The sequence below is a fragment of the Sprattus sprattus genome (genome assembly GCF_963457725.1).
Source record: "Sprattus sprattus genome assembly, chromosome: 1".
NCBI lineage: Eukaryota > Metazoa > Chordata > Actinopteri > Clupeiformes > Clupeidae > Sprattus > Sprattus sprattus.
In genome coordinates this window covers 70,623,222-70,695,310 of record NC_137920.1, presented here as the reverse complement: position 1 = coordinate 70,695,310, position 72,089 = coordinate 70,623,222, and the positions used below count along the sequence as shown (strand labels likewise).

At 40.9% G+C, this 72,089-nt stretch overlaps 2 protein-coding genes across 2 annotated transcripts; one reads left to right on the top strand and one right to left on the bottom strand.

Annotated features, from left to right (window-relative positions):
• The first annotated feature begins 22,761 nt into the window (after positions 1-22,761).
• LOC308363104 (U4/U6.U5 tri-snRNP-associated protein 1-like) lies at positions 22,762-32,525 on the top strand. The gene is made up of 20 exons (XM_080835878.1): positions 22,762-23,290; positions 23,521-23,575; positions 23,711-23,766; positions 24,053-24,179; positions 24,924-25,029; positions 25,135-25,212; positions 25,577-25,676; positions 25,881-26,023; positions 26,459-26,665; positions 26,862-26,971; positions 27,755-27,918; positions 28,557-28,690; positions 29,132-29,293; positions 29,568-29,678; positions 30,256-30,343; positions 30,735-30,831; positions 31,048-31,183; positions 31,517-31,606; positions 31,692-31,813; positions 32,014-32,525. The coding sequence occupies exons 1-20, from the start codon at positions 23,023-23,025 to the stop codon at positions 32,030-32,032; spliced, it is 2,373 nt and encodes a 790-aa protein (XP_080692004.1). The 5' UTR covers positions 22,762-23,022; the 3' UTR covers positions 32,033-32,525.
• Positions 32,526-34,435: 1,910 nt separating this feature from the next.
• On the bottom strand, positions 34,436-58,838 carry LOC308371490 (solute carrier family 22 member 7-like; the record flags this gene model as incomplete). The annotated part of the gene is made up of 10 exons (XM_080846412.1): positions 34,436-34,496; positions 52,340-52,546; positions 52,908-53,016; positions 53,161-53,375; positions 53,829-53,938; positions 54,037-54,157; positions 54,453-54,621; positions 57,985-58,139; positions 58,235-58,338; positions 58,458-58,838. The coding sequence occupies 10 exons, from the start codon at positions 58,836-58,838 to the stop codon at positions 34,436-34,438; spliced, it is 1,632 nt and encodes a 543-aa protein (XP_080702538.1).
• Between the last annotated feature and the right edge of the window lie 13,251 nt (positions 58,839-72,089).

Genomic DNA, 72,089 nt, shown 5'->3' with positions numbered 1-72,089 from the left:
CTGTACAGCAGGTCTCATGGATAGACTGAACTTCTCTGGAAGAAAAACGAAGATTCTCCTGCGCACCGTGGGACAAGAAAAGGTTGTGGATAGCTGCATCTTGTCAGGTTTGGAGATAGCTGGACTCAACACTGATATATATTGTGACATGCCAAAGCTCTACGCACAAAACAAAATGCCTGTTGATCGGTGTAACATCCCACGATAAGAGGATTTAAAAGACTGGCCCCACCTGAAGCATGTTCACTTACCAAAACTGGAAGCAGAAGTGGAGCTTTTGATAGGCATGAACATGCCCAGAGCTTTAGAGCCCTTGGAGGTTATTTGCAGCGTTGGCGAAGGACCATTTGCCATTAAGACTGTGCTTGGTTGAACGGTGAAAGGGCCTTTAGGCAAAGATTATCGTGATCTACCAAATTGCCAGGACTCTCAGAACTGTTGTCCTCAGCATACAATTTGCATTTAGAATACTCAAAGTAGCATAATGGGGGTGTATGTGGTCTGGTTCACGGTGTAAGCTGGGAGCATGATAGGCATTGGGTTTATTATATATGAAAAGGTGTGAATGTCTGCAGGCGAGGAGGGTCTTGCTGACCATTTGTGTGTTAATGAAGGTGGTGAGAATGTTATTGTTGTGGGGGAGGAATTCATGTGAGTTGAAAGTAAATGAAAAACACCTAAATCTAACAACAGTATTACCAAAAAACCCTCCAACTACCAACTGGATTCATTAAATCAGTCCAAAGGAAGAAAGAAAGAAAAAAGAAAAAGAAAGACATTTGGTAAGTGGAATGTTGTCTCTCGCAGTAGAACGCAGGAATTTGATCGTCTTTCAGGCGAGATCCAGGAGAGCGGAGTGCTTTATCAATTTCAAATATAACACAATATAACGGTCCACCTCCATGCCCAGTCCCTACGATCTTTTCAATGCATTCCTTTATGTTGTTCCCCTCTGTACCCTCTGATAGACCTAGCAGTCTCACATTGTTGTGACGGCTTCTATTCTCTAAATCCTCCACACGGTTCCTCAGGGTGTCTTTGCGCTTTCTGTGTAGCTCACGGTTGCTCAGTAGTTACTGCGTGGTGTCCTCAATGCAGTGACGTGCCGTGAGGTTCGTAGCTTGTGAGGCACAGAAACCGGAAGGGATTACGTCATTTTGAGCTCTAGTTGTTATATAATATAATGTATATATACAAGTATATATGCCTATGGTTTTAAAATTGTCATCTGATCAGAACTGAAAAAACATTACGTTTTATTGTCTAATACCATTATTTTTAAACAATCGTTTTTTTATTGTATTATTCCTAGTCCCTCTATCGTGACAGCCTGTACCTCTGTTGTCGCAGTCTGTCCCTCTCGTCACTAAAAACCTATCCATTTGTGCTTCTGACCCGCTAACTCGACATTAAAACGAAAAGTTAAGGATAGTAGATAACTTCAGTCACTCACCAAAAGTATAAGCCTACTTGTTTGACTAAACTTCAAAAAGTACACATACAGTGCCATCCGCAATTAATGGCACCCTTAGTGAATGTGCCCGAAAACAGGCTATGAAAAAATATTTTTTTTCTGTTTATCCTCTTGGTCTTTCACTCAAAATATTTACAAAAATCTTACCTTTTCTGTATAAAATTATTGAAAGATTTTTTTTTTTTCATTAAATAAATACTATTCTCCTAAGCAGGTGTGCCACAATTATTGGCACCCCTTAATTTAATGTTTTGTGCAGCCTCCCTTTGCCAAGATAACAGCTCCAAATCTTCTCTTATAATGCGTGATGAGGTTGGTGAACACATGGCACAGACCTGAGACCATTCCTACATACAGTATCTCTGCAGATCCTTCAGATTCTGAGGTCAACACATTTGCAGATTCGGCTTTAGCTCTTCCCACAGATTTTCTATGGGGTTTAGGTCTGGGGACTGTGATGGCCATGGCAAAACCTTTATTCTGCTGTCGTTGAACCATTTTTGTGTTGATTTTGAGGTGTGCTTCAGATCATTGTCCTGCTGGGAGGTCCAACCACGGCCCATTTTAAGCTTCCTAGAGGGGGGCTGTTAGGTTTTTATTTAATATCTGCTGGTATTTGATGGAGTACATGATACCATGTATCCTAACAAGATGTCCAGGGCCTTTGGAAGAAAAACAGCCCAACAACATCAGAGATCCGCCACCATACTTCAATTTGGGTCTGGGGTGCTTTTCTGTATGGCTTTCTTTCTGTCTACGCCAAAACCAGCCTTTGATGTTTGTTGCCAAGAAGCCTTATTTTGGTCTCATCTGACCATATTACTCTAATATAAAAGTCTGACTTACATTTGGCAAACTGTAGGCACTTTAGTTTGTTGTTGATTGACAGCAGAGGCTTTTTTCTGATAACCCTCAAAAACAACTTCTGATAACCCTCTAAAACAACCTAAAAAAAAACTCAAGACAAACAGTCTGATGGTAGTTCTGGAGACTTTCTAACCCCAGGACTTAACTAACCTCTGCAATTATCCAGCTGTGATCCTTGGAGATTCTTTTACCAGAAGAACCATCCTCCTCATGGTGCGTGGGGTTAATTTACAGATAGGTCCTCTTCCAGGCTGATTCCTTACATCTCCTGTCGCCTTTAACTTCTTTACTATTGCCCTGATTGTGGAAGTGGTTATTTCCAACTGATTAGATATTTTCTTATGTCCCTAAATCCGGATTTCAGAAGCTCAACCACTTTTTGTCGCACTTTGACACTGAGTTCTTTTGTCTTTCCCATCTTGATGAATGACTAAGGGTATTTGGCCTGTGTCACCTCATATTTATACCTCAGTGAAGCAGGAAGCCATGGTTGACCACTTAAGAGTTCCTAATGAAACAGGTGAACTCAAAATTTAACTGAAGTATATTACCAGTCATGTTTTACATTTTTAATTATAGGATTTTCTAGGGGTGCCAATAATTGTGGCACCCATGTTTTGGAGAAAAATATTTTATGTAATGTCAAAAAAATTATTTCTTTAAAGAATTTTACTTCGATGAAAAGGTAAGATTTTTGTGAATATTTTGAGGGAAATACCAAGATGATAAACAGCAAAGATATATTTTTTCACAGCCTGTTTTGGTCACATTCACTAAGGGTGCCAAAAATTGTGGAGGGCACTGTAGGCTATGCCTTACTGCAGATGCTTGTCAACCTGCGTGCAAGACTGTACGTTACGAATAATATTCGTAAGGCGTGACGTTAGGGACGCAATGCATTAACATTAGCAAAGCACAGGCTTCCATTGACAGGTGCAGTGCATCTACAGTCTGTCAGCGTGAATCTCCTTTAGACATCCCCTTATTTTAGATATGGTTCACGATATTCAAGAGTAATCTGAAAATGTGTTGAAATATCAAATGGAAAAAAATATCAATGGTGACCTGATCAACATTGGCTCATGTCGTGGACCCCCTGCAATGCCGTCACGGACCACCAGGGGGATGCGGACTCCCGGTTGAAAACCCCTGCTGTAGAATATACTGTAGTTAAAGTACTTAAATACAAATTTACTCAACTACTAATGCGATACGATTTACCCCTATTGCTTTGCAGTGCGACTCAACACGACTTGATTCAACACATTGCGGTTCAACGCAATGCGATGCAATGCGAAAGAATATGATGCTATACAATTCAATATGGTACAGAACATATAGTTTGATTTGATGTTTGTGGTTTTTCTTAAGCAGACAGCAAATCATAAATGATCTAAAATATGCCATTTTTACTTCATATATTTGTTTCTTTAGGACCTTAACTCAGTAAGCATCTCAGGTGTGTCACAGCAATATATTTCTGTGTCTCAAAAAAGAACTAGACTAGTGATTAGCGAAAATATTTAAGTTATCAATATTTTAACAGAAGCTCTGCATGAATAACATAACAAAAATCAGCCAAAAATGTCAGTAGCTTCTGGATGATTTTGCTTCATTCGAACGATGGCTATACTACCAGAATGAGCCATAACGACCAATAAACGTGTAATGGGTGGCTGAGACAGTGAGAGAGTATGAGTGCTGAAAATGTTAGGCTATGGATACCTTTCTCATTGCACTTAGACTTTGAAAAGTGAACAAACTCTACAGTCAATCGGGGAGCTCGATTTTCACCATGTGACATAAATGTAGGTCCCTGACGTTGTTATGTGTTACTTGACAGCAGTGGAGATGAGGGTGCTTCATGAACAGTTAAAAGTAGAGAAATCAATTTAAATTTAGAATTATTAGTCACACATTATTCTTTACATTTTGAGCGTATATAGGGCCTCTACCAATGATTATATGTAAAATAAATATTTTTTTACGGATGCAAAAATGTAAGAAAAAATGCATGTCGAGATCATCCCAAACTGTATCCAGTGCACACTTTTTTAATCAGTTCTATTGCATCGTGAGGTTTTATGCCAGTGATTTCATTTCTAGTGGTCTGGTTTATAAAGTTAGAGCACCCTACCTATACAATAGGGGATATTGATTGAATCCGAAAAAGGACTGTATAGCTGATAAATTGAATAGTGAGTGAATATCGCCACAGGTTGTCCGGGTCGAACATGAACGGATGCCAAAGTTCCAATGATGTTGGTTTATTGCACACACACATGAAGTGACTACATGAAGTGGTTGTTGAATATGAAATGATTGATGATGAACCGTGAATATGATTATCTGTGTAAAAGACTCATATACATATATATACATATATATTGACTGATAGAATCCGTGAACTGAATGAGACAATGATCCGTGAATATAATTATCCTTGTAAGGGACTTATATCCAAGGCTGACAAAGATCGACTGATCCGTGGTCTCTATGGAAATAATATATAACAAATATATGCAAATACTTACAACCAAACACGATAAATATGAAACAGTATATACAAACAGTGAATATGATGGGCATGGGGTGGCCAAATGGCCAGTGACTCTCACTGTTTACGGACCCCACACAATGAGGTACACAGCTGGATGCATCTGGTGGAGGCAGCCGTTTTAACACTACCCATCCCCCCCGAAAATCATCCAAATCCTCTGAAGTCTGAAAAACCATTTGTGTCTTGTGGTCATAGGACACAAAAACAAAGGCTGCCTTCTCCTGTGCCCAGTGTGATGTCCATGAGGAGTGACTGTTCAAAGGGCGTGCCATGGCATTTTAAAGAACAGGAGGTCACAGAGTAAGTCAACCCTGACCTAACTGCACAGAGGAGCAAATTCACTAGACTAGTTTTTTTTTTTTTTTTTCTGTTCAGATTTTGTATTTGCTCTTGTGTTATTTTATTATACAGATTATTTGCTATTTGGAACTTCTTTGTAATCTTATGTATGTTATAAAGTGCCTTGTTCTTAAAGGAATGCCATGAAGAGACCAGACTCCAGTTTGTCCAGTATGTCTGTGAGGAGTGATGCATCCTTATCCAGCGGAACAGACTCCAGTTTTTCCATTGTGTCTATGAGGAGTGATGCATCCATAGGTGGCAGACCAGACTTCACAGAGGAAGGATACAGGTAGTCATATTAATAACCAGTGATGGGTCTAATGCATTATTAAGTAATATGATTACTGTAAACTCAAATTTACAATAACCAAGTAGGGTAGCACATTCAATTTGTAGTATTTGTAATTACATTACAGTTACGTACCATTATAAAACAATTGGGTTCTATCGCGTTATTTAGCTGTTTCTGATTGGACGAGAGACGTTCCATGCCATAGATTATCCAAGAACAACCCAACTGGGTTCCGACTTCGGCCTCTGTGGCTATGGCCGAACACCACCCGTGGGATTATCCCTTACCTACCCCACTCCCACTCGTGCTAAATTGCTTAATTATAGAATATACTGTAGTTATTTAAATACAAATTTGTCAGGTAGCTAAATTGGTACCACTTTACAATAAGGCTCCCCTTATAAAGGTTTTGTCGTGTCTAAACTAAACGCGGTCCCAATGAACAGAAGTCGGATTGCAGATTAGAGAAAGTCACACCGGTAGCGTTTCTGAAGAAATGAATGCAGCGGCAAAATATTTAAAACCTACTCTGACACTCCCATTCCAGCCATGAGTGGCTGTCTCTTTAACCCAATCAAATGCCCACTTCTAATCTGACTCCAACCAATCAGAAAGCTTCTAACCTTAGTCTAATGACCCACCCCTTCTCACTCATTTGAAATCGTTGTGTGTGACTAAAAACCCTTTAACTAATTAAATGAATTATGTTACATTTCTTCTTACTCATTAAAATATTCCTACAGTTTATAAATGGTTTATAATTAGGTTATTAATTAGGTTGTTAACACTTATAAATCATTAATAAACCATTCTAAATGAGTTATAGCACAGTTTTCATACATTGATGCGGGCTCACTATTTGGCTATACTAGCCCCTTGCACAGACTTGTACTCTTTACTTGCACTCTCTTTTTGCACCATCCACACAGGCAGTACAAGATCACTTTCCTACTGGGCACCTACACCTACACTGTCACTCCCTACCATTCTTGTATCTGTTACTACCCCACTCCTTTTGAATGTGTTCTCCCTATGTGTATGTCATTTGTGTATGTTGTGTCTGTGTGTTGCATAAGTTGTATAAGCTTCTGGATGTCCTAACATTTCCCTGTCCTTGTGCTTGTGTGGATAGTGCAAAGAGAAAGTGCAGAATAAAAGTAGAGTACAAGTCTGTGCAAGGGGCTAGTATAGCCAGTTAAGGAATGGACAGTAGGTTTGGGGATGGGGATCTTGCCAAATAGTGACCCTGCATCGATGTATGTAAACTGTGTTATAACTAGTTTATAATGGTTTATTAATGATTAATAAGGTGTTCACAACTTAATTATTAACCGAATTATAAGCAATTTATAAACCGTTATAAGGGGAACCTTATTCTCAAGTGGTACCGCTAAAGGCATGTTTTCCAATCTGCCTACCCTGTTTACCTGGTGTAATATTGTTCAGACTAGGGATGAGCATCTCCAGCACCTAGGCCGACGCGTGTGTGTCTTCCATCTCCATCACTCACGCCAATGTACGCATGCATGCATGTGTGTGTGAGTGAGTGGGTGCGAGCATGTGTCTTGCATCTCCATCACTGACGCCAATGTACGTGTGTGTGTGTGTGTGTGTGTGTGTCTTGCGTCTCCATCACTGACGCCAATGTACGCATGTGTATGTGTATGTGTGTATGTGTGTGTCTTGCATCTACATCACTGACGCAAATGTATACGATTTAACCCGTTTGCAGTGCGATTTGACACGACTTGATTGAACTCATTGCGATTCAATGCGATAGGATACAGAGAGGAGCAATCAATCTAATTTTTATACAGAAACGCCCCGCCAGCTCCTTATAAGGGCATGCAACTAAAGAGACGTGGGCACAATCCACAGACTCAACAGGCAACGCGGAAGCAACTTCAGACTGATCAAAATCATGTCAAAGCGGAAAGCAAGCAAAGGTCCAGTAAATGTGAAACGTAATTGTTAATGATACAAATATTCTCGTATTTATTATTATTATAATTATTTAAATCCGAGAATGTCTGTAGAACTGATGTAGGGCTGCAACTATCGAATATTTTTGTAATCGAGTATTCTATCAAGATTTCATCGATTAATCGAGTAATCGGATTAAAGTAATTTTGCGTTTTCAACAACGTCATGTCAATAGTGACTCGCATTATTAGCCGCCATGCTAATGTAGCCGCCATGCTAACATATCCGACCGACTAGCATCGCGCAGTTGCCGTGATTGCGTTATCAAAACCTCCAAAATGTCATCAAAGTAACTAACCCCATTGCATTCAAATTATAAGCATTATAGTGCTGTTTTGGGAGTAATGTTCGTGTGTGTTTCTGTGTGTGCTTGCTATGATAAATGCTGCTCACTGGTTTGCGTTGCAAACTTTAGACTGCTGCCATGGAAACACCATGCGAGCATTATAGAGACAATGTAGGCTACCAGTACATTGGGTTTAGGGACAGTTGCAGCCTGAAATAATTTAGTTATAATAAGCAATTGGCTGTTATTCCTGACAAAAGAAAACATTTTTTAATCCAATTGGGTCAAAACTCAGCAGCTGTGTGTATGTGACCGCGCGTGCGGGAGGAGAGACGTGCATGACATGAGATCTTGGTGCATTTGTACTCGCTCTGCTACTTACTGTAACATCATGCCTAGCATCACTATGACTCATAGTATAGTCTACAAATAACCTCACACACCGTAAATTCAAACTTACGCTTGTGTCCATAGTATCTAGCAATCGTAAATGAGCTAGCGTCAACATTTACGTTACATTGAAGTGGCTCCGCATGGTGAACTGTTAACGTTAATGAGTTAAAGAACTGTATTTGCTGGTTCTAGGTTGCTTGGTTGTATCGCTCGGGCAGTGACTGTTAGAACACCCACGATTACCAAAGCAGTATTCTTTATTTCCATTTAATTCATCAATTTCCATTACATGACAATGCGTATGATCGTACAATATGTGTGTTCAATGAGAATAGCCTGGGCAAATCAGCACTGCACTGAATGACATTAACATGTGTTATTGCTACATGATAACAATTACACAACTAATATTAATAGATAGTGGACACACTAGGCAACATGATATCATCCATAATACATTAAACAGTCGAAATATAAACTTATAAGGATGAACCCATCCTTACTACATCGAATCAACATAAGAGCAGAACATAGCTAAATTTCCGCTTAGCCCGCTATCACTACTATAACGTACCCTGCACTTCATGAAACTACGTACTATCATAAGGTAGGCACACAATGCCTAAAATAGTACTTCACCATACTGTGACAAATACGTTTTGAGTGCTTACATCATTATTGTTCTACGTGTATGTGAATCTTGTGTGCTTAACTAAACTGCTCACTACCATACTGAAACCTAGACTGACGGAGCTGCTGTCTTCAGAGAACGTAAATCTTTGAATGCGCGCGCACGTCAATAATAAAAGTCCGTATGAAATGGTGACACCAGAGCATGATATGAACTAAACGAACCCTCGAGGCAAAAAAAAATCCTCGATCATTTTTTGTTATCGAGTTACTCGAGTAACTCCAGTTCTCGTTGCAGCCCTAAATTGATGTGAACAAAATCACCAACGATTTCTCACAAATTCTGCCCTTAACAAAAAACTGGCCAATTTACGCGTGCTTAAATTCTGTTGTTAGCTAAGGATGAATCCCAGATGAGAAAAATGTGTCCCGGAAAATTTCTTCTTAACTTGTTCTTCACTTCATTCGAAAATGTGGCTCATTGTCCTTCACATTTCGAGGGCAAAGGGCTATATAAATGATTTATATATAATATAAATAATTTTTCACCAATGCGAAAATGTTAAAAACAATGCATCCCGAGTTCATCCCAAATTTTATCCAGTGCACACTTTTTTTATCGGGGCTATTGCATAATTTTTTCAGTGATTTCATATTGAACATTTTCTGGCACATTTAATTTCATTTAACAATTCTGTGATAACACTGAAAACCAATATAATTTTGGTCACTATAATATCATATTTATGATTTTTGTCATAATTGAGAAGCCTTACTGTGCAACATTAGGTACATCTGAGTTATTTTACTGCAATGGCATAGCGGGCTTTGGGAACAGGGGAGGTTTTAGGCACGGGCGACCCGGGCAGGCCTTGGAGGGGGTTCGCCCGGGGCGTAATTCCATGTAGCACCGCCACTGTTTGGGAATTGTATAAAACTGTATTTCAGAGCTTACAAAGGGACATTTAGAAAAACGGCTCAAAACCAGCACAGCTTGTGATGTCATGGTCTTTATAATATTTGCTTTTTGACCGTTTGATTATGGCTGCACGACTGCTCCTACCAACAGATTTATACAAACATTCATTCATTCATTCAACAAATCCATTCATGTGTCATTGTAGAGTGTCAACTGGACGGGTGCTGTGTGATGTCTGCCCAAATCCAGCTGTGAAGACCTGTCTGACCTGTAGGAATTACTACTGCATGACCTGCATCATGCCTCACTACTCTGACCCAGATCTGGAGAACCACCAGCTACAGGACCTTCAGGATCAAAGCCTCTGTGAACAGCACCACAAACAGCTGGAGTTCTACTGCAGGACCGACCAATCAGCAATCTGCTCACTCTGTTTACTTAAAGATCACAAGGGACATGACGTTGTGGAGCAGATGGGCACATCTACAGATCAGGTGTGGCTTTTTTGTTATTATACCACGGCTTGGTTGAATCTTCTATTGTGGCACGAGCTTTAGAACGTCAATTTACTTTGATATTTGCGCACCTATGAAGCAGCTCCAGGTTTTTCTTACCAAATTATACTTGCATATCAGTTTGCCAAAAATATGGAGCCCGTCAAGCCCTCATTCGGCACACCTGTGGGCACCTACGCAGATCCTGCTACTCAGCAGTGGGAAACAGAGCACTGATAACAGGGGGGGCGGGGCCGACCAGGCTGGGTTGTGACACCATGTACAGTGACACTTGAAAGTATGTGAACCCCTTGAGCAGTTAAGAGTTTTCTGTTGTTTTATCATGATTTTTAATTTTTTTCATCACCAATTTCCCATAGATGAAATGTCAGGTTTATGGTTATCATTTGCATGTACTTGTTTGGAGGGAATTGTTTGAGTAGCCAAAAAATTACATGAAACATGGAATTAGTGTATTTTCAAAAGTAAGTGAACCCCCAGCTCTATTAACCAAGTTTTGTTAATCGTAAATTTGGCAACTGTTGCATAACTGGTCTGGTCTCTGGATAGGCAAGAAATTCGTATTATGAACCCAGTTTCTCTGTTCTCTAATGTTTAATTTTTTTTTGCACAGAATGCACATGAGACACAAAGCAAAGTTAGCAAAACCGGAGGTATTTAATATTTTAGCACTTTTATTAAAAAAAATTACATTTGTGTTTAGCACCAAAACCTCATGTTTCAGCTTCCATCTCCATCTCCATCATCCTCAGGTGTTCCTTCACCTGGGCAGATCCAGTTCCCCGCTCCTGGCCCCCACAGCTACAGGGTGACCAGGATACCAGGTTTGCAGGTGGAGGTAACAGGACTTCTTCCAGGTGAGAAGTACCATTTAACTGTGGCCAACCTCAGTGAAGATGGCCACCAGAGCCCATGCCTGGACAGATCTCTACACACAGGTGAGGATTAACACCTGACCTGTGGTCAGTCCATAACTTTTTGTGTTAGAAATTGGTGAAAATACTCGTACTATAATGAAACAAAGGACCATAGACCTGAGCTGCCAACCCTCCCGTTTTTCCCGGGGTTTCTCCCGTTTTCTGATCCATCTCCCGCCACCCTCCCGTTTTGTAATTTCTCCCGCTAATCTCCCGTATGTTAAGAGGTACAAATGTATTTTATTAATAATCAAATCATAATGTGTGTCAATGTTCTAAAGTTGCCAGATCATGTATGAAACGCAATCATGAGAGGCAACGCAAGCGTCAGCCAATGAAACTGCCGTTAATGCAAAGATGACAACACAGGCTCTAGCCAATCAGATCACGCATATGGTCACCCCTTTTTGCTCATATTTTTTTAAAGTTACCGAGAAATAGACACTGTACAATGTAAAAACCCCATTATTGTAACTGAAAAATACGTCTGAGAGGATTTGCAAGGTCTCTGAGCAACCTATCATTCACTTTGAAAGGGGATCCGTCAACATTGACGGATTAAAGCATTCCTACGCATATAGTGTGTACACAATAAATACACTATACCATTTTCAACTAATTTGGCAATCTGGCAAACCTACATTCTATTTTGCAGTTGATCTTTCTGTGTAGGCTATTGCTTTTAAGTCACCTAACTGAGCAAAGATGTTTATAAGAATGAAGTACATTCAGCATTTTTTAAGTAACCCTACTAATAAGATGTTTGCAAATTTGTTCATACTGAGTAGTGACAAGGCTAGGGTGCTTGTTTCCTCAACTGAGACTTGATACTGATAAGCTGAGAGAGGAACTGGCTGATAAGTAGGTTGCAAACAGCAAGGAGTTACCTCATGAACAGAGAGTGGACAGACTGTGGGGCCTTGTAGGGAAAGATGAGCACTTCAGTCAGCTGGCTAGGCCGATGAAGGCATTGCTTTGCATTTCACATAGTAATGCCTCCTCAGAGAGAACTTTCAGTACGGTGAAAAATATTGTTACAGAAAATAGAACTAGTTTGAATAACAGCTCTTTGAGCACTCTCTTATCTTGCTAAATTAACTTTACTAAGCCTGCTTGAAAGTACACCCCATCTAAAAGGACACTTAAGCCTAATTTATAGTTCTGCATCCCTCTCCGTCCTCAAAAATAAAATGGGCGGGCGGGGGCAGGCAGTTGATTCAGAAAAAATTGAACGTACTGGTCGGGCTTACATACTACTCCGACGGCTATGCGTGCTAAAGCCTATTCAACCTATTCAACGCCGGACCGCTGGGTGGGGTAACGACTGTTTGTCGAGCCCGTAGCTACCACATAACCTCTTCATTGGAAGTCATTGATTGTTTTTCCTCCCAACTGTCACTGACATGACACGGATGCTGCTTCTGGACCTGTCGGGCAGGTGTTGTCACATGGGCCTTGGAGGCATGTAGCTCAGTCTACACTAGCATGTCTAAAGCTATATATTCACTTGAGTAGGCAAATGTAGCTCCATCGTGGTGGTCATTTTTTTGTGAAAAACATAGTAGCGATTTATAACAAAACGATATGCATATCTTACATACAATACAGAAACTATTATAAAACGATCCAATAAAATGAATACGTTCTTATTTTCTTTGGTATTTTTGTCACATTCATATTTGCAATGATCGCTGGGTAACCTTAACGCTATGACAATGCACTCATTGGCCACGAGACGGTTGCCCTTGTCAAAAAGTGGTAACGTGAATGTGTCACTATGAAACAAAGCATGCACACTTCGAACAAAATTACCCCCCAAACTCTGAGGACAGGGCCAGAAAAATAAACCCATGGTATTCATCATACATCAAACATCATACATCATGCAGTGTTATAGTTATATCAGACACACAGCAAGAACATGCATACCTCAACATACAGTTGTGGGACTGCGATTTCAACCATGAATATGTTGAAAAACACATACATTAGCACACTTACTAATGATCCTCTGCCAGGCTCTCACACACGTTAAGTTGATTCCAAAACTCTCGAATTTAAGACAGAGTGGACTGACAAGTAGGCTTTGCATTTGTGCTGCTTGTGGGCAGGACAAAACCGATGTGTTTAATCTGCAACGAGACGGTTGCCCTTGTCAAAAGTGTTAGCGTGAAACGTCACTATAAAACAAAGCATGCACACTTCGAACAGAAATACCCGTAGAACTATGAAGTAAGGGGCAGAAAAATAAACCCCCTGGTGTCTTCATACCAATCCACATGCAGTGTTATAGTTATATCAGAAACACAACAAGAGAATGCATACACATACATGCCAATAAACATGATTCTGATTCTGATACCTCAACATACAGTTGTGAGACTGCCTTTTCAACCATGAATATGATGAAAAACACATACAGGAGCACACTCACTTATTATCCTCTGCCTGGACACCTTTAATGCCCAATTTTCAAGAAGACGATCTTAGAGAAATCGTTGTGTGTGTGGTAGTCGTTTATTGTATAAATTCATCCTCCCGGGAATCCTCACAACAGCGAATGATGGCAACTAACAGACAATGGTTGATGGTGGAGCTGGACTAGTTTGAGTTATAAGCAGAGGACGTGCTTGTAGCGATTTGAGCAACAACTACAACAACAACAGAACAGGAGACAGGTGGTACGTACGTTTACTAGATTTTCCGCTAAATCAAGCGTTAGCGTATTCACAATAACTCTCAAAAGTGTGCTGCTAATGTAGCTAGCCTCGCTGCTAATAAGTACAACGTTGTCGTGCCGATTATGCTCTCACACGCCACCCTCATTGAGGCAAAAGTAATGTTTGACTCAAATGTCTTTCACTGCCGTTTTATGTAAAGTCAGTCATTCTAAATAGGTTCTACACATAAATGAAATACATTTCCTATTTAATAGATGCAAAGTAATGCTGCCATTACTCCGTAGCAAATTACGTTAGATGTCAGTTGAAGCTGGTTGGAGAAGGCACTTTCAACACCGAGCCACCAGCCAACAGACCAACAGTGGTCGGGAGAAATGTACTTTTCGAGGGTTTATATAAAATACGGTAGCCTAATGCTGCATGCTGTGCAGCTTTGTAGTTTACCAAAGTCGTACTAAAACATTTTGACAGAAAACAGGAAATGTGAGGTCCTGACGTGTGTGATTCCGGAAATGATGTTGTTTGGAAATGATGTCGTAAGCTGGCCAATCACAGCCAAGGGGGTCTCCGACTCTCTCCGTCTCTTTAAGAAAAGTTAGAAAAAAGCGTTTGTCTCCGACCAGCTCTCCGACGGGTCGGATGGGCGGCAACACCTGGGTGAAGGTGTTACCAAGGCGTGCCAAGGCGTGCCAAAGTGTCCCTCTACGACCAAATCGGAGAGAATCGTACAAGTGTAAAAATGCCTTTAGGGCAGCCAAGTCAGCCACCTACATATACAACACTACAAAACAGTAGTTTTAAGACCTGTGCAAGTTACATTAACTGTTGATGTGATGTTTTTTTTATGAGTTAAAGCACAGAAATGCATTGTTTATTGTTGCTTTTAGACAGCATGTTTTTTTTTATGCATACCATATTGTAAACCTTATTTTTTCGATAACCTACAGGCCCATGCTGCAGGTTTTAGCCAGCAACAAAACAAGATTAGGAGTAACTTGAAATTACATGATTACTAATAATTTACTTCAGTCGATTTTAGTGGTTATGTTTGAAATTGCCTCTAGCCTACTTGGCCTACGTATCCTTCAAGGTTTTCTCCTGATCATGTAATGGTATCTGCTAGCCTGGATACCAGACCGAACTTAGCCCCGCCCACAACATTTGAGGTCTGGAAGTTCATATTCTGACTAGAATTATGAGTATGACATCGTTAGGCTAGGTATCTGCCTAAATGCCGTCAAAATAAGTTCCAGAACAATTCTCACATTGCTGACTATGTGTTTTCACAGTCTTTTGCAACAGAACCAATTGTCTGTGCCAACATCCTGAAAAACACGTCGCGATGTCAGGAGCCAACAGCAAACATCACACATGGAATCCTCCAATGAAATTAGTTCTTAGGGCTGACGATCTTAGTAAGTTTAAAATGCAAAGTCTTTAAATGTTTCAGTTATATGAAAACAGCATATGCTAATTATGCATTTTTTTCGGATCATGATAATGAATGTGACTAGACCATCAAATTTGAATTGTTCTGTTTAATTTCACAGCATATGATGATGAAGGGGTTCCGAAAGCAGAGATGCGTTGTGGCCATGCCCTTTCCCCGACCACAATCAAAATATGGTGTACTCATCAGCTGGAAAAGGTAAGATATACTGTATAAGTAGGTTAACATGTCAATAGTATCGAAAGAAATAAAAAAAATGTTGTTGACCCGTGTTCCCTGACTTAAAACATATTTGTAACACGATGTGGTTTTACTGTGTTCATCGAAGGGCCGTGCATTGTCCTGCCCTGTATGCTGTAAAAAGTGGTCGTACCCAGAGGTACGGGAGGCTGCTTTCTTGACCGAAGAGGAGAGGAAGACTTTTGAGGAAAATCTGGGTTTTGAAGTTCCTGTTGTCAAATCCAGGGAGGCAAAACATGTAAGTGGTTATACATACATATTGAAAAGTACAGAATATTTAAGGCACCATACTGTATATAAACTGCAATACAGTATTTTATGTTTGTTAAAATGTGTATTAACCGCCGTTTATTCAATGTTACATCATTCCTTACGGGTAAAACTAAATGACATGTAGTTGTGGTGCCAGCGGTACTAGCCATTCAAATTGTATGGGATGGCTATTTCAAGCAAAGATTCTACACCTTCTCCTCGTACATATGCACATTAGCCCCAATTTCTTATGAAGTCTACTGTACTTAAACAATTTAATTACAATGCACTTCAAAAATTGAAGTTTTATGACATTGCTACTAAATGTTAAGTATATGACAATGCACTTAAAAAAATGAAGTGTGATGACATAACTACAAGTTTCTCAGTAGATTCTACCATTTTGCAGATATAGTTGAATGTGTGAATAACTTTAAGTGAAATGTCTTTAAATTACTGATTTTTTTTACATACATAATTTAAGTTTTATGACATTACTACTAAATGTTAAGTAAATTCTACTAAGTGATGACATTACTACAAGTTTCTAAGTATATTCTACCGATTTGTAGATATAGTCAAATGTGTGGATAACTTCAAGTGAAATGGCTTTAAATTACTGAGTTTTTTTCACTTAAAGAACTTAAGTTTTATGACATTACTACTAAATGTTTAGTATATTCTAATAAGTGTGATGACATTACCGGTACTAAAAAATTCTAAGAATTTTCTACTTCTTTGTAGAAAAAGTCGAATGAGTGAATAACCTAACGCATCCGGACAGGTTTACCTGTGACACGTGTGAAGATGAGTGACGGAAGAGAAGTGTTTTATTTTATTATTTTATTGAAGCATATCCAAAAAAAAGCCATTTGCAAAAAGTGCGAGAAATCCCTTTCATTCAGATGAGGATCAACAGCCAACTTACACCACCATCTAAAAACAAATCAACTAATCATTACAATTGAGGCTAATCACAGAGCTATGCAGGGAATAGGGGCAGGGCACAAGGACCTGCTCTTTCAATGTGGGTGAGATGTCTCCCCAAGGGAAGAGTTCTTCACAGTGTGGGAGCTGAAAGAAGAGGTCATGGCCTATCTCATTAATTAAGACCCTAACCTTGCCAAGCATTTTCAAGGCCAGCGGGGGCTGCCAAGATCTTTTTTTTTTGTGGACATTTCAACAATCTCAACCCATTATACCCATTATTATACCACATTATGCAACATTAAAGCCTACCCCCTCTAACATGTCAGGTTAGCCCCATTGAAAAACAAGTCAGTTAAAATGTATTACAGCGTTGCTAAATATATGGGTTTTAAGGCTGAGTGGGGAAGGGAGGGGGTAAGAAAGAGTTCATGAGAAATACAAAAGAGTAAAAAAAAATTGTTGATTTTAAAGTATTATGAAATTGTGTGCACATAATTTATGAAGTGGTTAAAACTTTACATACACTCTTTATATGCTTGACCGCACTCTCCACTCCAGCTGACATTGTAAGTGTATTGCCTTACTGCTTCTACAGTATATATTCAAGTTCAAAGCCCTACTCTGTTATGCCTATGCCTCCTATATTTTGTGTGAGGCAGCTGCTGTGGCATATCAGAATTAGTTCCACTTTCAGCTTCTGGTCTCATCACATCAGCCAGTTTGAGTGCGGGTACTCTGGTGTTCGCACTGCATATTCACCAGACATATAAAGACTACAGGTACTCCTTCACACTTGCAAAGGGAAAGGTATTCAGGTTAACATGTCGATTACCTAAGAATTTGATAGCCACGATCTGTTGCATTGTATAATTCAGATGTTTTGGGGGCTAGAGTCGTAACACTGTAAGTTTCGTAAGAGCCGTGGTGTGTTGTCTGTACCCATGGACACCACTCTGGAGTTTCACATGCTGCCTGAGGCAAGCGCCAGTCAGTTACCAAATGCTTAGGTTTTTTACTCCCGCTGTTTGGCTCACACCTTATTTTCACAGATTTAGCAAAACCCCATTCATTTTTCATCAGGATTTTTTTCTTTGGAACAAGGAAGTGTTACAAATCTAACACTCAAAATTACAAACTTCCGGTCGACCTCCACACTAAATTAAGTGATGTCATAAATGACACAAAAGTAAAAGTAGTATTCAGTTCTATCACATGTAATAACAGAAATGTTTGGAGAGCGGTAAGGAGATAGATATATAGTTCTCCCACCACATAAGTTACTTGCTTTAACTTGTAAATTTGTGTATCTGATGTGTTACTTTCTCTGCAGTGTCCTGCCTGTGACACCCTTGTGGAGAGAGGAGACGAAACCAATCTCTGTGTGGACTGCCTGTTGTGCACTGAGGAGAAGGGGAAAGAGTTTTTCTTCTGTTGGAATTGCCTGGAGGAATGGAAAGGACCATACCCACGCTCTGACAAATGTGACAACAAGAACTGCATGGATCCAAAGCTGAAAGTGTTATTAAACTGTAAAGACATATTCTTAGAAAATGTTCCTGGAGCATGTTGCCCTTCAGTGCGTGCCTGTCCCACCTGTTGGACACTTGTAGAGCACAACACACTGCAGTGTAAAAACATTACCTGTCCACATTGCACCTTAGAGTTCTGCTTTCTATGCTTGAAACTCACATCTGTTTGCTGCAGGGGTGATGGTTGGTACAATATGTGCCCTGATGGAGTCGCACCCCGTCAAACTATGATTGGGACTAAGTCACGTCTCCCATTCGAATCACCAGTTCAGTCGCACATTCCCCAGCATACCACAGAAGGAGGGCAAACACCCCCCGAGAGGTCAGTGTACAGCGTAAACTTCCAACTCACACTCCCAGAGAGGCCAGAGCACAGCATAAACTTCCAACTCACACTCCCAGAGAGGCCAGAGCACAGCATAAACTTCCAACTCACACTCCCAGAGAGGCCAGAGCACAGCATAAACTTCCAACTCACACTCCCAGAGAGGCCAGAGCACAGCATAAACTTCCAACTCACACTCCCAGAGAGGCCAGAGCACAGCGTAAAGTGCCGACCCACACTCCCAGAGAAGCCAGAACGAAGCGCACAGTGCCAACACCCCGTCCCGCGTAGGTGCATACAGTGCATAATTCTGTAAAGCAAAATGTGTATGCCTCAAAAATGGCAATATTTCCTAAATTAATGTTTTGTAAAAGCCTACACATTTAAGTAACACAGAGCTCGGGTTCTTTTTTATTTGATGTGGATGAAAATAAATCAGATCTCACTTAAAATCCAAGCTCAAGATCAAGCAAAATCAAGGTTATAACGATTATAAAATATTGACCTATTTTAAAGATGTTATTCAGACATTCAGAGATATGGCTAACAAAAGTGTTGTCACTTTTCTCAATGATGGTCAATTATAAGTCGTTAAAGATGCACTATTCCAGTATTTCAAAAAGAATGAGCTGTGGGAGCACAATCACAGTGAGTGTTTAGCAGCAATTATCATAGACATCTATAACTTATTTTTAGGTTTAGCTTACATGCTGAAAAACAGAACATCTCATGGAGGATGCTTGCTAACGCTATTCCAGCTATGTAAAGTGCAATGTAGTAAATCAGTGAAATACCAGAGTAGCCTGTATCTTCGTTTGTTCTGAATAGTAAACCTCCTCCACTTAGCATTCTTCAAAACAAAAGATTTCAAGAAAATATTTCATATGTTGAATTTTTCACTTGCAGCCCAGTTATTCTTGAGTTATTTTGCACTTTCAGGGGCTTGATTGCTATTTTGAGTTACTTTTAAAATTTTATTTGCACTTTCTCTTTACTTTTATAAGCATATTTGCACTTTATTTGTATTAATATTATATGTATTTATTATGATTACACTTGTATTAACTTGCAGAGTCAACATTTTGAGTCATTATTTAAATTTGCTATGGGAAATAATCATTAGATTAGTCGATTATTTGAAAAAATAGTCGAGAGATTCATCGATTACCAAAATAATCGTTAGTTGCAGCCCTAATATGCATGTGTGGATAGTGCAAATAAAGTACTGTGCTTGTGTGTGTGAGGATAGTGCAAAGTGATAAATAGTACAGTAAAAGTAAAGTCTGTCCAAGGGGCTAGTATAGCCAGTAAAAGGATGGGCAGTGAGGATGGAATATAGTGAGGTGAGAAGAGGAGGGCAGACTCAGGTAGACTCATGCAGAGAAGTCCATCTCCCTCCCCCTCCCCTTCTGCGTGGCGTTGTAAAGCTATATGGCCCTGGGGACAAAGGACTTCCTCAGCCTGTCCGATGAGCATGACAGTGACAGGAGTCTGCCACTGAAAATGCTCCTCTCATTGTCCAAGATGGTCAGCAGCCTACTCAGGGTCCTTATTGAAAAAATATAAAGATCCAAGTTGCTGTTTGTCTGTTTGAATAAATAGTAAGAACTGATAATATGCCTTTTAAGGGATTATATACTATATGCATGTAATTCGTCTAATTGCATTTGAGGATAAGCCCTATTTTAAGATTTATTTTAAGCGCAGTAAAATCAGTCATTGAAGTGTGATTCCACTGTGATTGTTTTGGTCTGCCATTTAAGTAGTTAAATCCTTGGCAGTAACTTAACAGTAACAATTCATTTTAATATATGTCATTCCTTTTAATATTGTATTTCTCAAGAGTTTTTTCTTTAATAAATATAACGTTGTTGGTTTCATCTTTTTTTACCCCTGTGTAAAGATGTACGCAATCATCACTGGCAAAACAATGTGTTTTAATACATGTCTATTCACATTAACGTCACATGCCCATCACAGTCATTTATTGATCTGCATTTTAAATTCTATTGCAGAAAGGAGGATTGTGTAATTCTAACAATCGTTTAAGCACAGACCCTCTAACCCATCAAAGTGGATCGATGCACAGTGTTGGTTGAATCAGCCTAAATACCCAACATGACGATACCTCTTATGAAGTTGTTGCTTGTGTTCTTTGGCCTATTAGGGGTAATATGTATCGTTTGTATAGTTTGCTTTTAAAGCTTATAAAGTTTGCTTTTCAAGTTTTTCATTTATATTCTTTGGTGAAATGTCTGACTGTCATAGATTTCCCAACACTGATGTCATTATGCTCTTCTTCATGCCTCTGCATACATGGAAGAAGTAAGCAGCTCACTTTGCTCACAACCTTTTGTCTTGTGATGAGCAATTATGTTTCTGCTTTGTACTTTGTTTCCGATCAGTAAAAGTAAAGGTGTGAATATTATACATGTTCTGTGGTAATTTGTATCAAATTAATTCTGGGAACCAAAAGCCAGCTCTCACTCAGGGTACAGAAATATTTCCCTTTTCTTCTAAGTAAATGGACAGATTAACTGATACAAAATGTCCCTTTCCTACACATGGTTGTTTTAAATCCCATGACAGTTTCGATTAGATGTACTTGTACTTCCCTGTGTTCTCCACTAGTCTTTTCATTTAGATCCGCAGATATTGTACACATACTGACTATATCCAATATATTAAATAAGTTTGCTGGTTTGCTTGTAAGTTAGGTAATTAGTTAGTTATTTTAAATATGATTTCATTAAACCTGTTGTTATGTATTCTCATCTTATATTTAAAGGTGCAGTAGTGTTGACATTTGCGCTCAACAGCCAGTCAGATACACACCTCGCTTTCTGAAGCAACACTGTTGATGTTTAACTGTTGTTGATGGTTTACAATTAAGGACTGCACATTTTGAGCATACTATTAGACACAGACAGAGCAGTAACCAAATGAACTGAAACTAAAGAATAGTGGGAGATAAATGTATCCTTGCTTCCATGACCACCTTTATACATCAAAACAGATTTTTATAAAGGTGTATAGTATTTACCTGTGCTATGTTTGCATTTTTCAATACAATCCTTTATTTTGTTCTTAGTTGTGTTGAGAATGGTTGTGTATGAATGTATGTATGATTATATTTATCCAGGAGGAGGTGCTGTTGCGCCTCATACAACATGACTCACGTGTGATAGTACTTATCTAAAAAGGGGGATGTTTTATGTTCACCCTTCTCTCTGTCTGTTCTTCCCTAACTCTCAAGGAGAGCAGCAAGTGTGAGTTCCTTAATAAAATATGCCACAAGGTTGATGGCTGAATTAACATTCTGTTATATCATTATTCCGCTGTGCAGGTAGGCAGAAGGTATAAGCCTACCTGTCAACAAGTTGTACCCATGTTACTACCACACTTTGATCATTACATTGAAAACTGAAAATCTGAGAAAGCTAAACTGATGCCATCTTACACCTTTCACCTTCAAGTTATGGGTACACAAAATATGAGAAAAGGTAGTCCACTGAATACTCTCTATGGCTATGGCGAGAATTCCCGTGTTTTCATTCCTGTACCTTCTTTATCATCCTGAAAAACGGTTTACTGGTCTGGCTCACAGAGCACTGTTGAAACATTTGTTCCTCTTCCCCTCCGCTTGGTTTCAGAGCAATCATTTCAACCTATTTGCATTTCATTTTCAGACTTTAAATAGAATAGATCAGCCCCAAACAAAGATAAGTCCCAAACAAAACTGCAGAGCTTGGGAATAATTCTATGAAAACCTCACAAAACCTGCCTCTCCTAAAGATATGTTAAAGACAAATGTGCTTTTGGCTTCATGGTTACTGCTCCACAGGTAGCCTACGTTTAACGTACAACTGGTAACAGTGGCAAATCCATTTGGAGAATATTGTCACAAAAGCGTTTCAATCTTCCAAACCATGGATCAAGTGCTGTTTCTGGAACTTCTATTTTTGTCTGTTCTTTGTTTCTCTGAATTAGCAATGCCTCAGTCCTTTAATAAATATATTCCTTTATATAAAGTTAACCCAAGCACGTTAAATATAAATTTCCAGTAGATGGCAGTAAAGCTTCTAAAGAGAAACTAAACCACACAAGAAGAAGAAAAGAACCCATGCCCCGGAAGGCGAAGCAGTGTTACATAAGTACTTCCTCGCCTAATCGAATCATTGGACGTGTGAAGTGCGTTGGTCAATCAAGTGTGTTTGTAAGGAGTGTTGTTTGTTTGTACCAACTCTGAAGAAGAGACTGACTTCGTGTTAGCCATTTCTTCGAAGACAGCTCAACTTTCCGCTCAAATTGATTGTAACTGTGTTGACAAACTACTAGCAAGGTAACGTTACCTAGCTAGCCAGCTAGCTGAGTTACCAGAGTCGCAAGGTAACGGGTAACTAAGCTAGCTAGTTAGCTAAAATAGTTTTCTAAACCATGGGTTCCTCCAAGAAACACAAGGAAAAGGACCGCGATAGAGATGCCGAGGAGCGACACCGTGAGCACAAAAAACACCGTCACAAGGACCGTGAGAGGGATAAGGAGCGTGACAGTACCCGAGACAAAGAGAAGAGAAAGCGGTCACGGTCTCGAGACAGAAGTAGCCGGGGGGCCGAGAAGGAAAGTCGCAGTAAAGGCGATAAAAGCACCGGAGAGCCGCGAGTAAAGAAAGAAAAAACAGATCCCGGATATGAGGAGACTACTGGTAAGGGTTTATTACCTGTTGGGTGGCTAACTAATCTGCAGGTTGAGCCTACTTAAGTGACGAAAGGCAATGTTTGTTTACATCCAGCTCAGCCTATTTACCTGTTGTATGTGAAATGTAACACTGTCCTGTGATATTATTAAAGTCAAGCTGTACACTGCACTGAATGTTTTGAAAGAACTGACAGGCAAGTTATCGTTTTAACATGTAACATTCTCTTTGGCTTTCAGAAATTGGACCACAGTCTGCAAGTGGAGATGCCTCCCTTAGTATTGAGGATACGAAGTAAGTGTCATTGATGGATAACATCTGTGTACAAATTAGGTGCTTTTACCTAGCATAGTTTCAAAATATAAATATAAATGTTTGCGATGCATTATTTGGTTTCATGTTTTAACTGAAAGTGTGTTAAATCAACAGCAAGTTGAGGGCGAAACTTGGCCTGAAGCCCCTTGATCTGAATGAAGCCAAGAAAGGTAAGGCCAACTTGAGTAACATTGGGACTTCCATCAGTATTTGTTAATGAACAGCATAATACCTAGAAACTAGGTTTCAGTGTATAGATGGGGGGGTGGGGATTACTGCATGTCATACTCAAACACAAATTCATTGTTTGTGCCTGGGTTGCTGTTGATGTTGGCACTCTGAGATTCATTTGAATGACCAGTGAGTTACAAATAAAATGCATTATTATTATTATTATTATTATTGTTTTTATTATTATTATTATTATTATTGATTGTCTTCTGTGTCCATGGTCAGAGCTGGGCACCAAAGAAGATCCAAAGGTGGCGGAGACCATCAACCCCGTCACGATCAAAAAGCAGAAGGAGATGAGGGAGAAACTGGCCGCCATGAAGGAGAAGCGCCTGCTCAATCAGAAGCTTGGGTAAGGAACTTCTTGGACAGGCACTCTGGGGTAGGAACCCTGCTGTCCACAAAGTCTGGAGAATGACATTTTATTGTACAGGAAGTCTGAAATTGTGTTTGTAGTCTGGGTTAGGGAAGCCTATTTTAGCAAGTTTTGGGGTATGGAATCATATTGTACAGGGAGTCTGGAATGCTGTTGTCGTGGGAGTGTGGGGTATGGAAGCCTGTTTTTAGGGGATGTCTGGATATGACATAGAGTGAATCAGGGATCTGGTGGACTGGCCTAAAGGAGTCAGGGGTCTGGTGGACTGGCCTAGAGGAGTCAGGGGTCTGGTGGACTGGCCTAGAGGAGTCAGGGGTCTGGTGGACTGGCCTAGAGGAGTCAGGGGTCTGGGAGACTGGCCTAGAGGAGGCAGGGGTCTGGGAGACTGGCCTAGAGGAGGCAGGGGTCTGGGAGACTGGCCTAGAGGAGTCCTAGGGGCAGCCTTCAGTCCAGATGGGGATGATCCCTGACAGACATGCAACAGTGAAATTTCTCTTAGTCATATCTGGTGTCGTACCTAGATAATGTGCCACTTTCCCATCATTCCTACATGCTCTTACATTTCATCTGTCTCCCACCTCTTCCCTTTCTCTCTCTCACTCCTCTTACCTTTGTGTTTCCCCCCTCGTTCTTGTCCTGTCTTCTCTTTCTCGTCCCTTCTCCTCTCCTCTCCTTCACTCTCTCTCGTCCTGTACCCTCTCTCTCTCTCTCTCCTTCCAGTAAGGTGAAGACTCTAGGAGAGGAGGAGCCCTGGCTGGATGACACAGCAGCCTGGGTAGAGAGGAGTCGCAAACTGACCAAGGAGAAGGAGTTGGCGGAGAAGAGGGTGAGCCAAAGCTCTCTGCACCCTGGGTTCCTCCACAATCTCTTAATTTGCAGCATCTTGTTAAGCCAGAGTTAATCTCTGCTGTGTATGTGTGTGATCCTCCAGGCTAAGATGCTTCAGGAGATGGATGAGGAGTTCGGTGTGAGCAGTCTGGTGGAACAGGAGTTTGCTCATGACAAAATGGTTGGTCCACAGACACAAACTTCACAAGACTACTCTCTCGTTCCATAGATTATGAAACACAATATTTTTAAACACTATGATTGTTGTTCATCACTTTATCAAGTATTTATCTTTTAAATTATTTATTTGTTAGTAATGTTTCACTAGGTCTTTGTAAGGGTAGAATATGAGTAATAATAATACTAGTCATTTTCCCACTGTATGCTTTGTTATTGTAATTCACCATGATGTTGATCATTTCTCTAAATAAATTGATAAGTAATTCACCTTTCACTATGTGTTGAGATGAGTGTAATAGTCCTAATGAATAACACGAAGTCTCCACTACATTCATTAGGTTGTAATACCCTTTCTGCTTCTGTAGTCTGCATACACCTCCCGTGATCTCAGAGGCCTGACTGTCCAGCACAAGATTGATTCTTTTAAAGAGGGACAGACTGTCATCCTCACACTGGAAGACAAAGGTGTGTGTCTCTCTCTCTCACGCATGCACACACACACACACAATGTACACTTTTTTGCAGACACATATGCCATACAAATTTGTATGTACGAAATAAGTGTATCTATAAATGTGATCCATGCAGGCACTGACTGACTAACGTGTGTGTGTGTGTGTGTGTGTGTGTGTGTGTGCGCATGTGTGTGCGTGCATGTGTGTGATCTAGGGGTGCTGGATGAAAAGGAAGACATCCTTGTGAATGTGAATATGGTTGACAAAGAGAGGGCTGACAAGAATGTGGAGCTGAAGAAGAAGAAGCCGGACTACAAGCCCTATGATGAGGAGGAGAGTGTGGATGACATGGCGACGGTGCGTTCTACCTCAGGGAACCGCGTTACACAGTGCTCTAGTGCTCAGTGCTTTACCATACATATGTAAAACTGCATGACTTATAGGCTTAAATGTTTCCATTATGAACATGTTCCCAGCATGCATTATATTAACATGCTTTTAGTCCTGAGGAGTTTCCTGTGGATTATTATGGACTTGTAGAGAATATATAAATGAAAGCATAGAGCTTTATTCAATCACATGTTTACATGTTCAGTTGTTTACGCCTACTCCTAACAGAAATTTGCAAAAGCATAGCTTGTGGTGTAGCACAGAGCACTTATGGGTTCTGAGAACAAACGCTGAAACAGACTGAAGTAATGATAGATAGATAGATGGATACTTTATTGATCCCGAGGGAAATGAATGGCATCATCCTGACCGTTTCCTTTCCCCCTTTTTTGTCCTCTGCAGTTGAAGACCAAGAACATGCTTGAGAAGTACGACGAGGAGATCGACGGGGAGAAGAAGAAGGGCTTCAGGCTGAACGCGGTGGGCTGCGCCGAGGGAGAGAGGGAGCGCGAGCTGCAGGCCATCAGGGAGGCGCTCCGCAACGATGCCCAGACCCTGCAGATGCCAGCCCTCCAAATCGCATCAGAGTACTACACAGAGCAGGAGATGGTGAGCACACACACACACACACACACTCGCACTAGCACTCACGCTCTCACACTCTCACTCTCTCTTATACACACTCTCTCTTATACACACTCTCTCTTACACACACTCTCTCTGACACACACACACACACACTCGCACTAGCACTCACACTCTCACTCTCTCTCACACACTCATTTCCTTTTCGATGTGACCACAGGTCGGCTTCAAGAAGACGAAGAAGAGGGTGAGGAAGATCAGGAAGAAGGAGAAGGCTGGGCCATCTGATGAGCTGCTTGACGACACACGCGTCACAGACTTCGGCTCGAGGTTCAACACTCACACGTGCACACACATACAGACACAGATACACATAAAGATGTGCACAAACACACACACACACATAGGCACACAGACACCCTTAGATCTGAGCATGCACACAAATAAGAACACAAGTTTAAACCAGCAACTCAAAAATGGCCACGCAATTGAATCTTATGGATGATTTTTGGAACTCAAAAATTAGGGCCCAGGTTGAAACTTTTTTTTAAGTTTCCCTTTAAATGTACAAAGTGATTACCTACACCCAAATAAATGCACACACACACACACTCACTCTGTCCACTGACGCTGTGTTTTCCTCTTCTCATCCCTCTCTCCTCTCTTTACCCTTTGTCTTCCCCCTCTCTTTCCTCTTCTCATCCCTCTCTCCTCTCCCTACCCCTTTTCCCCCTCTCTTTCCTCTTCTCATCACTCTCTCCTCTCTACCCCTCTCTTTCCTCTTCCCATCCCTCTCTCCTCTCTACCCCTCTCTTTCCTCTTCCCATCCCTCTCTCCTCTCTACCCCTCTCTTTCCTCTTCTCATCCCTCTCTCCTCTCCCTACCCCTTTTCCCCCTCTCTTTCCTCTTCTCATCACTCTCTCCTCTCTACCCCTCTCTTTCCTCTTCCCATCCCTCTCTCCTCTCTACCCCTCTCTTTCCTCTTCCCATCCCTCTCTCCTCTCTACCCCTCTCTTTCCTCTTCCCATCCCTCTCTCCTCTCTACCCCTCTCTTTCCTCTTCCCATCCCTCTCTCCTCTCTACCCCTCTCTTTCCTCTGCTCATCCCTCTCAGGTCTCGTGGTCGTGGTCGGCACAAGATTGAGGAGGAAGCGGTGGAGCCTGTGGAAGAGGAGGAGCCTATGGAGGAGAAAAGCAGCAGCAGCAGCCGATTGGCTGTGGATGTCCCAAAGCAGTCTGATGACATCAGAGTTGCAGACATGGACATGAGTGATGACGGTGAGTGCCGTGTCTGTCCGTTGATGTGACGCACACACACACATACACACACATACACACACACACACACGTATATTGTTTTTAAATATTCTACAAATGACCTCTGAAGTTGAGGACAGTGGTACGTCAGGCAGGTCTGAATACGGCATGGATCATATCCCACCCATCAACCCTACTGGTGGTTCACGTGAACATGGCAGCTGCAGTTTAAGCAGATGGCCTTGACCACACTGCCCCAAGTTACAGAAATTGACCTGTATTTATTGACTGCACTGCACTGCTGTGTCCAATGAGCCCTGCTTGATATCTGTCATTATTGACTGCAATGCACTGCTGTGGCCAATGAGCCCTGCTTGATATCTGTGATTATTGACTGTAATACACTGCTGTGGCCAATGAGCCCTCTTTAATATCCTCTGGGACATGGCATTGCTGTACTGTAATGGATATTTTGTATTTGGAGATTCATTTTGTTTTCCCACTTTACCCCTCTCTCTTCTCCTATCCTCACGTCACCCCTCTCTCTTCTTCTACCCACACGTCACCCCTCTCTCTCCTTTTCTCTCCAACCCCCACTCCCGTGTGTGTGTGTGTGTGTGTGTGTTGGTGTGTCTGTGTGTGTGTGTGTGTGTGTTCAGAGGGTGTTGCTCCATCTGAGCCGGTTGTGTTGGAGGAGGACGAGGCGGAGCAGGAGCTCCAGAAGCAGCTGGAGAAACAGAGGAAACTGAGACAGAAGCAGCAGCAGCAGCTGCTCAAAGACTCCGCAGAGAAGGTCAGCACACACACACACACACACACACACACACACCTGTACATACTCATACGCAGCTATTTATATATATACATACTCACATACAGATGTGGACAAATTCTCCTGCACACACACAGACCCTGGTACATTATTTCCTGATTTGAGAATTGTCAGCATAGATCTGTCACCTGTCCTGTCCCGTCCATCTGTCTCACTCGGCATTTCCCTTTATTCTCTCCCTCTTATCCTCCCTCTGTCTCTTTCACTCTTCCTCCTTTTCTTTCTCTCTCTCCCTCTCTCTTTACTTTCTCCCTCTCTTTCCCGCCCTCCCTCTCTCGGCCCGCCTCTCTCGCCCTTTCTTTCTGTCTTTTCCCTCTCTCGCCTCTCTCTCTCTCTCTCTCTCTCTCTCTCTCTCTCTCTCTCTCTCTCTCTCTCTCTCTCTCTCTCTCTCTCTCTCTGCAGGTGGTGGAGCAGCTGAAGGGTCGTGGCGGTCTGGAGGACGATGACCCTGAGTCTGTGAACATGAACATCGTGTTCAACGCCACCTCCGAGTTCTGCCGCACGCTGGGTGACATCCCCACCTACGGCCTCTCAGGCAACCGTGAAGACCAGGAGGACATCATGGTGAGGAAGGGAGCAGACTGCTCATCTTTGAGCACAGTAACATCCATGCCCTTTGTAGAAGTAAAGAGATGAACAGCAGTATTGCGGTGGAGTAAACCTTTTACTGTGTGTGTGTGTGTGTTTAAATATCTGTGTGTGTGTGTGTGTGTTTAAATATCTGTTGTGTGTGTGTTTAAATATATCTGTGTGTGTGTGTGTGTGTGTGTGTTTTAAATATCTCTGTGTGTGTGTGCGTATTTAAATATCTGTGTGTGTGTTCATGTGTGTGTTTCAGGACTTTGAGCAGGAGGCTGCGCGTGAGGGAGGAGGCGGTTCTGAGTCTGAGACGGACGAGAACATTGGCTGGAGCACAGTCAACCTAGACGAGGAGCAGAAGCAGGCTGACGTGAGTCACACCCCACTACACTCACCTGTCAGATCTATTACCTGCTAGATCCCTCACCTGTCAGATCTATTACCTGCCAGATCCCTCACCTGTCAGATCTATTACCTGTCAGATCCCTCACCTGTCAGATCCCTCACCTGTCAGATCCCTCACCCGCTAGATCCCTCACCCACTAGATCCCTCACCTGTCAGATCCCTCAGCCACTAGATCCCTCACCTGTCAGATCTATTACCTGCTAGATCCCTCACCTGTCAGATCTATTACCTGCTAGATCCCTCACCTGTCAGATCTATTACCTGCTAGATCCCTCACCTGTCAGATCTATTACCCGCTAGATCCCTCACCTGTCAGATCTAATACCTGTCAGATCCCTCACCTGCTAGATCACCTCCCTGTCAGATCTCACTCTCTCCTCTCCTGTCTGTCTGTCTCCTCACTCACTCTCTTCTCTCCTCTTTCTGTCTCTTGGTACCTTTCTACCCTCTTCTCTAACTCACCAAATGCTTTCTCACGTTTTCTCTCCTCCTCCTCTCTCCCTTTCCTCATCCCTTCTTCCTGTCTTCTCCTCTCCTGTAGTTTGGTACAGCCTCCACCACTATCCTGGATGAGGAGCCCATTGTGAACTCTGGCCTGGCTGCCGCTTTGCATCTCTGCAAGAATAAAGGTGAGCTGAGTGGCTGCTGACCCGTGTGTGTCTGGGGGGGGGGGGGGGTAAATGTGTGCTGAGCCACAGGTGTGTGTGTGTGTGTGTGGATTGGTAGATGTGTGCACACAACACAATACAGAGCTGTCTGCTAGCTCTTCCTAAACACAAGTTCCTCTGCTTCTATATATGTCTTATACCTATGTGTGTCTGATTCGTGATATTATGTGAGAGTGCCTTTTGTTGTGTCTCTGAGTGATTGTGTGGTGTGTGAGTGATGTGTTTGTGTTGTGTCTGTGGGCGTCATGTCCTACAATTCCTTATGAATTACTTGTGTTGTTGGGGTAATTGGAGATGTGAAAAGTGGTGTGAGTGTGTGTCCTCAATAATAATGTTGTTGTGTCTGTGGCAGGGTTGCTGGACACTCAGATGCAGAAGATGGCGAGGGTGAAGGCCCCACAAAAAATTATCATCAACCAGGATGACAACTACTGCATCGAGGACAAGATGTAAGTGTGTCTATGCGTGCCTGCTTACAGCTAACTGACACTATGGACTGGGAAGGACCTCGTTTTCGTGTGTGTGTGTGTGTGTGTGTGTGTGTGTGTGAGAGAGTGTGAACTGCGGCGTAAGATTAAAAACACTTTTGTGGTCTAAAGCATCAGTGAGTGAGGGAGTGAGTCCCTGTGTCCCCCCCCTTCATACCTCCCTCCTCTGCCCCTCAGGATGATAGACGACAAGTACAGCCGTAGGGAGGAGTACCGCGGCTTCACACAGGAGTTCAAGGAGAAGGACGCCTATAAGCCCGACGTCAAGATCGAGTACGTGGACGAGTCTGGACGCAGGCTCACTCCCAAAGAGGTAATCGTCTATTTATGATTGATTGATTGATTGATTTACTGAATAGGTTGGTGGGTCACGTCATAACTACTCGTGTGAGTTGCTGTGCCTTATCTGCTGTAGTTGTGTGGGTTGGTTCTGTACCTACTAGTCTAGGGGAAATGCCAGTTGTACTAGTGACTGTTTGTGTTCTCTGTGTCTGTGTGTTGGTTCTGTTCCTACTAGCGGAAACACCAGTAGTACTAGTTTGTGTTTGTGTTTGTGAATGTGAAGGATATTATGTACTGTATGTGTCTTTAAGTGTGAGAGGTAGACTTACAGGTGTGTAAACCGCCTGTCCCCTCTTTCTCTCAGGCTTTCCGACAGCTGTCCCATCGTTTCCACGGGAAAGGCTCAGGGAAGATGAAGACGGAGAAGAGGATGAAGAAGCTGGAGGAAGAAGCTGTAAGTCTTTGTGTGTGTGTGTGTGTGTGTGGCTGCCTGCCTGCCTGTACTGTACTGATGTTGTGGTTCTCTCTCGCTCATGCAGCTCCTGAAGAAGATGAGCAGCAGTGACACTCCTCTGGGTACTGTAGCTCTGCTGCAAGAGAAGCAGAAGTCCCAGAAGACGCCCTACATCGTACTGAGTGGCAGCGGCAAGAGCATGAACGCGTGAGTCACACACTCTCACACATGGACTCTATGCACTTCAATTACTCTCCTTACTCATGCACACACTCACTCACTCTCCCTTTTTTTTTAGATTCTTTTTTAGATATTTGATCATTGTATTCTTCTCTGCCCATCATATAACAGCCGTTACCACAAACTATTATGTCATCTCACCTTTGCTCTCTCCTTTTCCCCCACAGAAACACCATCACCAAGTAACCTCTGTCAGCTTCACAAGGAGACCACAACCTTGCATTCTCTGTCTTTCACACACACAAACACACACACACTGACGCACACAGACGCACACACACACACTGACTGACTGACACACACACACACACACACACACTGACTGACGTGCACACACAAACACACTGACGCACACACACACTGACGTACACACACACACACACACTGACGTACACACACACACACACACTGACGTACACACACAAACACTGATCTGTTGCTTAACGTCAACCTGATTCTGAATTTTATGTACATAACTTTGTGTGAAGACACAGTAAGGCATTTTAAATGGTTAGTTAGTTGTACAGAACATGCAATGTCACATCATTCAAATCATTGGCATCAGCTAAATTAGGCATGTGTTGTGCATCATCATTTGATTTCAATGCTGTATCTATATTCTTGATTTTGTTTGTTGGCTTTTCAGTTCAGTACTTAACTTTACAAAATAAAGTGCAGACCGTGGCTTTTCAAATGTCAAAGTGTTTTTTGTTACTGTATAGCTGATCAGGTTAACAGTGAACTTTACGAAGGTAAAGTGTTGTAACCTGATTTCTTGGTTATGAAATGGTAATGAATGATTTTGGTGCTGAATTTACTGGTTGTTGGCCAAAGAAACTCCTCTGGTTTGTCCAAGTGATTTCTGTCAAAGTTGAACGGGCAGCTTTGTTCTTTCTTGAGAGCAGTGGCTTCCTACTAGCAACCCTCGCAGGAATGTCATGTTTATAAAATTTTCGTCTGATTGTAGACGCATGTACATTGACCTCAGATGCTGCCAGAGAGGTCTGCAACTCTTGAGAGTTTATGTGTGGTTTGGCTTTTACCTGATTTATTATTCTTCTGGTGCTTCTTGGTGATGGTCTTGATTGGCGTCAACTTCTAGGCAGAGTCGTGGCCGTGTTGAATGCCCTCCATTTGTAAACTATTTGTCTTGCAGTGGATGGATCGAGCTGGAATCTTTTGGAGAAATGGTTTTATAGCTTTCTCCAGACTGATGGGCTGTCGGTACCTCCTTTCTGATGCGCTCGGATATCTCCTTTCCTCTCAGCATTGTTGATCTGTGTGGGTACACCTTGGCACTACAGTAGTTTGGTTGGTTTCCTCTCTAAATCTGTGTTGCCCAACTATTTACCTAAGGATGTCTCATTTGATTGGTTTGCTTAATTGACTAAACACCCAAACATGTTTCACCAAATCAGTTACCTGCTTGACTTTACCAATGCAAGTGGGGGTTCGCTTACTTTTGCACATAAACTATTTCCATGTTTCATGTAATTTTCGCTTTTCACACAATTCCCTCTAAACAAGTAAATGCAATTGATAAAAGAAAAAAGCGAATTGGGACTGTCCTTCCTTCTCTCTTTTAAGAGAGGAAGGTAGTAAGACAGCATTTTAAGACTATTGGACCGCAGCGATAGTTTCAGCGTTAAACTAATAAAATAATTGCTGTCTGTGGTTCTATATGGGCTGTTGAAATAATTTAGAAAAGCTATAGTTTGAGATGGATTGATAATTTATATAATTGAGAACCCCTGGTTAAATGTGTTCTTGGTCACATCAATTTGAAAGCTGGACCAAACTGTTTGATTTGATTCAATTACAACTAGGCCCAATACAAAGATAAGCGTACAGTTTGGAGTCTGGACAGTCTTTTTTTTTCTCAACGCCTCAATATGTAGATCTTGTCTTCACCAAGGCAAAGGTCAGTGATCTTGGGCCTAAAAAGTTTGGTGACCACTGGCCTAATGTATGAGCGTTTGTATGGGCCCTTTCCTAGATAAAGACATAGACGTCTCTGGATCTGAGGACTCAGATGTCAAGCGCCACCTATGTCTAGGTATAGTTAACCAAAACACGAGGAGAGTCCGGGTTGGAATCTGATTTACAGTAGCACAGAGAGTGACCACTACAGCAGTTGTCTATAAATGAACCCGGACATGTCCACAACCAACCTGTTAAGCACAGAAATGCCCATGTCTCTGTTCATCTGCCCTCTCCATATTTACACTGCTCTCTCCATCTCTACACTGCCCTCTCCATCTCTATCTCTACACTTCCCTCTCCATCTCTACACTGCCCTCTCCATCTCCATCTCTACACTTCCCTCTCCATCTCTACACTGCCCTCTCCATCTCCATCTCTACACTGCCCTCTCCATCTCTACACTGCCCTCTCCATCTCCATCTCTACACTGCCCTCTCCATCTCTACACTGCCCTCTCCATATCTATCTCTACACTGCCCTCTCCATCTCCATCTCTACAGTGCCCTCTCCATCTCTACACTGCCCTCTCCATCTTTACACTTCCCTCTCCATCTCTACACTGCCCTCTCCATCTCTATCTCTACACTGCCCTCTCCATCTCTATCTCTACACTGCCCTCTCCATCTCTACACTGCCCTCTCCATCAAACACGAAGGGATTCAGTCGGCTGTTACAAGAATGTGTTATTCACAGTAAAGCCACTGGTCAATAGTGTGACCTCACATCAGGGCCTCAGTCCCACAGAGGTGACAACTCTGCTGGTTTGGGTTCTGTGGTTTCATCTCTAGGAAGAACAAGAGCTCTAACACATTCTATCTGTGTGCTGAAACACTGTCCTTTCACACTGTCTTATGAGAGGTCATTACTGTGACCCCTGCCAGTCCTCTCTTACCAAGGACTGGATTCTGCTGCTGTCTTCTAGTAATCAGGCGATGTGGATGGGATATTGGAGCAAAAATAATCATAATAATACTAATGAACTTTTGAATGTAATTGTGATGTCACATGTATTGGTGAAACAAGAGGAGGTTTTTTATGTTTTGTGTACATATTTGACTGGTCGGTGAATAACTGGATGTAATGTTTCACAGGCCTCTAGGGGGAGCTCATCCAACATAAATGTCTTTTCTCAATCTAGGCCTACAGCTGGACAGTTGTTTGCTTTACTCCATAAATGAGTGATGAACTAATGAATTTTAAATGTAAAACAAGTTGAACTTTTTATATTTGAAAACAACAGTGTTATCAGAAGTGTTTTTGATAAATGTCCTTTACACTCACCAGCCACTTCAACCTTGCTAGTACCGGGCTGGACCCCCTTTTGCCTTCAGAACTGCCTCAATTCTTCGTGGTATAGATTCAACAAGGCGCTGAAAACACTCTTCAGATATTTTGGTCCATATTGACATGATAGTATTGCACAGTTGCTGCAGATTTGTTGGCTGCACATCCATGGAATGTCCCATTCCACCACATGCTCTATTGGATTGAGATCTGGTGAATGTGGAGGCCATTGGAGTACAGTAAACTCATTGTTCAAGTTCAAGCTTTGTGACGTGGCGCACTATCCTGCTGGAAGAAGCTATCAGAATATTGTTACACTGTGGTCATACAGGGATGGACATGGTCAGCAACAATACTCAGGTAGGCTGTGGTGTTTAAACGCTTGATTGGTACTAAGGGGCCCAAATTGTGCCAAGAAAATATCCCTCACACCATAACACCACCACCACCAGCCTGAACCATTGATACAGGCAGGATGGATCCATGCTTTCATGTTGTTTACGTCAAATTTTGACCCTACCATCTGAACGTCGCAGCAGAAATCGAGACTCATCAGACCAGGCAGCATTTTTCAAATCTTCTATTGTCCAATTTTGGTGAGCCTGAGTGAAATTGTAGCCTCAGTTTCCTGTCCTTAGCTGACAGGAGGGGCACCCTGTAAAAACGCCTTTCTTCCCCATTCTGGTGCTCGGTTTGAACTTCAGCAGGTCGACCATGATTACATGCCTAAATGCATTGAGTTGCTGCAATGTGATTGGCTGATTAGATACAGTATTTGCGTTAACGAGCAGCTCAACAGGTGTACCTTATAAAGTGTGTGTGTGTTTATATATATATACAGCCGCGGAAAAAATTAAGAGACCACTTCAAAATTATCAGTTTCTCTGGTTTTACTATTTATTGGTATGTGTTAAAGTAAAATGTACATTTTTGTTTTATTCTATAACCTACTGGCAACATTCCTACCAAATTTCAAATAAAAATATTGTCATTTAGATCATTTATTTGCAGAAAAATGACAATTGGTCAAAATAGCAAAAAAGATGCAGTGTCTTCAGATCTCGAATAATGCAAAGAAAACAAGCTCAGATTCATTTTTAAGCTACACAATACTAATGCTTTAACTTAGGAAGAGTTCAGAAATCAATATTTGGTGGAATAACCTTGATTTAAAATCACAACTTTCATGTGTCTTGGCATGCTCTCCACCAGTCTTTCATATTGCCGTTGGGTGACTTTATGCTACTCCTGGCGCAAGAATTCAAGCAGCTTGGCTTCTTTTCATGGCTTGTGACCATCCATCTTCCTCTTGATCACATTTCAGAGTTTTTTTTTATGGGATTCAGGTCTCGAAATTGGGCTGGCCATGACAGGGCCCTGATCTGGTGATACTCCATCCACACCTTTACTGGCCTGGCTGTGTGGCATGGAGCATTGCCCTGCTGGAAAAAACACTTCTCAGAGTTGGGGAACATTGTCAGAGCAAAAGGAAGCAAGTTTTTCTTCCGGGACAACTTTGTACTTTGCCTGGCTGAGGTTTGTAAAAGACCATAAGGATTGAACCAAAGCGGACTGGAGGGTCTCCTAGTTCGTCTTCTCTGATGAGTCCAATTTTCAGCTTTGCCCAACACATGGTCATCTGATGGTTAGACGGAGACCTGGAGAGGCCTACAAGCCACAGAGTCTTGCACCTACTGTGAAATTGGACTCATCAGAGAAGACGAACTAGGAGACCCTCCAGTCCGCTTTGGTTCAATCCTTATGGTCTTTTACAAACCTCAGCCAGGCAAAGTACAACGTTGTCCCGGAAGAAAAACTTGCTTCCTTTTGCTCTGACAATGTTCCCCAACTCTGAGAAGTGTTTTTTCCAGCAGGGCAATGCTCCATGCCACACAGCCAGGCCAGTAAAGGTGTGGATGGAGTATCACCAGATCAGGGCCCTGTCATGGCCAGCCCAATTTCGAGACCTGAATCCCATAAAAAAACTCTGAAATGTGATGAAGAGGAAGATGGATGGTCACAAGCCATGAAAAGAAGCCGAGCTGCTTGAATTCTTGCGCCAGGAGTAGCATAAAGTCACCCAACGGCAATGTGAAAGACTGGTGGAGAGCATGCCAAGACACATGAAAGTTGTGATTTTAAATCAAGGTTATTCCACCAAATATTGATTTCTGAACTCTTCCTAAGTTAAAGCATTAGTATTGTGTAGTTTAAAAATGAATATGAGCTTGTTTTCTTTGCATTATTCGAGATCTGAAGACACTGCATCTTTTTTGCTATTTTGACCCATTGTCATTTTTCTGCAAATAAATGATCTTAATGACAATATTTTTATTTGAAATTTGGTAGGAATGTTGCCAGTAGGTTATAGAATAAAACAAAAATGCACATTTTACTTTAACACATACCAATAAATAGTAAAACCAGAGAAACTGATAATTTTGAAGTGGTCTCTTAATTTTTTCCGCGGCTGTATATACAGTATGACTATGAGAAGCTTAGAGAGCAAGTGTTTACAAAACAAAAACCTCATTGTATTATAGCATTATAAGTGACTACTTCAGCAAGCACAGCCTACTCCCACATTACAACATTAAAGAGATTTGCTGCTGTCTAAAGAAAGAGATGATGATAGAATTTTCATTTTGGGGGAACTTTCTCGTGTTGAGATTAAAATAGCCAATCATCTACTTAAGAATGATATTTTGAGACCATTGAGATAACTTTGAGAAAATGTGCAGGCTGCACTGATTCAAACACCATGTTGTACTTCACAGTTTTTGTCTATATGTTTGTCATGCATTTGTATGCATGTATTGATTTGTTCCAGTGTGTCATGCAGTTTTTCATGCTAGCTTCCTCCAATAGACCTACTTTGAAGATTTTTATACACAGTTTGGTGTATAACTCAGTGTGCATCGTCTCTATATGGTTCTAAATAGTTGACAGTAGGGTCAGACGGTTCAAATCCCTTTTCTCAGACCAAAACAAACCACACAGGACAGGCCTCATACCCACAGACCACAACAAACAGACTGACCCAAAAAAAATGCATCCTTTGCTAACTTAGTGTGACATTTCTTTCAGAGATTGTGAAAACAGATTGGGTTGCAGGACAGGCAAGTAAAACATGTTGGTCTGTCATCATCCATTTGGCACGGTGTAACATGGAACGCACTCGTCACTTTTTACCCACATTCATGACATACGTACACTCACTGGCCCTACCTTGTTTTTGTTGTACATAATTACTGCATAAAATGAAGGAAATGTTTCTCATGTTGCATGCTAAGAGACTTGAAATGGGGCTCCACATATACTCTGTAGAATGTATTCAATTACATTCTGTTTCTTTTACATAGCACCAATAACAATTCTCTTTCTGTGCTTTACAGAGGGCAAGGTTGCCTTTTAACAGGAAGTAACCTTGAGCAGAACCTCAGCTCAGAGGGGGGACCCATCTGCTTGAGGCCGGCCCAGGAGAGGGATAGACAAAGGCAGGTCTCCCACAGACGTCCAGTGAGGAACCAAACCTGCCACACTGCCCCGATCACCCAAGGAAAGCCAGCTCTTCACAACATTTTTTTTTGTTTCTTTTCTTGCGTCTTATCAGAAACTTTTTACCATGGTTTTTCTTTCCTGTTGCTGTGAGTACCTCTCTTCAGCGCTCTCTTCTCCTGTTCAGCCAGACCTTGATTTCTGCGATGGATCATGGAATGGACAAAGAGACAAATAAGAGCAGGTGACACAAAGAACCATGAAAAAAGAAAACATGTTCCCCCTTAGACCCCTTTCCACTAGAATACAATGAGAACTTAGTTCCTTAGTTTGAAGTTGTATCTACTTTAATCAAATAAAACTTAAATCAACAGTGACTTCCTGCCACAGGTTTCACCCTCAACTACGTGCACACATACATGTTAGGCTTGTGCACGTCACACACACACACACACACACACACACACACACACACACATGTCTGGTCTTAAAGTGATAGACAACTCTGCTGGTGGGCTGATTAGCAGACATCTGAATGGAAACCACCTGTCAGGTGGCAGACGCTTGCAGCTCTTGCATTTGCAGGCCTGGTGTTTTTTCTGCTGGTCGGACAAAATGTTCTTCCTGTGGTGTGTTTTTTTTGCACGCAATGTAACCCCATTCCTCACTCGTAAGCACAGTCACAGTATAGTGAACCATGGACGCTACAGGCAGAATGAAAAGAATCCTTCTCTTGTTGCATGTTCTCTCCATGTCAGGTAAGGATGAAGTCTGTCTCTCTCTCTCTGTGAATGTGTCTGTGAGTGGTAGACAAAGGTTTGTTTACAGTAATACCCCTTTGGTAAGGTTATTGCATTATTATTATGGTTGAGACAAAGGAAAAGTATCAAAAACTGACAGTGATAGAATCTAATGAGCACGCCAAAATTTAAGAAGGGACCGGAAGACATAGTCAGGAGATCTGGTTTATTTATGTATTGTAGGATTGTCAAATTTATTGAAATGTACGATGTTCTTTTAGGTTGATTTTTTGGTGGATCAGCTTTCTTTTTCGCCACTGGTACTGAATCGCCAACCTTTGTATTTCACGTCACGAATGTATCCATAACGTCAATATTAGCCTATCGCTCACTACACTTTCATGCTCCGGGAACGTTTTTTTTTATTTCCCCGCTTCAATTAATACGCCGACATCAATCACGGTTTTCGCATCATTATTCCAGGTCACATCTTCATGTTAATACAGTGTTGTATAATGGTGAGGCTCCTATAATGTATAATGAATAATGGAGCAACGCGTAGGCTACAGGGTTAGTGTGGTAGAGAGAGAGAGCGAGAGCGAGAGAGAGCGAGCTAAAGAGACAGAGAGAATGGTGATGCGCACGGATAGATCAGATGTAGCGACCTGAGTAAAGTTGTGTTGCTGTAACGTTGAACTCAACCAGTGTGGAGAATAAATCCTTGGGCCAAATCAAGTAGCCATTAATTTGCTCATCAACCGCAGACAGACGGGGAAAGGGAGATGACAACATTAAGAAAATGTGCTGATGAACCCCGGAGTTCAGAATATATAACACTTCGGCCCTGGAGCAGTAAACAAAAGTCTCCCCTGTATTCTCCGACTAGGACTAGCAGGAAAGGTTAACCACAGACTAATTAATGCAATACAATACTTAATAGGCTAATTAAAACAATATTTCTTTGTTTGAGTCTGGTTTTCTAGTGCGATGGGGTTGTATGATTATTAATGGAAGGCATTGCAACGGTAAAATCTCCCATTCATCGCGTCCATTCGCGCCCCACCTGTCACGTCTCTGCGCCCCACCATTGGGGCACACCCCACACTTTGAGAAACACTGGGTTACAGTCAGACTATACAAAATGATGTAAGTACTTAGTTCATGTCTGTTACTACAGGAAAATAGCAATATTTGGTTCTAATCAACAAAGACTTCAAAAGTAAAGAAAATACATAGCTACCACAGCTGTAAGCCATCATTTATTAGTATTCACCCATGTCTGCTGCTGTAGCCCAAATGCTTCAAGATTCAAAAGTAAAGGAAATACATATTAGCTTCCATAGCTGCAAACATTTGTATGATTCAAATTCCAAAATGTCCTATAAAGGAGGCTACGATCAGGAAACCACAATAATATTGGCAGAGTAATAGATCATGCTGAAATGTCAAATGTGACATTTGTGAGACAGATGTGAGATATGTTTCATTTACGACTATTCATTTTCATTTTCCTTTGGTCCGGTAAACAGGTATGAGTTCTACAACCATGGTTAACATCTCTTCAAATGTGGGTAAGAATGTCAGGTTACCATGTGCTGTGAATTCAAACGATACCTTCGTTGTCCAGATACAATGGCAGAAACAGGTGGGTCAACACCGGGAGGAGCAAATTGTGGTCTACAGTCCAACTCATGGGGAAAGCAAATCAGCAGGTCGCAAGGGAAGATTGAAAGCCATTAAAAATGCTTTAAGTGGTCGGCCAGAGAGCTTTCATTTGGACCTGCAGGATCTGGAGCCACAGGACAGCGCTCTTTATGTTTGTGATATCAATACTTTCCCATCTGGAACCATCAGACAATATGTGAATTTGCAAGTCAAAGGTAAACCACTCTCTCTAATGCATGTTTCTGGAATCACCTTGATTTTATTTCTCTTTCACTGACTGTAAGGTCATTTACAATACTACCAGTCTTATACATCAATGTCCATAATTCTGCCATAATTACAATTATTGGAATTACCTAGCCAATACTCTATGGAGCTTCTACACATACAATACATACATGCAGTACAATATAATACAATAGGTGAGGGATACATAACAGGAAGAACAGGACAGGTCTGGTTTCGTCCTGAAGGGATTTATTTTCTAATACTGACCGGCGGACTATCCATTATGCCACTTTATTTTATGGTTACTTGCCAAAAGGATGAGACATTCATCCAAAATATCTCTTTTAAGTTATCGTGTTGCAGTTTCATGGCTTCTGTTGAGAAGAACATTGCTATTCAATATTTGGTATTCAATATTCTTTTTTTTCATTTGTTCAATTGTTTGTCAATATAGCTTGTTAAAATTAACAATGGCTATTTCATGATAAAAAAACACCTACATCAACCTACATTTTGGAACAAACAACAACAACCTGTGAATGACATGTCTCCTCCTACATTTACTCATTGACAGCTGAAGAGGATAGAAGTACGCCTGCTCTACCGACAACAACGGTGCCAGCCAGTCTTAGCTCAAGGCCGCTTGAGAAGACAACACCGTATCCAACCATGTCAAGTAAGTTAACTACATGCACACATACATATATAGGCTTGTGTACAAATGTGTACTGATACGGACTATACATTACACCACTTAATATATGGCCCAATATAATACAATACAATACATACATGTACATGCACACATACCTACATACATACACACATACTGTAAATACATAAATACATACAGTACATACTGTACATACATACATGCACACATGCACACATGCACACATACATACATACACATGCCCATTTCTAGAATCACCTTTCATAGAGATTTCATTACAATACTTCCAGTCTTATCCATCCATGTCCATGATTCTGCCATAATTACAATTACAATTATTGGGATTACCTAGCCAATACTCTATGGGGCTTTTGCACATACAATAGCTACATACATACAGTACAATACATGCAATACATTACAATATAATACAATAGGTAAGGGATACGTAACAGGACGAACAGGACAGGTCTTGTTTCATCCTTTCTGATACTGACCTGTGGAGTATCCATTATTTCACTTATACGCTTACTTGCCAAAACGATAAGACATTCTTCCAAAATATCTCTTATAAGTGATTGTGTTGCAGCATCATGGCTTCTGCTGAAAACCAATTTTTTTTTATTATTTGTTCAACCTTTGAATGACATGTCTCCTCCTACATTTACTCATTGATAGCTGAAGAGGATAGAAGTACGCCTGCACATCTACCGTCAACAGAAGTGCCTGCCCGTCTTAGCTCAAGGCCACTTGAGAAGACAACACCGTATCCAACCATGACAAGTAAGTTATACATGCACGCATACATACACACACACACACACACACACACACACACACACACACACACACACAAACACACATACACACATACATACATACATACATACACATGAACGTTTATATAATCACCTTTTATAAATATTATTTCTCTTTCCCCTACGGTAAGGTCATTTACAATACTACCAGTCTTATCGATCAATGTGCATGAGTCTGCCATAATTACAATTACTATTATTGGGATGACCGCGCCAATACTCTGTGGCGCTTCTGCACATACAATACATGCAATAGAATACTAACTACTTACTTACCGAGACTGAGGTCAGGCCGGGAAATATCGAACTGAGGCTTAAACGTATCGATCCAGCGATAGCGAGATTGATACGCCAAGGCCGAAGTTTGATATTTCCCGGCTTGACCAAACGGTCGAGGTCAGTAAATTGTTCATTATATGGCTTTTTTCGGTGCTTTCATTTTGTAAATGAAAAGAAATGGTAATTGTAAATGGAAAACATGTCGTTTTGTTTTGCTCTCAAGTGTTCTCACGACACAGTGTGTTTCAGGTGTTGCGTAGCAACCAATTACTTGCTTACTTCAAGTTACAATGATCAATAGAAAACGGACAACAAGGCTCAGCTAAAATGGCTTTAATTTGCAGTAAAGTTACATCACAAGTGATTCAAACTATAGTTTCTTGTCTCCTTCATCACTTTCATTAACAAATCTCTGCTTCTTCTGAATTTCCTCATTTGCTGTTGATGTTTTCATTTTCATCTGGATAGTTAAACTCAGACTGATTACTTTTGCTCATTTCACTTTCGTCAAAGGGCAATACGGATCCGTATTGACTGGTGAGGAGGGAAATACGTGGCTGGCATGACAACGCATTAGCCAATCCGAACGCTCATACTGTCGTTGCCATATAATAAAATATAATACATGAAGAGGACAGGTCTTGTTTCATCTGGAAGGGATTTATTTTCTGATACTGACTGGCAGACTATACATTATCCCACTTATTATATGCTAACTTGCCAAAAACAAAAGACATTCCTCCAAAATATCTTTTTAAGTGCTTGTGTTCAGCTTCATGGCTTCTGCTAAAAAAAAAACGAGTTATTCTATATTTAATATTCTTTTTTTTATTTGCTCAATTGTTTGTAAATATAGCTGGTTAAAATTAACATTGGCTGTGTACATGATGAAGAACACCTACATCAACCTACACTTTGGACCAAACAACAACGACCTTTGAATAACATGTCTCCTCCTACATTTACTCATTGATAGGTGAAGAGGATAGAAGTACGCCTGCACATCTACCGACAACAACGGTGCCTGCCAGTCTTAGCCCAAGGCCGCTTGAGAAGACAACACCGTATCCAACCATGTCAAGTAAGTTAACTACATGCACACATACATAAATAGGCTTGTGTACAAATATGTACTGATACTGACAAAGACTGATCCTGAAGAACAGAACAGGTCTTGTTTCGTCCTGAAGGGATTTATTTTCTGATACTGACCAGCAGACTATACATTATCCCACTTATTATATGCTTACTTGCCAAAATGATAAGACATTCTTCCAAAATATCTCTTTTATGTGATTGTGTTCAGTTTCATGGCTTCTGCTAAAAAAATCCTAGTTATTATTTAATATTCTTTTTTTTTATTTGTTCAATTGTTTGTCAAAATAGCTGGTTAAAATGAACATTGGCTGTGTACATGATGAAGAACACCTACATCAATCTTCACTTTGGACCAAACAACAACAACCTGTTAATGACATTGTCTCCTCCTACATTTACTCATTGACAGCTAAAGAGGATAGAAGTACGCCTGCACATCTACCGACAACAACGGTGCCACCCAGTCTTAGCTCAAGGCCTCTTGAGAAGACAACACCCTATCTAACCATTTCAAGTAAGTGAACTACATGCACACATACATATATAGGCTCGGTACAAATGTGTACTGATACTGACTACGACTGTTGAGGACTATACATTATCCTACTTAATATGTGGTTAATATATGGCACAATACAATGCAATATAATACATATAAGGTCTATCTATACATTACACCACTTAATATATGGTTAATATATGTGAAAGGCAGCATTGACCAAGATCCTGTCCATGGCATCTCAACAAGATCTTCCATTTGTTTGTTTTGTATCTAGTTCTAGTTAAAGGTCAGTCCACGATTCTTATCCAACTCATGGTCCACTAGCTGCCCATCCTGTGGGTGTGGGCTCTTTTGTTTGTACAAAGTCCTGGCTCTATAAATGGGAAACGAACCCAGTGGTTTGGACGGAGCCATTAACAGTTCCCGCCAATTAACACGTTGCTTTAGGAACACAAAAAAGAGGGGTGTAATTTAAATGGCTGTTGGACGACGTTTGGCCAATATTGCGATCGCCACCTTTAAGCCTCTTACCCTTAATATCCTAGGGTAGTGTGGTTGGCACAACATGCAACTCACACTGAATGTCTACACAGACATTGAAATATACTGAAGTGTTGAAAGTAGATCTCCTCTCTTTTCCAAGCTACAGTCTGCGGACGAAGATACTATCCATTTTTCTTCAGACCCGCCATTGTGACCATGCTCCTCATCACAGGATTTCTCTACTTCAGATGCCTCTTTCAGAAGAGGTCAGTTACCCCACAGACAATGAAACATAAAACATACCAAACACCATAGCATGTTTATACAACAAGACTATTTCGCTAACAGACATAGTTATTTTTTGGTTTTGTTGCAATGGCTTTCCTTTCATTCAGCTAACACAGCGATTTGAATCTGTTAATGTACATTTACATTTTGACAATGTTATCCAAAATAACCTACATTACAGTACAGATATACACTTATTTTATTTATTTATTCTAAATTAATTTGCTTATGTATTGATTATTATGCAAATACAACGACAATAAGGCTTTTCTATTCTAATCTATGTGTACCCCCTGGGTGTCAAACACTGTAATCTCAGTGTTTTGTCAACCTTGCTGTACCTGCTCAGCTATGGGAAAACATGTTTCACAAATAGAGGAGAGATATGGTTTTTGGTTTAACATCAGCGGCTAAACCACAGCCTGAAACATGAACATCATGAACATTTTAATACTTCACCAGTGCCCCCTACTGGGAATGTTAGGAATTAAATAGCCAACAGTAAACATCCTGATTCTCCAGAATGCCTCATTCTGTGTCAAACACAAAATAGTGAGTAAATCAGTAAGAACTCTGGTTTATTAAACACATTGAGAAGTATCAAATAGGCAGTACGTCAGTATGAACACTGGTTTATTCGACACATTTAGAAGTATTAAAATAGAAAGTAAATTAGTAAGAACACTGGTTTATTAAACACATTTAGAAGTATGTAAAGACGTATGTCAAGTCAAGACAACTGATAGCTGTTTTTGATGTCACTTTTTATGCAATACTGAATGATGTTATGACTATGACAGCCTAGATTGCAAGACATGAGATGTACCCGTGCATTGCTCCAACTATGAGGGGTATGCAGTAATGAGGGTCAGTAGACACACAAGCAAAGATTCTAATATATGTGTTCTTACTAAGTTTAAAATGTACAGTATATTTGTTTATTGTGTTAGCTGCTTTGGATAAAAGTGTCTGCGCTTCACCTTTAGAAGTTTAGTTTAACTTCAGCCTCAACTTCAGTGTTTACACATCTATGGTCCCAAGTGGCTGATTGAATATTTTCCTGTTTTTTTTTCTTCAGAATACCCAAGGAGCGTGTATGATGAGCAGAAATTGTACAATACCACACCTTTCTTGGCATAAATGTCTGCCAGGTGACTAAACAGGCAGGATTCTGATGTTTTTTCAAAGGCTCCATTGTTGGAGCGATTGGGTCCTTTCCTGCTAAACCTTTCGAGTCTAGACCTAATGTCTTGGAGACAAAGGGTCAGTAGAACTATGGAGTGAGTTCAAATAGAATAAACAACCTGATGTTTTGCTATCAACCATTGACATGAATGGAAAGTATCCTGTAGATGCACATATTAAGGTCAAGGTTGTGGTGAAATTGTCTTGATAACTGTGATAGTAATGTTCAATATGGTAGTGGTAGTGGTATGATACTGCTGCCACTGCCATTGTTGGCACAGTGCAAGGCAGAGATCACATAAGTGCCTGTAACTGTGGTGTGTTCACTGTATAAATGTTTTTTGTTTTTTTTAGGTGTTTGTATATTTCATGTGTCATTTTCTATGTGATGTTACAATGATGACTTTTCTATGATTGTTAGCAGTCCTACTAATGATATTTTTGGTGAAATAAAGCAGAAAAGAACTCCTACATAGTTGATGTTTGGTGTATGTGTGTACAGAGAGAACCCATCAGGACACTTTTTTCAAGTTTTATATAAATATATTAGAATTGGAGCATTGGAGAAACACCTACACTGCAACCTCATGTCTCCAAACATACCAGCCTGAATGTCATGTCCACCAGTTCATACTATATGCAATGTTATATGGACTGTGTGATCTAAGAAAATGTGTGCCGCCACATGCTTAATATACATTGGATGTTTTAATTTATTGAGAGATAGCTTAATATGGGGTGCCGTTTGTAAAATGTTGCACGTTCTAAAATCCTGCTCAGTTTTGGCACATTTAGCATTATAATACGGGGGAAAAAGCAAGACAATATTCACATGTCACCTTTTCAAACATTTAGAGAGAAATTGTTGTTTAAGTTGTTGTAAATAAATGTTAATGTTAATGTTAAATGTTATATGTAAATGTTATATATATATATGTAAATGATAAATGTAAACGTAAATATTAAATATAAACTTAAATGTTTAATGTTATATATAAATGTTAAATATAAGTGTTAAATGTAAATGTAAAATATAAATACTTAAATGTAAACGTAAATGTTAAATGTATATCTAAATGTTAAATGTCCGAATTATGTTCAGTCTACATTTAAGATTTGGCGCCAGAACATTACAATATTTACGGTAATTCGCTCGTGGAGCGGGATGTGGTGTTGGTTGCAGCACTTGTTCCCAATGTAGGTCGGTTTTGGAGAGCCGCCCTAACGCCAGCTGCAACAGCTTTCTCTATAAATAAAGCTAAATCTAATTCATTTGGACTTGCCATCTTGTTGTCTTGTCGTTATCTCGTGAATAAAAGACCGCGCTTTTCTCCATTCAAAAAACCCGTTGCTTCACGAGCGAATTACCGTAAATATTGTAATGTTCTGGCGCCAAATCTTAAATGTAGACTGAACATAATTCGGACATTTAACATTTAGATATACATTTAACATTTACGTTTACATTTAAGTATTTATATTTTACATTTACATTTAACACTTATATTTAACATTTATATATAACATTAAACATTTAAGTTTATATTTAATATTTACGTTTACATTTATCATTTACATATATATATATATAACATTTACATATAACATTTAACATTAACATTAACATTTATTTACAACAACTTAAACAACAATTTCTCTCTAAATGTTTGAAAAGGTGACATGTGAATATTGTCGTGCTTTTTCCCCCGTATTATAATGCTAAATGTGCCAAAACTGAGCAGGATTTTAGAACGTGCAACATTTTACAAACGGCGCCCCATAGCTTAACTTGGACTATGACTTTAACCAAAGTCATTGTGCCATACCATGGGTACCTGGTGTGCTGTGTCAGTGGCACAAACTCCATTCTCAGTATTAGAAGTCAGTGCACCACCAATGTTGCTTTAAAGCAAAGTCCCCCAGCTACTGTAAAGACGTTTGAAATTCACCCTAACCTTATTCTTTCTGTAGTATTGGATATTGTGTGTATGTCTAATGTCCATTATGGTGTAGTAGTCCAAGATACTGGACACTGTGCAGATATAACATAATGTGGTCACATTCAGTCATACCCTCAAATTTACATTCATGTGATTGGCTAAAATTGGCTGCAGAGAATGCCCTTCTGAAAATTCTGCATTTTCACAAATGGTGAACGGTTTGTAAATGCATTTTTGTTAGTCTGTAAAATAAATAAACGTATTAACATTTGTGAATCACAGGACATTCATATGTGAATCAGGAAATGCCTTTTTGAATCGTGTGACATTTATTCATTCATTGACATTTAATCCCGGAGATTTAGACGTGTCCCCCCCCTACCATAAGGTCACCCCTAGCTAGCTCTCGTGAAAGCAATATACCCCCCGGAATTACTCTCTGAAATGTTACCATGTATTGTCCCCCCCACAATAAAATGGAATCTCTGCCCCTGCCCACCACTATATCCTATGGCAATGAAAGTTGGTGATTTCATTGGGCCTGACTTCAACAATGATAGGATGCTTAATGGTCTCATCTACACCTAAGACAATAAAAAAACTGAAATGTTAAGAACACTGAAAAGTCCTACTTAAAAGCGAGGTTCTCGTTTCTGGTGAAAGGTTTTTGAAGTTTGAGTGCACACATAGGGGATTTGTGAGCACCTCACCTTCAGTACGTATATGCCTATGATAGACACTTTATATATATATATATATAAATCAGTGATTTATGATTTACATGATCTTACAAATCTGCAGCACAGGACGATCTTGCAAGCTACCAGACACTGCTGGCCTCCTTCTCATCCAGCATCACTGCTGCTAAGAAGACTTTTTTCAATGACAAGATCAACAGTGCAACTGATGCTCGGAAACTATTCTCCACCTTCAAAACTCTGCTCTACCCTCCTCCTCCTCCCCCAGCTACTCAACTCACAGCTGATAACTTTGCTTCCTTTTTCACAGAGAAAGTGGCAGCCATTGGGAAACAATTCGACCAACTGTCTGCCCCCCCCCTAAAGGTGCAACCATCAATGGCTCATCTTTTCCTTCTTTCATCCCTCTCACTGAGAGTGAGGTCTCAAAAATCCTAACAGGTAGCCGTCCAACTACGTGCCCGCTGGACCCCATCCAACATCCTTCAACCCATATCCCCTGCCATCTTACCGGCAATAACACAGGTGATTAATGCCTTATTTAATTCTGCAACATTTATTGTTTCATAACAGTTTTTAATTGTATTGATATATTTTCTATTAATTTCATAGTAAACTAATTTACGATAATTTCTTTTGAACAAAGTAATTATGGAAATGTTGCATTATTAAACTACAGTATTATATACAGTTTACTGTTCCACTTTAACGGTTTTAAAAGTGAATCGCTGTCCTTTTTCATAAATCCTCAATTAAATGGTTGCAAATCAAATCTTCTTCTTCCACTGACTGAATTTCACATACCCTTATTACATGTCACCCAGTGATTGTAGGTCATCTTGTAACTTTTCAAGGACAAAGCTTAGCAGCAAAACTTGATATCAAAAGAAATTGTGAATGCTAAATGTGTTAGTACCATATTGGTGTGAGGTGGAGTACTATGGTTGACCTTTCTTGGTATTGCAGTTTCAAAAGTCCCACCATAATCTGCAATCAATCATTTCTAAATGTTTTTTTTTTTTTTTTTTTTTTACCCTGCGAATGACCCACAGGACGACTCCCAATCACCCACACACAAAAAAAAAATCAGGCTCAGGATTTTTTTTTTGCTCTTACCCCTGTAACTTGTCTCTCCAACAATTTTGTTAATGTTAAAATCAAAATGTTAATGTTACCGTCTGTAAAATTGCACGCTGAGCTATCCTAGCTAACGATAGCATACGCAAACAAGTTGCCAGGAGCTTATTTTAAGCTATGTAGCATTTTGTGAATGGGCAACCTCCTCCCAAGTATCCCAAAGTATTCATAAGGCACAACCTGAGAGCAATAACCTGGCGATCTGATATAAAGCCATAGCATTACATCAGGATCATCCTGGATCATCATTTTACAAGCTACATTTCACCACAGTGACTGTGAAATACTTTCAGCAACCAGCACGCACATCCCTTGAACACTAAGGTTACTAGCAGCTATCTTGCTTCACACTGCTTCGTTAGTATAGATCTAGATTGGCAACATCCTAGCTAGCTAGCTACCTAGATAGATATCTCTCCAGAGACGGAATAAAGGATAATAATAAATAATCTTTGTAGGTTATTAGCTAGCTTGAAATATTGTATACAGATTTTACCCAGCGGTGAAAGAACAGACTAGTCTACAAGGTTGGGCTGGTTGCATTTAATGAAGAGGTCGTGGGGTTTCTGATTTTTTTGATTGAGACCTGTATGCTTTTGCTTCGATTATTGTTGTGCCTCCTTCGTTGTTGATCTTAATGTTTTGGATATATCCTTCCACTGCATATGTCGCTTTTGCCTTGATCCGGAGGATATCGCGGAGATACTACTAAAAAAAAAATCATTGACACTGACAGACATAGTGCTTGCCCCCGTCCTCGCCATGCTTATGGGTTGACAGTCCTTGGAGTTTTGTCGACGTTGCAAGTAAGGGGGCGGGGCTTTTGCAAACGGTCAATTGTGGGTATATTGGAAGCTCATTCTGTACATGCATTTACAAAATGAACGCATTAATCCTGTAATTTAATCATAACACGTTAACACGTTATTTTTTCACAGCTCTAGTTTTTAGTTCTATTTTGGTTCATGCCATATAAATGTGATCGATTTGTTTTGTTCTTGGGTTATTCTGCTTTGCACAGAAGCCATGAGAACTGAATGAATTGAGCTTATGTGTAATTTAATGGACACCTACTTTACTGTAATATGAACTGAATGAATTAAGCTGATGTTTTATTTAATGGAAACTAACTTTACTGTCATTTAGCAGTTTTTTTTTTTTTTTGCAATTTGACCAAAGGTCAGAAACATCCAACCAAGCCGACAACTCTTTCATCAGTGATGAATACAGTATTTTCATTGACTTGTATGTTAATTTAATTCAATTCAACGAAATATTTATATAGCACAAAAACAATAAAATTGTCTCAAGACGCTTGATTGAACAGACTCTGGTTCCCTCTCTCACTCTCTCTACAAATGCGAGCCTCCACCCCGGCTTGCCTCGTTGGGTTTATCCCCCCCCCTCCCCCCAAAGCCATAGTGGCACATGTGTTATTTATGGTAACCCCACCCCCACACCCCTTTAGTCTTCTATCTGACAAACTGGTTCCAAGACTGATTCACTTTTTTGACTTTGCAAAGATTTTTATTTTATAGGTGACAAGGGCAAGGAAAAACTCCCTCTTAAAATCGAAACCTTACAAGTGGTCCTGGTTTCCTCACAGATAGTGTTTTGATTTTCCCTTCAGTCTACAATTATACTGTACATGTGTCTGAGATGAAAGACGCTTGGGTCATCATAATCCATTTTGTGTTTCTTCCATCTTCGTAACTGGAACTCCAACTGGGTCATCCCTATAATTAAAGACTGTTCTATAAACATCCATAGATGAGTAATGCTTTGTGTAAATTCAGAACTATTTAAGATTGTTTTTTTTAAACAGAAAGATGGCACAAATCAATTCGTTTGATATGGAATATTGCAGAAATATGGATCGCAAAAATCAAAACAACTCAAAATATCTCAAAACACAATGTTAATTTCATAGAACTAATACCTTAATGGCTTTGACTTGAATCAAAAAATACTCCAATGGTGGGTATCGGGAGTACCTCTTTTCTTCAATATCCTCAATGGTTTCTGGGAGACACTTGCCCCGCGTCTCTGGTAGAAAGCTGGCGGATAGGCTGGTGGAAATAGCAATAGAGCACAGGACGACCTGGGAAAGGCTCGTCCAGACATCCTCTAAGAGCAAAATCAGAGGAGCTGCAGCCACACCTAGCCATCCCATGGAGGAGCTGTACCCCAATCCATTTTGCCTTTGTCGAATGATGCAGTGGACAAGAAAATGTAGTTGTAATGACAGCACTCACAACACAGAATGCATACAGATGACAAGAGGTCCCTTTGATTTCAATGTAACCCTTGAAGGGCACGAGAAGTTTATACCAAATTAATCAAACTTGCAGGATTGAATGTAAAATGTAGGCCTTTGAACTGTTGAATGTGGTAAGCCATTCATGGTTATGGAATTAAAACAAATTGTATAATTCCCAGAAATCCACAAAGGCTGGCAACACTGTAATGACTGCAAAATCACAAATTACAGTTACTTTCAAACAGGCCCTCTCGATTAGGGTATAGATTACATATGAGATTAAGAGGTATGCTCTCATTCACCTGATAACTGTGGGGTAGAGCTCTGACGTATATAGAACCACTGTACCAAAAGACATGTCCGAGAACGTTTTAGCCAGAACTGCTACTATGGTCCGAACCACTCGTTGCTCTGCCACAGAGACAGAGTAAGACAAACAGTCTTTAATGTCCCAATTTACAGTACAACATGCTAAAAACAAGACAGACTTAAACTATGTCAACTCAAACGGACATTATACAATGATCTATACAAACAAAAATCACAATATTTTACCTTTGGATATAAATATGTTGATGCCAAGACAGACACCTGTGAGAAGGAGGGATCCAGCTTGAGTCTTACGACGGCCAAACTTCTCCAGTAGGTAGAACACAGAGAGTTTGGCAGGAATTTCAACAGCAGCATATATGAACTGGGTGAGGTACAAATTTACTCCAAAGCCTGTGATATTAAAACCAATCCCATAGGCTGTTGAAGCTACACCAAACCTGACATTGGAGGAAAGGAATGTCATAAGGCATATTGGATACAACATTCCCAAGATATCAGTCTGTGCATAGGATTCAGTATTAGCAAGGCTTTTGTCTACAGGTGATTTGGAACTAACTGACCAAATTGTTTCCAAATGAAGAATATCCATTCTTTATTTTTCACTAGTGTTCTTAAATAACTACTTTTGCCAAGATGTTACTTCTAAAGAACCACCTAAATCATCCTCATCGTACTGAAGGGTCGAGTTAGACCCAACACACAACACTATCTTAGAAGATATATGGTGCTGAATGGTTCTCTGTCCTGGTAAACTGGTGAGGTTGGAATACCCACACAGCTAATATGGGGTAAGAGAGGAACTGATCCAATCTACGCAGACAAAATCTTTCACACTTTCTCTAGTCAGAAATAAAGTCCCTTTTTTCGGAGAAGTTTATATTATCTCATACCATGTTATGCCTGTTAACATTGCCAGTTTTCTCATCTTGGGAGTCCTCACGAGATCCAAATATGAGTACTTTCTACTTCCTTTCTCAGCCCCCACAATTGAGGCAAGACTCTAAATAGGTGAAAAGATCAAGCGAGAAACTGTAATTAGAAATGGATGGGTACGTGGCTGAAACTCTGGTTTATGACCAGGAAGGTTGTCACACCAACCTCTGCGTTGGTTGATGAGGTGACCTTTCCCTTGTTCATCATGGAACCTTTCTGAAGGTAATACTGGGCCTTCTCCAGCTGCCCATTGGCAATTAACCATCTGGCTGATTCTGGGAACCACCTAAGAAAATGGAAAATGCTGAATCTAGTTGCCATTCCTTACAGCAAATTAAAGTCAATGAGTGACTTGAAATTATGGTTCAAACTTAACCTTTCATTAGTTTAGGTGAATACATTTTACATTCATTAGAATTCTCTGATTCTTTCCTTGTGAATATATAAAAATAGTTTAGAAAACTCACCTTTTTCGACAGCAGTTTGGGCATTTGGAATTATTAATATTTTGTTGTTTAGTTAAATACTATAACTATAACTACAGCTATCTCTCATGTCTATCACTTTCATATGATGGTCACCTCCAAGATATGATGGCTGGAATAAGTGGGAAGGTGACGGCTAAGGTGAGCCATCTCCAGTCTCTAACACCATATGCAATGAGAGGGAAAATGAGTCCCCCATACGTCCATGACAAGCTGTCAACCAAACCCACCAACTTTCTGCTTCCAATATCCACCCATTCCACATCTGAGAAAGACAATTATGCATGTATAAGAACTGAGGTAAGATTGTTCCAAAGAAAACAAACAAGAATAAATTGTTCATGCAGTATCTGCCTGTTTTCACCCTAAGCCGCAGTGTGTCTGTCATTGTTGTGCACTTACTTATTTTGTAACATTTAATTTACATAATACTTTTCAAACATTTGTTTATGAACTATTATGGAACATTATGGACTATTAGTTAATGTTGCTGTACAAAGATAGACGATGGGTGAAAGGGTTGATGATCAGTATACCCGGAAGTTATACTAATTTAGGATGGGTTATCGGTTGGTCACATGACCAGAAGAGAAAAACTATCAGTATTCACAGAAGAAATATTCACCTGTAGTGCAGGGGTCGGCAAGTAAAGTGGGCCGCGGGCCAGTATTTTTCCTCGCCACTAGGTGGCGGGCCAGAGTCTGGGTTGCTGCCAATTTAGACGCTGCGATAAGTGCCCCTTAAGTGAACTAGCAACAACTAGGGCTACATAGAGAATGGGTAGGTCTACTCAAAATAACTAACAGGGCTCTCAAGTGTCACGCATTGAGCGTCACAGTCACTCATTTCGGTCTATTGTCACGCACTCCCGCCACACATCGTATTTCTCACGCTGAAAAAAAACCCTAGGCTATTTAATGTGCCGCAGCGCGCCAACATGACCTTGACTGCCCTCACCATGGAGGAATCAAGCACGTCTCACCGAATTCCCTGCAGTTCTGCCGTGAGGTGTCACTTATCAGCCAATCAAAAAAAAAAAATGGGCTAGACAATAGCCAATCAGAAAAAAACATGTATTTTGTATCAGTTGTATCTGGGTAAGATTTAATCCAGCAACCAGTGAAAATAAAGCATCCTGGAATTGCGTGCGACTGACCTTCCGAAAGTTTCTACAAGGAGTAAGTCGTCTCCTGTTTTAATGTTAAGACAAATTCACAATGGTTTGACACAAGCAATGACAACTTGACTGCAGTTCACTCTTTTTCCTTTCTTAACCTTTCCTTCTTAACCATTTCATGCAGTTATAAGTTGAAGTGTCTTTCAGAAGATTCTGAGTTTGGGGATTCGTTGAGTAGTTATACTTTTATGGAAGATCAACAAAGGGAGGCTGTGAATGGATAGTCTGATGTTACAAGGAAGTAGTTATTATAGTCTTCTTATAGTTATTATAGTTTTCCTCCCATTTTCTGATGTCTCAATGATTGAGCATGGCCATCATTAAGGAGCACATCCCCTTGTCAACTTGCCACTATTTTGGGTTTTCATTTCTTCCTCCTTCTGCAAATTATGACAGGTGCCACAGCTGTATGTGCAGGTTGTGTAATGCTTCCTCAAAGTGTTCTTGGTAATGCTCAAACTTGCGAAATGGCAGAAATTAAATGCATAGAGGAATAACATGAAAATATCTACGTGCTTAAAGCCTGCCCTTAGGGGGGGATAAGCGATTTATTGCTAAAGTTTGTGTGGTGATGGTGTCTTGTATAATTTAATTAATTAGGGGCAGCCATGGGCTACAGGGGCAGCCGTGGCCTACTGGTTAGGGTTTCAGGCCGGAAACCATAGGGTGGCCAGGTCGTTCCCCGACCAGTAGGAAAAATGTGGGCGGGGGAAGTGGTAAACCACTGCTCTCCCATGCCCACTTCCACGGCTGAAGTGCCATTGAGCAAGGCACCTAACCCCGATCACTGCTCCCCGGGCGCCACTAATGGCAGCTCACTGCTCCGGGTTAGTGTGTAACCTCACTGTGTGTGTGTGTGTCACTTCCCTGGATGGGTTAAATGCAGAGGTGAATTTCAGAGTGTGTGTGTCTACACCACCTCTGCCATAGAGAGGACTTTCACTTTCACTTTTCATTACTGGCCTTATTCAAATTTCTTATCTTATTCAAATTTCTGTAAAAACATATTGGTTACATTACATAAATTGACCTATTAGGTAGATGAATGCAATGAGTGATTTATGACATGATAAATCAAGTAAGGATGATTCACAGTGGAAGTTAAACAAATAGCCTGAAAGGTAGGGACAGAGTATCTGTGCATACACACACAGACACACATATGACACTGTTGAATCATCAACAAAGTCCAATGGAAAAAGCCATTGGCAAAGCCTTCTAGTCGGACCAGTGAGACATGTTCCAACGTTCCAAAAACCCTACTGGCTTCCAGTAAACGTACCATCCTTTTAATTAGTTCTGTGGAACACAATGTTCCTGGCTCAAGTTCAAAAATTTGTTTTGATGTTTCCACAAATGAGCATATTGGTGTTCTATCTGCCGCCAAGACAACTCCTGGGTGTGCCGACCATCAAGGTGTGCTGGTTGTGTAATGCTTCTTCAAAGTGTTCTCTGTAATGCTCAAACTCGCAAAATAGCAGATATTAAATGCATACGACAGGGGCGGGGCAGGCGGAATACGGAATGGGGGCTTGACCGGGGGGTTAGGGTTAGGGTTAAAACTTGAGAGCCCTGAACTAATGATAATAAACCATGTGAATGAGCCCATTGGTGGTCTGTTTGAATCATTTAATTATTTTAATAAACTCTATCTTAGCCCCCTCTGTCAATATAGCCTTGCCTATTGTAAATATTAGCAGTGCTGGACTACTTTTAACATTGACCCTCCCAATTAGACCTAGGCTACTACTTGGAATCTATCTTAGGCTACTTTTATTTCAAAATAGTTGGTTGACGCACCTCCTTACAATGTAACAATGTGTATTGATTGGGGAAAATAGCGTGCAGGACTGAGATTACACATAACAAACAAACATAATCAATGGGTTTTTACGTGAGTAAGGTTAGATAACAGTAGCTTACGAAAGCTAATTAGGCAAGCAAGCTCACACTAGTTCCTATACAAAGTATGGTTAGCTTACGCTAGCACCCTCACACACACAGAGACAACTTGCAGGCATTTCATTTGGTAATTTGGGTGTTCATAAAAAGTGCCATTATGTAGCTCAGAGGACTTATTTGATATGGCCATTATATATCATTATAGCAATACATTTCAATAACATGTAGCATGATGTATACGAAGAAGTGTGCAAGGGGCTTAGCATTTCTAGGCTACTACTTTAGTGTGCTATATTTTTAATATTGCGCATAATGTTACAGCCAGTAAGAAGAAGGCCTTGATGTTCAATGTGTGTGACATGTTACCATCATTAAACCCCAAGAGAAATAAACAGCCAAGCCAAGAGGGCAAAAGTTGGACTGCCAACCTAATTCTTAGTTTACTTACACTAGCTTACTAACTGGATTGAAACTGAAAAAAAATCTTTGAAATAAGCCCTGGAAGTGAAACAATGTGGAGGGTTAAAAGGAAGAAATTAGAGGACTTACTAAGCACTGAGGGGATAATGAGGATGCCTGTGATGCTAAAACCAGTAAGGAATCTCAGCACAGCAAACATTGTGTAGGAGTTGGAAAAGGCACTGATCAATGCAAAGCCCATCGCTGATACATATGAGACCAACAGCATTGTCTTGCGCCCATACCTGCAGATATAAATGTAATTAGACAGTTTCCTCCTTTTTATCTGTAATGTGGCAGGTCTTATTTTAAAAAAATCACTATATTCCAAAAACTATACCAGTCACTTAGAATTCCAAAAGTAACAGCTCCAAACATGACCCCTATGAAGAAAATGGTGGTTGTGGCTTTATTCAACCCTTTCTTTTCACACACCAAGTCCCACTAAAAGAGAAAAACGGCACGTTACAGAGAAAGACAAAAATATCAAATTCCTCCTGCATGGTTGAGTGACTGTTCAAATCATAGACAGAATATGGAGTTGGGTCAAGCATTGCTTTTACCTCAGAGGCCAGGGTGCTTTTGAAAGTGCTGTTGTCATAAACCCATCCATTCCGACATCGTTCTGCAGGAAGGTCAGTGGCGTTGGAAGAGTTGAACAGCAGGTGGAACTGGGGCTCTGAGTACATAAGACAGGAAGAGGGTGTCCCATCTGCCTCTGCTGGAATACTGACAACCAGTTTCTGCTCACCAGTGAGATTCCCAAAGACACCCTCAGTATCGAAACCACTGATGTCACAGTGATGTGAAGGAACTACCGCTATGAAGTTGGTTAACATGAAGTGACAAGGTAAGGTGAAACGTCCCAGAACGCTAAGGCTCAGTAACAACTTCTGGAATCGTCCAAACCCATTGATTTCCAACAGAATATCCTCAAACTTCATCTTGCTATCAGAAGTGCACAACGCCTCAAGACAAGCAGAATGCTGAGTATTAGTCTTGCCACAGTTATAGATATTCTTCACTGACCACTGTTTCTCTTTTGTTCCTTCTCATACAGCTACATCTTAATGGTTGATCCCACCTCGTACTACCAGGACGGCCGAGTCTGAATACCCACACATTGTTTCATTTTCGTGTAACTCCTTCAGAGATAGGAACGCCCCGCCCTCCCAGTACTCATTAGGCTGAGGCAGTGGAGGTTCTTCAATACATAATTTCAAACAGTGATAACAACAGGCATGCTTAATTTCACTAATTTCACTCTTGAATTCTCAATTTGCTTTTAATAGTTTGGAATTAAGTCAATAAAATCAATAATAAATGACTAAACATCATTCTCATAAAATATTAATAAGAAGTAAAAATATATGCTTATTATCCTCACTTATTGAGGCATTTTTTTTTTTTTACCATGGCTCGATATTGCAGCATATCTTTTAGTATTTTGAGATTGAATTCTTCAATTGTGTACATGTCAGATGGTTGTTGCAGTGTTGCAGTGTCCCTGTGCCCAAGAACACCAAGGTCACCTGCTTGAATGACTATCGCCCGGTAGCACTGATCTCGGTAATCATGAAGTGCTTCAAGCGGTTAGTCAAATCATTCATCTGCTCCTTGCTGCTGACCACCCTGGACCCTATGCAGTTTCGAACCGGTCCAACAGGTCTTCTGACGATGCCATAGCCCTGACCATGCACACCGCCCTCTCCCACCTGGACAAAGGGAATACATAGAGGATGCTGTTCACTGACTGCAGTTCAGCATTCAATACCATCATCCCCTCCAGACTCGTCCCGAAGCTCCTAGTCCTGGGACTAAGCACCTCCCTATGCAAATGGTCCTCGACTTCCTGATGGGGAAACCACAGGTGGTGAGAATCGGTAAATGCACCTAATCCACAGTAATCACCAACATAGGCAACCCCCAGGGCTGTGTGCTCACCCCCCCTGTTCTCCTTGTTCACACATGACTGTTGACTGACATTGAAATTGACTTTGACATTGACATTGATTGATTGACATTGACATTGACATTGTTGATTGACATTGACTGTCACACATTGTTAAGTTTGCTGACGATACAACCATTGTAGGCCTCATTACTGACAATGACAAGTCAGCCTACAGAGAGGAGGTTGATACCCTGACTATATGGTGTAAGGATAATAACCTCTCTCTCAACATCAGCAAGACAAAGGAGATGATTGTGGGCTATAGGAGACGGCAGGTGGAGGAGCACGCACCCCTGTACATCAACGGTTCCGCAGTGAAAAAGGTCAGCTGCTTCAGGTTCCTCGGGGTGAACATCAGCAATGACCTCACCCGGGCTGCTCTCACGGACAAGGTGTTCAAAGCTGCCCGCAACAACTTTTCTTCCTTAGGAGACTGAAGAAGTTTGACATGGACTCACTCATCCTCAGCAACTTCTACAGATGTACAATAGAGAGCATCCCGACTGGTTGCATCACAGTGTGGTATGGAAGGCTACGTCCTACGTACAGTAGTGTGGTCAGGTCTGCGGAGTTCATCGTCGGCAGGGAGCTCCCAGCCCTGCAGGACACCTACCACACACGATGCCTCAGAAAAGCTGTCAGGATCCTAAAACACTGCTACCATCCAGACCGTATAATCCGGTCTCGTACTTGCAGACTGGAGAACAGTTTCTTCCCGAGGGACATCAGGCTGCTAAATGGACATTGATACACTATTGCCACTTCGCACTCGTCACTTTACATACACTGTCACTTTCAAATGACTGTTTGAGCTACACTTCCATATACTGTCACTTTCAACTTACTGTTTGCACTAGCTGTAAAATTATATCAGAAAAATTGCACTACCTGTAACTCCCCCACTGGATTTGTCTGTAGATTCGTATAGGTGTAATAGGTTAGCATAGTTTATTATATGTGTTATTTGTTATATGTATACGTATAAGTTAGTATTATATGTATAGGTTATTATAGGTTAAGCATACTGTATTGTATATTAATCTTGTATATTTTTATGTATAGGTTATTATATGTTTAATGTGTAAATTATGTTCAGAGTACTTGTACAGTGTATGTCATGTTATGTTATGTTATGGTAGGTTGTTGTGCGGTGCCTTGTCCTAAGAATTTCAGTGCCCAGTCTGACCCTGTGTCATTCTGTGCATCTGACAATAAAATACTTTGGTATAGTTAGTGGCCTGGTTAGTGGCCTTGTCAGCTTTATTGTTTCCCCTATGAAACCGTTTTTTTTTTTTGCATGGGTGTGAGCAATCAGGGCAATTAGTTCAGCTGCCTGTGTGGAAGTAGTGGTGCGTGGCTGTGTGTTCAAGGTTTATTTGCTTAAACCATCATCAAACAATAGTTTAATCAGCTTTTGGAAAAGGCATATGTTGTAGGTGAGCTCTGGCTGCCATAGTTGTTATCTGTCTTTGCTACACAATCATGTGGATTACCATCCTCTGCCATAAGTAAAAGTGTAGCTGGGTTAATAGTGATATGAGCCTGCGAGAGCAAAACAGTCATGCAAGATAATTGTCTGACTGGTGACATGTAAGAATGTGGAACTTTCAGTGTAAGTGGGCTGTATAGTACAATAGGAGCAGAGGTCTGCACCGCCAAGGCTGCAGCCACGACTGCTTGTAAACATTCAGACATTGCTTGGGCTACTGGATCTAGCCGTGTGGAATAGTATGCCACTGGTCTCAAGGTTAGTCATTCCCAGAAAATACATAATTAATTAATTTGACTGTGGATGAGGTTCTTTTTAAGAAAGCTTTACTTTAGTGGACCACAGCTGCTAACTTTGTGGGCTAGTATCTTATCTGTAGAACAGCACAAGATGTTCAACAACAATTGACTGTCCCTCAAACTGTAGCTAAGTTTGAGCTTATGGCTTGTGAAAATATAGTCTTTTGAGCCAGCAGTCAGCCCCCACCCATCCTGTCATAGTCCAATGCATCAGTCTAGGTTAATGTAGTTAGTGTGACAGGCTCAAATTTCTCTTTAAATCTTTTTGGGGCTAAGCAGTGTACAGTGCCCTCCACAATTATTGACATCCTTAGTAAATGTGACCAAAACAGGCTATGAAAAAATATGTCTTTGCTGTTTATCCTCTTACTCTTTCACTCAAAATATTCACAAAAATCATTCCTTTTCATTGAAGTAAAAATATTGAAAGAAAAAAAAAATGTTGACAATAAATAAAAAGTATTCTCCAAAACATGTGTGCAACAATTATTGGCACCCCTTGATTGAATGTTTTGAGCAGCTTCCCTTTGCCAAGATAACAGCTCTGAGTCTTCTCCTATAATGTGCAATGAGGTTGGTGAACACATGGCACGGGATCTGAGACCATTCCTACATACAGTATCTCTCCAGATCCTTCAGATTCTTAGGTCAACGCTTGTAGACTGGCTTCAGCTCTTTCCACAGATTTTCTATGGGGTTTAGGTCGGGGGACTGTGATGGCCATGGCCTAAAAACCTAAAAACCTTTTTATTCAGAAAGGTGTTTCTAACTTTTTAAATGTATTTTATTGTACGTTGTTTTTAACTATGTTCTAACTATGTACTGTTGCACTCTGAGATTCAGGTGATTGTAGAGTGCGCCATAAATTACATTTATTATTATTATTATTATTATTATTATTATTATTATTATCAAGAGGCACCTGAAAGTGCACAACCCTGTAATTTATGCTGAGGAACACTTACCACGCCAGCAAACTTAAAATTCAACAGGATGAATAGGCTTCTCCACCACCCCAGTCCCCTGATGATTCTCCCAGGAAATCTGCCAATGACAGCCCGAAGCAAAAGACACTCAAAATACCATGTGAAGAACCAGACAATGATGACATCTACATCTCACAGAAACACAAGCAGACCAAGACTTTCAACCCACTTCCAAGTTCAGGAAGGAAGTATCTTAGCACCACTATTGGCCTTATGTTTGCTAAAGTTGTGTACTGTGGACCCACAAAGGACCGGCATACATAAATAAAGCCAAAGATGATGGGAACTGCTTTTTCAAGGGCCATCAGCTACATCTTGACAGGATCAGAGGACAACCACTCCCTTCTCAGAGATAAAGTCGTCCACCACATGAACACTGACTTGACAAAAAATCTACAGGACTAGTTGAACAAAAATGTGAATGAATGTGTGAACACCTCTGGCATCTCTCGTGATGGAGTCTGTGCAACTGATGCAGAGATCATGGCCACAGCGAATCTATTGAATTGCGACATCATCATCCACACAAAAGTCGATGACTCTATGGATTGGTTGACCTATCCCGCAAGCTTCAATCTACAGTCATCAACAGAACATGCACTTTATCTTGAAAATAAGCATGATCTTTTTGATGTTGTTATCAGTGTTAAACTTTGAACGTTAATATTGTAGCAAGGACTTGCTGGTCTTAGAAGTTGATGTTTCAGGACTTTGTGACTTTTATTGTATTATGTTACAATTGCATTATGTTTTGGGTATGTGCTTTTATTTTAATGTCACTACTGAGAAGTGTTGTAGTAATCTTTGATCTTTGTAGATGTTTTGATGTTGTTATCAGTGTTTAACTTTGAACATTTATATTGTAGCGAGGACTTGCTAGTCTTAGAAGTTGAAGTTTCAGGACGTAGTAATCTTTGATCTTTGTGGAGGTCTGTTTTTCTGGTTTAAGTAATAAAAGTCTATGTTTTAGAGTTTATGTAGTGAAAAATCAAATGCTTTGAGGGGCAATGTTATTCTTAATTGAGAGAGAGATGTGAAAAAGCCCAGTGTGACCTCTGTAAACACAAAAACATGATCATCTTATAATATAATATGGCTAGGATACATGTTCCTATTACAAAAAGCATGTGGAGATAATACTATGACTGACACATTCAGGAATTGAAGGCAAGGGGTTGTGAGGTCAAACTAGTTCTAAATGTTTAATGCATTATTTTAGTTATCTCTGTATAACTGGCACACTGTCTCCTTATGATTTCTTTTATTCCCATCCATCATGAGACCACAGATGAGTTACTGCCATTTTAAGATTGCTGGCTAACATGAGCTGGCCTGTTAAAATGGGCAACTTTCTCAATGTGTGTTAAAAACCTCATCAAAATGATAATGTTAGGTCAGACTAGTTCTAGATTTGTAGATTTTTTTAAAAATTATTTTAGATATCTCTGTTTTACTGGCGCACTGTCACATTGCTGTTATTTCCATCCATCACCAGACCACAAATGCAACCTTACACCCCCTTGACCTCACTTTCTGAAAGTGTTTGTTTTTAACAAAAAACAAGAATACAAGAATAGGCCAACAGCCTGCCCTCAGGCCAACATGAAATGCATGCTTAGATTAACAAATATCAGCTGTGCTTTTGAGACACAGAGAACATTTATGTGATGCGTGTGTACTCCTGTGCCTGCAGAGGAGACGCTGACCGGTGTTGAGGGACTGCATCATTATGCTTGTTAGTGGCCCGGCTTGTGAGCCGCAACATACATTGGAAACAAATCACACAGTATACAAAAATAGAGTTTATTTCTATATAACAAAAATAGGGGATACAATACTGACTGCAAAACACCAGCACCAAACGCATGGTGTTCACCAGCCTCCAAACAAGGTGAGAATGCAAGGCCTCTCTGAGGGCAAACAGCATTTTGCCCATTCACCACCCAAAGGCCGCTGCACTGCCACTGCAAAGCCAGTGGGGGTTTAGAGGGGTGTAACAATGCCAATGTAAATTACTCTCTATTCCCCCAACACAATTCTGTCACAGTTTCAGACCACTGCGTCTAGTCCCATGTCTGATCCAAGACAGACAGATCACTTGACCTGGTTCCCAGGCGCCATAAAGGCTGCCGGCTGCTCCTGGCTGCCCTGGAGGAAGGACAGTCCAGGATGGGAAAATGCAGAGGAAAAATTCACTGTGACCTCAGCATGCTAGTGTGTGTGTGTGTGTGTCCTGTGTCGCCACCCTAAATGCACGTTTGTGTTGCTGTGTGTTGTTTGTGCCATATAAACTGACTAAGAATAAAGGTGAGCTAAGAGTCTGCTGAGCCAGTGTGTGTGTGTGTGTGTGTGTGTGTGTGTGTGTGTGTGTGTGTGTAGATGGGTAGATGAGTGATGAGCCACAGGTGTGTCTGTGGATGTTTGTGTGTGCGTGTGTGTGTGTGTGTGTCTGGATGGGGAGATGTGTGCGGAGGCGTGTGTGTGTGTGAGTGTGTGTGTGTGTGTGTGTAGATGTGTGCTGAACCTCAGGTGTGTGTGTGTGTGTGTGTGTGTGTGTGTGTGTGTGTGGATTGGTAGATGTGTGCTGTCACGTCACACTAGACATGCACCCAGCACAATACAGAGCTGTCTGGATGCGAGCTCTCCCTAAACTCAAGCTTCTCTGATCTAAATGTCTTTTACTAATGTGTGTTTGAGTCATGAAATCTTGTGGTGAGAATGCCCTTTGTTGTGTCTGTGAGTGATTTTTGTGTTGTGTATGTGAGTGAGTGATGTGTTTGTGGTGTGTCTGTGAGTGTCATATCCTACAATTCTTTATATGAATAACTTGTGTAGTTGATGGGGTAATTGGTGATGTGAAAAGTGGTGTGTGTGTGTGTGTGTGTCCTTAATAATAATGGCGTTGTGGAAGGGTTGCTGGACACTCAGATGCAGAAGATGGCGAGGGTGAAGGCTCCACAAAGAGTGATCATCCACAATGACAACTACTGCATCGAGGACAAGATGTGAGTGTGTGTGTGTGTGTGCGTGCAGCTTACTGACACTATTTTTTTGCAAGATGAATGGTTTTCAGACACTCTTGTCCAAATGTCTTACTACTTATTGTCCAGTCCTCTCAGAGTTCTGCTTGTCATGGTGCTCTTAACCAGAAGTCCAGTATAGAAATGAAAGAGAAGATAAGAAAGAGGGGCTGGGGGCAAAATAAGATCCGTCAGTACTTTGGTAGAATGATTTTGGCATCTGTTGCAGTTTATCTTCTGTCCACTAGAGGGGCCCCTGTGGGTTGGAATCACTTGGACCTGTATACATCAGTGGCAGGCAACCTATTGATTGTCTATTGACTGATTCATTCATTTATTGATTAGGTTGGTCGGTCATGGCAAAATAAGTCGTGTGTGTGGCTGTGCCTTACTTGCTGTAGTTGTGTGCATTGGTTCCTTCTAGTCAAAATGTCAGTATTACTAGTGGCTCTGTTCGTGTTCTGGGGACCTTGTGTGGAAGTTGCAGGAACAGTCCTGCAGTGTGTGTGTGTTTGGTGTGTGACGGACTGAGCTGCTATGGTACTTTACAGGCAGATATTATATACTGTATGTGTGTGTCAGTGTAAGTGTGAGAGGTAGACTTACAGGTGTGTAAACCACCTGTCCCCCCTTTCTCTAAGGCTTTCTGACAGCTGTCGCAACGTTTCCATGGAAAAGGCTCAGGGAAGATGAATATGGGGTCGAGGATGAAGAAGTTGGAGGAAGAAGCTGTAAGTTTCCTCTTTGTGTGAGTGTGTGTGTGTGTGTGTGTGTTTGTGTGTGTGTGTGTGTGTGTGCCTGTACTGTACTGATGATGTGGTTCTCTCTCGCTCATGCAGCTCCTGAAGAAGATGAGCAGCAGTGACACTCCTCTGGGTACTGTAGCTCTGCTGCAAGAGAAGCAGAAGTCCCAGAAGACTCCCTACATCGTACTGAGTGGCAGCGGCAAGAGCATGAACGCGTCATTCAAGGAGCAAAGATGAGACGTCGTCGTGTGGTGAGAACTGATAGGAAATCGTAAACAACAACAATCGCCGGTGGGGAGAGGCCATTTTTTCATTGACTGGAATCCTGCTGTATTTATAGTAGGTTACAAAAAATAAAGAAAATGGCGGCGATTGTTGTTGTTATCGATTTTCTATCAGTTCTCACCACACGACGACGTCTCATCTTTGCTCCTTGAATGTCGATATGTAATGGTATGGAGTTATTGAAACTTACTACGTGTAAAAAAGACTAGAAATTGAAATTTTATTTTTAAGCCTCGAAAGTTGCACTGGGTGCCTTTAATTACAATTGCAATTTCAGTGTCCTTGCACTGCATCTCATATAGATACTCTTTGACATTCAGCAGGTGATCACAACAACACCTTGATTAAAACCCATTTTACAAGTTGTTATGTGTATAGAAATTTATCATAACTATGGACTGATTATAGTTACTGTTTAAGTTGAAATAGAGAAAGAAAAGAAAAATAATATGAATCTAAAAAAAAAAAACAGGGCAAATATGCAGGAAAAGAACTGGCACACAGCTGGATTGCTATTGACAACTGGTCTCTTAACACCTCTCTGATGGGCTCTCTCATGGAAATTCAGTTATGTCATAAACAATATTAGTGCACAATAATCAACCAGAAGTCATATTATTCATAGTCAAAAGATCCAGAGCACTAATATGTGTCCAGAGCACTAATATGTGTCCATGATCCTAACTCACCAAACTGCTGCATGACAAAGGAAACAGGCTCACAGACTCATTGCTGTCCAGATATCTCTCAGATATGCTTAATACTGTCCTGTGATGGGAGGAGGAAGTATCCTCACTGTTGCTTTGGTTTTTCCTTGTGGGGCGGGGGTCGACTTTCTGCTGGATCAGGTGAGAGCGGTTTAGCACTGAAGTAAGATCGGGTGGCGCTGTAGGCCCCTGCTAATAAAATATAAAAAACATGTATTTTATTTGTCTGCAGTTGTAATGTTATGTGACAATTCTTTATTCACAGTTATCTTTTGTCTGGTGCATATACATTATCAGTATTCAGAAGCAAGTAAATTCAACTCATTAAAGTGTATAATTACAATAATTTGACATTTAAAAATTACATTTATACACTCTCCACATGTAAATACTGCTAAAATAGCATACATTCACAGGCCATGCAATACAGCATAGTATGGTCATGTCCTGCAACCTCACATTACTGAACTCAAAATACAACCATCTGAGCTGAGGTGTGTTGGTCTGCCTGATACCTGATGAATGAAACATGAAATAATTGTGTTTTTCTCCAAGTAGTTATTGGAGTGCAACTGCAATGCAGAAAGGCTGCTGTTTGGTAAAATGGGCCTTTGCCAAATTTGTCACTGAATACTTTGTTATTGATTGTCAGTCTCAAAATATAGTCATTCATATAACTTTTTTTTGACTGGCACAGTGAACTTGACCAAAAGAGAAGAAGAAAATATCAACAGCTGGCACTGAAGCAGAGACAATGAATTTGTTGAATCTGTTGCATTATGACCATTAATAGTATAAACTTTTCTAAAAAGCAAGGAAGTTAAGATTTATATTTACCTGAAACTTTTTCAAGACCATCCCTCCAGTTCCTCCATCCTTTTTTGTGTGAAGCCTTAATTTGCTTGCTTAGTTTTTCCAGCGTCTGAACTTTATCATCATCTCCCGTCTCTTTCATCTTCTCAATAAGGCAGTCCAGATGAACAAGAGTGGAGGAAGCATCCTTCTTCAGAGCGATCTTTTCCAGTTTCATGATGCATTGGTAGGCCTCCTTCAACAACTCAGATTTCTTATTTTTTGTGTTATCTAGTGCTTTCTTAATATCCACTTCCTTTTCACACCCTTGTTTCAAATCCTCATCAGTCTTCGTAACCTTTCTAGTTGAAGGCACATAGATCACACTCTGTTTGACATGAGCAGAGGCAGGGCACTTCCCCCTACACACAGTGCACCTGTTATCTCTCATGACGCTACACCGGGAGAGATCTTCTGCCCACCAGCAGCCTGGATAGTGGCAGTTCTCCTCACAGATGGTGCAGCACATTGCTTGCTGGGTCAAATGCCACCTGGATGGGTTGATTGGGACTTTGGCTTTGTAAGGCTCATCAACTTCACTGTTCCCAAATGTATTGATATTTTTCTTCAAGGCTCTTTGAGTCTGCTTAAGCTCATTCTGTTTCAGTTCCTCCATCTGGATGGCATCTTGTAGGTTGTAGACACAGGCTTCCAGTCTTTTGCGCTCTCTTAGAACACCTTCTGTCATCTTAAGATCTGTTCTTTCAAAGTCTTCCAGACAACTGAAGAACTTCTCCACACTTCTGTATCCCAAGGTCCAAAAACCCTGGTAGATATCCTCTTGATCCTCCTCATAGGTCTCATGTTGTCGGTTGTTGAACATGAAATGAAGAGGTTTTCCTCTGGAATCTTTGGCACAAGGCACTTGTGCTTCATTGAGGGCATTTATGACGTTGGCAGCAAACTGGCCATCTGAGTGTGTGATGAAAACTACTTTGTTCCTCTCAATATCTTTACCGAACAGTGAGAGAACTGCATCAAAGATATAATGCTGAAAGTCAGTAAGGCGATTCTGACTTGCTTTAACCACAAGACCCACAGCTTCAATTTCATGAATGCCATCTTCTGATCTGAACAACACATGCAAGTTCTCTGCAATCTGTTGATCAAACCTGATGCCCTTAGTATTCCCATACCCTGGAGTGTCAATAATTCTCAGACATAAAGAACTTCTTTCCAGAAACAGCTCATAAACTGTGATGGCAGAAGTTTGAGATTCAGCCTGGGATTTCTGTTTATCCTCCTCCGTGATCTGAAACCAAACTCTGTCCTTCCATCCCACCCCTAACATGAAGTTGACCATGGTGTTGATCAGAGTAGTTTTCCCAGTTCCTGTTTCTCCAACTATGAGGATGGTTTTGGTACTTTTACTCTCATCTCTTTTTCCAAAGGTCCATCTTCTGACTGCTGAATTCCCATCAATGTCACTCTTCTCTGTCGGGAGCAAATACCGTGCTGGAATGCCTGTTTTTATCATCTGGCATTGCTCAATCAGTTCTCTGGAAGAGATGAAAATGAGTGCAATTTAGGATATGTTGAATATTCCACAAAAACATGTTGATGGAGATCTCTTTTCATATTTAAGTGAATATGAATACAGTAATGTGAATAACTACATTTATATCTATATGTGTAGATATTCTTACATAGCATGACAGTTTGTGAATTTAGTAAGTTGAATATGTCCTTCCAACAGCATACTTTATTGAAGGGGCATCAATGTTCAAATATATGTAAGGGGGCGATCTTATCTTGTTGGTTTGAAAGATTCATGTACTTAAAAACTGAATAGTGATACTTACCTTTCAAAAGGATACCTATTGCAGCTCTTGGTAGATGCCAACTGCCCTTTTCCTAAAATGAAAGACATTTAAATGTTTGATTATAGGCTTACTAGCTTCCATATTTAGGAAGAAGGTCTTAAGCAGCCCAGTAGCAGACACCCATCAGCTGTTGCATAGCTTTTCTTTAAAATGGTCTGTACATGGTCTTGAACAGTTAAACATTTTCTATTTAATTAGTTGGTAGTAGTTGTTTGACTCTGTCCCGAACGGATCACCACCTTAGCGCGGTGGGGCAGTTTGTGCATCTCGATGATCCCTAGAGCCATGTCGGCAAGAGTCTTGTACTCCTAGCAGGGTCACCCATGCCGAACAGGTCGAAGGATAGAGACCAGACGAAGAGTGATCCAACTAGTTCTCCAGGTTGGAGGTTAGGCTGAGGGCCGATAACCCGCTCCCGGAAAAACACTTTATTACAGAAACCAGAAACAGAGCAAATTCACATAATCTGCGAGACGCTATAGCCAGTTCTTCTTGCAACAGGAAAGACACCATGACACCCAAGGGCCAAAGCCGAGAGGACGCTTTTGGGCCGAATAGGCCGCTAGTACACCCGAAGAAAACCATGAAAATTGGAAATTGGAACGTACGAACGCTGTGCAGGAGTGGCAACCTTGCTAAAGTAGGAAGAGAGATGACAACCAGAGGAATCGATATCATGGGAATAAGCGAAACACACTGGACAGGGCTAGGAAAAGTGGAGCTTGCAAAAGGAGAATCCATCATTTACTTAGGAAGAGATATTGACAACCACGGACAAGGAGTGGGCATACTGATGTCTAAAAGAGCAGCAAGAGCATTGATAGATTGGACACCAGTCAGTGAAAGGATCATTCAAGCTAGGTACCATTCCCAACACATCAAGCTTACGGTTGTCGACATCTATGCACCTACAGAAGATGCAGAAGACCAAGTAAAAAACGAGTTCTACAGGAGACTGAAAGACATACTAGACAGCAGGAACACACAGAACATGCTGATCGTCACCGGGGATATGAACGCCAAGGTGGGAGATGAAAATGAGGGCTACGAAAGAGTGATGGGCAGGCACGGGTTTCGGAAAGTGCAACGACAATAGAGAAAGGCTGTGTGAAATATCTGGCATGAACGAGCTAGTCATTACTGGAACACTATTCCCACATAAGAATGTCCACAAGGGTAGTGGGTATATCCAGACGGGAAAACCAGGAACCAGATAGACCATGTGCTAATTAACAAACGATTCAGGAATTCAGTGAAAGACACAAGAGTATGCAGATCTGCAGACATTGGAAGGGACCTTGTGTGCACACAGTCAAGCTAAGACTGAGGACGAAGCAGAAGGAAAAGAAAAGCACAGAGTCAAATATAACAAAAACTATGTTGAAAGAATGAAGGCATCCTGAAGACTTTTACCATCAACCTGAGAAACAGGTTCCAGGTGCTGGAAGATGAAGGGCTGGGAATAAAAGTCAACGAAGAGGTGGAGCGTGACTCTCAGGTTCTGGAGAAAGCAAGTCGCTGAAGCAATCCTGGGTAGACCACGGAAGAATAAGAAGCCGTGGATCAGTGAAGAATCATGGAACCTTGTAGACCAGCGGGAAGCAATAAAAAAGAAAATCCTTGGCACACGCTCAGAAGGAATTAAGAAACAGCTAAAGCAAAGTATATAGCGGTTGATAGAGAAACAATGAGAAATATAAAAACAGACAAAAAGAAATGGATGGAAAACATTGCAAGTGAAGCAGAAGAAGCGGCAAGAAAACAACAAATGAAGACGTTGTACGGTCTTACGAAGACACTGTGCAACGAGAGACCTAGACAGATTACAGCAGTACTGGCGAAGAATGGCGACCTCATCAGCGGAAAAGATGCAGTGCAAGTGGACAGAGCACTTCAAGGAAATACTAAATAGGGAACCACCAGAAAACCCAATAACTGATGAGGAAGAATGTGAACTCACTAACATGATTGCTGTACATGAACCAACACTAGGTGAAGTAAAGGAAGTGATGAAAAGACTTCAGAATGGGAAAG

Coding starts and splice junctions, on each gene's coding strand:
- LOC308363104 (XM_080835878.1), top strand. CDS start 23,023: ATGGGTTCCTCCAAGAAACACAAGGAAAAGGACCGCGATAGAGATGCC. Junction 26,972..27,754: donor GTCACAGACTTCGGCTCGAG/GTTCAACACTCA, acceptor CATCCCTCTCAG/GTCTCGTGGTCGTGGTCGGC. Junction 27,919..28,556: donor CATGGACATGAGTGATGACG/GTGAGTGCCGTG, acceptor GTGTGTGTTCAG/AGGGTGTTGCTCCATCTGAG.